This window comes from Homo sapiens, chromosome 7, assembly GCF_000001405.40.
Source record: "Homo sapiens chromosome 7, GRCh38.p14 Primary Assembly".
Taxonomy (NCBI): Eukaryota; Metazoa; Chordata; class Mammalia; order Primates; family Hominidae; genus Homo; species Homo sapiens.
In genome coordinates, this window is record NC_000007.14 from 41,321,236 (window position 1) to 41,393,324 (window position 72,089).

Consider the following 72,089-nt stretch of genomic DNA (forward strand, 5'->3'; position numbering starts at 1 on the left):
CTGCAACCTCCGCCTCCTGGTTTCAAGTGATTCTCCTGCCTCAGCCTCCCAAGTAGCTGGGATTACAGGCATACGCCACCACGCCTGGCTAACTTTTTGTATCTTTAGTAGAGATGGGGTTTCACCGTGTTGGCCAGGCTGGTCTCAAACTCCTGACCTCGTGGTCCACTTGCCGTGGCCTCCCAAATTGCTGGGATTACAGGTGTGAGCCACTGCACCCGGCCCTACAAATATATTATTAAAACTCATAAGAAACTTCAGTAAGCTTTTGGTGTATATTATTAGAATACAAAAATCAATAGCTTTCACAGATGCCAATAACAACCAACTAGAAATGGTTATTTATAAAAGTTGCTATTTGAAAATAGCCACAAAATGTATAAGGTATGCAGAAATACCTAACTAAATACTAACAAGACTAACTAAAGAATACTAACAAAAGATACGCAAGACAAATATGGAATAGATACATAGTAGATACTTTGTTATGAAACTAACAAAAGAGTATAAATTGAGTAATACACCATGTTCATGAATAAGAAGACTCAATGTCATAAATTTGTCTCTAAATTAATAGACAGTAGACTCCATTATAATAAAAATTCAGATAAGCATTTAAAATAGCTTTGACAAGCTTAATCTCAAATTTATATTGAAGGATAGAGGGCCAAGAATACTTTAGAAGATTTTTAAAAATAATAACAATAATAGAGGACTCACTATGCAGAAAACAAGACCTTTATTAAGATTGTGTGGTAATAAACAGACTAATTGAAAGAATAGAAAGCTAGGAAATAGGCCTCCCAATATATGGAAACTTGGTTTTTGAGAGTAGTGACATTACAAATCATTGTGGGAAGAATGAGAGATTTAGTAAATGATAGTGTGATAATTAGCAATCCAGATGGAAAAAGTAAATTAGGTAACTGCAAAGTAAAACAATAACAATATATCAGTTCTTACCTATCTGATTTGCAAACATCTAAGAGTTTGGTATTACAACGTGTGGATGAGGATGTGGGGCAAAGACACCCCCATGCTCTGCTATGTGGAAGTCTGAGTTGCTGTAACCTTTTCAGATGGTCATTTGGCACTGTCTGGTAAAGTTACAGATGTGCAGATTCTACTGCTCAGCAGTTCCATTTCCCGGGAAGCTCTGGCACATATGCACAAAGGACGCAACCAAGGACAATTTCACACAATGATGTATGTAACAGGAAAAATCAGAAACATTAAATATTCACCCATAAAGGTGTGAGAAAAATAAATTGTATTCTAAAGGCTGATCTATACTATTTAAAATGAAAAACTAAATCTACATATACCTACCCAAGTAAATCTTGAAAATATGTTACATGAACAAAAAGTTGGGATAGGCTACTCACAGTATACTATTTATATAGTTTGTTTTTTTTTTTTTTTTTCAAAAAAATCACATCATGTTATATATTGGTACGAGTGCAGATTGTGGAATACAATTGCAACATCCCAGAGAGAGGGGTACCTGCCAACTTTAGGGTGATAGCATTTTCTAAGGTGAAAAGGAGAATGGGTTGGGCAGGAGTAGGGGTACTTCAAAGAGTTTTATTGTTTTTTAATTAAAAATTTGGAGACAAAAGAAAGAAAATACCTTTGAGATAGTGGCCAGAGAGCACAGCTTAGAGCATATTTACAAGCAAAGAAAGTTGTATCTAGCAGATCTTCCAGCCTAAATGTTCCTTGGGATAAAGTTAAGGTCTGAAGAGCCATCTCACCCTTTAATATCCCAGCATGACCATGGCCTTTTAAAATCAATTTCTTTATTATTATTGCCATTCTGTTTGATTTTTCTTGAGCATTTTTTTGGCCTTAAATTCCCTTCTTAAGATTCTTGGGGAGTGACTTTTGTTGTCTAGTGACTTTGATTGTGGGAGAGAAAACTTCTGCCTTGAAATGTAAGTTTGAGTGATTTTCAATGTGCCAGCCTCTATGTCAAGTACCTAGCAAAGAATTTAAGATTCACAGCAACCCTATAATATAGATATTTTACAGCCCCATTTTACACATAAAAAAACTGAAGCATGGAGAAGTTAAACAATGTTAATCGAGGTCAAGATTAAATGGCTAATCACAGGCGGGGCAAGCCAGGATTTGAACCCAGGTCTTACTGGCCATTACATGCATTCTTTAATCTTGCCTGGTGCCTGTCTCTTACCACTGGATTTATAAACCATGCTGTAGACTAGCCAGGGGGTACTTATTATTTAAAGCATTTGCATGGCACTTCATGTTTGCAATGTGTTTTACAATTGTTTTTATTACTTATTCCTATTTTATAGCTGGTCTCAGTTTATAGCATGCTTTCTGCAATAACAGTTGTAAAGAAAAACAAACAAACAAGGAAACCATTCCTGCATCACTGGATCGAGGCACTCAGAATCTTCACATGAGCATCAGCCATGTTGGAAGACAGTTGTCAGGCACAGTTCTGTTCTTAGGAGAGGTCCCTAACACTCTTAGCAGCTGAAATGGAGAGAAAAACCACAATACTGTCTTCTTTGTAGGCGAAGCTTGTTCACTTTTTACCAAGTGTTAGGACAAAGCAAATGACTTAGATCACTTTCACTCCTTTTAATAAGGGACTTGTTTTCATTATAAAATGTTTTAATGATTACTCTGGTCTTGCCTGGCATAGTGGGGGGCAAAGAAGGAGGGGCCACAATATCATTACTCAGAGGCCTGAGGCTCTTTCTTTTTCGTGGTCTTTCTTTAAAAGCATTCCAGTCCTAAGTCCTTCTTACAGAGGGAATGATGAAGGAGGATGTGGTGGAATCACCCCGAGGATGTCTGCTTTAAATGCAAGTCAGGAAGCACAACAGAAAGATACCTTGTGCTTTAAGAAAACTGAAATGCCCTGGCAGATGCTAGAACCGTGGCCACAGTCACACTTGGGTTCCCTTTGGGAAAAAGCTCAAAAGGTTTTGCTTTTCCTTCAAGACAGAAAGACAAGGGAGGAGAGAGGGGTTCTGTTTCCTCCAATTTGGTGACCAACTTCCTCACCTCTTACATCGTCTTCACCCACATCCTTGTGATCATTCACAATGACTATGGTTTGAGTGATTAATTTGCCAAGTCCTGAGCTAAACCTAAGGTAGCATTCTCATTTCACAGATAAGGTTAGAAAACTGATTTCCCAAGACTATCCTGACACATGCAGGTACACACAATACTTTGGGTCGTGCATTTTAAGAATAATTTTCTTCCTGAGGATGCTAATTTCACAAAATAGTGTCAACAAAAGATTGAAAATATTAGGCCAGGCACGGTGGCCTGTAATCCCAACACTTTGGGAAGCCAAGGTGGGTGGATCACCTGAGGTCAGGAGTTCAAGACCAGCCTGGCCAACATGGTGAAACTCTGTCTCAACTGAAAAAAAAAAAATACAAAAATTAGCTGGATGTGGTGGTGCACACCTGTAGTCCCAGATACTCAGGAGGCTGAGGCAGGAGAATTGCTTGAACTCAGGAGGCAGAGGTTGCAGTGAGTCAAGATTGCCATTGCACTCCAGCCTGGGCAACAGAGTGAGACTCCATCTCAAAAAAAAAAAAAAGATTTAAAATATTAAATTTAAAAAACAACAAGCAGGATATTTAAGTGAATTCCCTGGTTTCCCAGCATCTGCTGTCTGCCCCATTCTGTGCCTCATGGCCCCCAGCCAGCCATCAACACCCCAACATCCGTTTCTGTCATCGCATCTCCTTCCCTGACTGACTCTCCCACCTCCCTCTTTCCATTATAAGGACCCTTGTGATTACACGGAGCCCGCCTGCATAATCCAGAACAATCTCCCCATCTCAGATCATTAACTTAATCACATCTGCAAAGGCTCTTTTTCCAGATAAGGTAACATATTCACAGGTTCCGGGAATTAGGGCCTGGACATCTTTGGGGGGCCGTTATTCTGCCTACCACACCTGGTTTCCACATTGTAATAAAACTCTCTGGAACTCAACAGCACTTTAAAGAAATAAAAAGAGGTAATACATTAATTATTAGACCAACGTCTAGTAAATCATAGCATTTTAGAGCTGGAAGAGACTGTACAGGCCACTCTTGGTATACAGACGAGGATCCTGAGGTCCAGCAGAGGAAATCCACTGTCTGAGATTACACGGGCAGGTGGTAGCTGTGTGGCACTTGAACCCCAGACTTCCAGCTTCTAGCCGGCTTCCTGTCCACTGCACTCATTCTTAGAGTTCAACAAAAGACCCCTCATCTGCATCCCAGAAAAGGCCAAGAGACCTGTTGAGAAACAAAGACTGGGCTTTCCAATGTATTGTTCTGAAATGGAGAAACTAGAAAAATTACCTATAAAGTTTCTGCCAGGAAATCATTTAATCACTTACATTATCAGAAAAGTCATTAAAACATTCACACACAAATCATACATCGTGGTTTTAAATTTGCCGTAAATAGATGAACACGTATCTCTGTTTAAATCTCCCACTTTCCTTGGGATTGTTTATGTTTTTTTTTTTATTTTTATTTTTTTGGGGACAGAGTCTTGCTCTGTAGCCCAGGCTAGAGTGCAGTGGCATGATCTTGGCTCACTGCAACCTCCGCCTCCTGGGTTCCAGCGATTCTCCTGCCTCAGCCTCCTGAGTAGCTGGGATTACAGGTGCCTACCACCGTGCCCAGCTAATTTTTGTATTTTTAGTAGAGAAGGGGTTTCACCATCTTGGCCAGGCTGGTCTCGAACTCCTGACTTTGTGATTCACCCGCCTCGGTCTCCCAAAGTGCTGGGATTACAGGTGTGAGCCACTGCGCCCGGCCTATGCCACTGGTTCTTTGAAGGCCATAACTATCATGTAGTTTGATAACACAGCCAAGTTTGCTCTCCTGGGAGAAAGATATAATGTCCTGTTTGCAAACACTCAGTGAAGCTAATACAAGTTAATGGCTAGTGTACGTATCTCTGGCTTGTGGTATTTCTTTTCTTAGCATTTTTCTTATATTTACTATGATAATTACTTGGGACATAAATGTAAACTTTATAGCCATTTATTGTCACATCTTTTAATGGTCAAGTTTATTGATCATAATCACAACCGGTATGCGATCTTATAACGCAGCATGCACCGGAACATTTCTCAAAGGCTCTATATCTGAACAAAATTTAGGAGCTGAAAAAGATATATACTTACCAGTGTCGCGTAGGTTTCTCTGAAGAGCAAATCCAAGGCCAACAGGAATTAGAGAAGTTGAGGCTCATTTGCTTCCCACTTTGCTCATTTGCTCATGTGGGCATACATAAGTACACTTAGTTTTTCTATGCTAATGGAGAAGAACATGCTAGGGAGTCAATACAACTATGAGGATATTATACTTTGAGATTTTTTTCCCTTAACCTATATTGGACACTTTTCTGGCACCAGAAAATCATCATCACAAAAGATCCAGGGACCAGGCTGATACATCTAAAGATATTTCTCTCTCCTTGCCATCCAACTCCATGAAAAAAGGCCATGTCTGCAATAGGAATGAGTATCTCCCTCTTCTACTTTCTCTTGCCTCTTTGTGCCTCTGTAATAGCAAAGTTGTTCAGACTTGTATTAGTGCTGCCTGGACAGGAAATTTCTGGAGGGTAGGGACTTTGTTTTACTCTTTTTGCAGAGTCAGATGATGTTAATTTTGATGGATTCGTTGGGATTGATAATAGAGTGTATTATTATAGGACAATGACTTTTACTATTTGGGTATTTTTTTTTTAATGTTGTGTTGTTACTTCTGTTATTGGAATTGGTTCAAATAATCCTTGAGACCAGGCTAAGGTCATTTACTCTGTGCTGTTCCCCATGGTCTCTCTCTAGATGCTCTTTTCTCATTATATTCTCTCATATTGATGCTTTTAAAAACAACATTAGTATAATAGAATACAGTATTGGACACAGGATAATAGTACTGAGAGATGAGGCATCTAAGTTTTTATTGTACTGCTAAGGAGCTGTGTTACCTTGGACACTAATTTACCCTCTCTGGGCCTAGGTTTCCTTTTTAGCAAATAGATTAATTACAAGTCAATAAGACTGACAGATGATTCTAAATTTTTTGAGTCATAGACTCCTTTGAGGATCATTTAGGACCCTCTCCCTAAAAATGCATACAGCAGTCTTTGTATGAGATGTTCCTGAAAATCCCTTTCAGTTCTGACAACGTTTGTCACATAAGATGTTAGATACTGTGTTCATTACTTTTCTTGTTTTATCTCATTTACTGTTCACAATAAATCTAGCAACTAAGTACCACTGTGTTTTTCTATTAATTCTATTTTTTGAGAACAGAAAACGAGCTCAGGCAAGTTAAGGAAATCAACAAGGATCAGCCATTTAGTTAGGGGATGGAGTCAGACCCAGAAGCCTGTGTACGCAAGAAGTTTCCATGTGCTCTGTGTGCAAGGTAGTGTGTTAGTATGTTGGTGGTTAGGAAAATGAGCTTAAAACCCAAAAAGTGTACTAAATTGCATCTTAAGTTACAAAAAACAAGAACACAGTGTAAATACTCTTTCATCCATTTTGGTAATTTCAGCAGAAATTAGACTGGTGGATGACATTAGTACTCAGTTTGTTTTTATACATCCTCAATCACTGAGCCAACATCTGATAGCCAGATTACCCCAGGCTTGCTGGATACTTCAAATAGCATTTTCAGGGATGTTTTCCCAAAATGATAATACAGATCGATGGATTCTCATGACATATACAAGGAACAAAAAGGGAATGTAATAAATGCAATAAAATAGTGATTCTTCCCCAAATTTTTTTTTCCGGCAGATTCACTCTGGATTACATTTATGTAGTCACATATTTTAGAGCAATTTAAAATCAAAATAGGAATACATTTCCTGAGTAATCCCATCAAATGAGAGATGAACAGGATAAAAGGAAGGTTGTTACCCCTCTAGTGAACCAAAATCTTTGTTTGACTTTTCACTCAATTTTATGTTTCTCTTTGAAAAGTTACTAAAACTTGTGATAACTAAAACATTTCCAGATGTCTGAATTCTTTTCTATTTGCATGTTTCTCTACCAGGGACGGAAGGATCAGAGACAGTGGCCAAAGGGAGAGGTAATTATGGGAGGCTCCTTCTGGTGGTGGGGGGGTGAGTAGACAGGGATAGTTTCCTCCGATTCTTGCTTGCAATGCTTTTTCCCAAGGAACTGTTTTGTTGTTGTCGTTTGTTTATGCTTTGTTCTTATTGTTGTTCTGTAGGCTTTTTTAAAAATGTTTTTTACTGAATATCTCAGTCTATTTTATCCTAAAGGATGATGATGGCCTAATAATTATGACAGCTGAAATGATTCCTGGGATACCTGAGATTTGAAGCCAGGCCTTATTAAATCAGTGGCAGGGGCTCTGTAACTACGCTCATGCCCTTTCTTTCCCACTTTGCTCATTTGCTTCTTGCCACCTCACTCTAAATTCCCAATGGATTACACACGGAATCCTGGACCATTATCAAATTTGAAGTTAGGACACAGAAAGCTAGAATGTGATGAGAAACAGATAAGCAGATGACTGTGCAATTAGCAACATCAGTTGCAATCTACAAAATGGGTTTTCAACCAATGGCTTCCTGTGGCCCGACTTCTTGGTCTGGGTTTACTGCTGGGGAAATAGTTGTACTTGAATTTAGGCAACTGAGAGACTAACTTGGGAGGGGTGGGGAGACATAGAAGCAGAGAATATAGCAATATGACTTTTCATGTCATTATTTAGAACTGGAAGAACTAGAATCTTAGGCATTTATATTATAATAAGTTGCCTTTGATTTATCCATTTCCAAGAAGCTCAATTGAAAGAAAGAAAGAAAGAAAGAAAGAAAGAAAGAAAGAAAGAAAGAGAAAGAAAAGAAAGAAAAGAAAAGGAAGTAGAAATGAAGAAAGAAAGAGAGAGAAAGCAAGAAGAGGGAAGGAGGGAGGAAAAGGAGTTGGATTATAAGGATGACCTCATAACTGCCTACCTAGCAGATAAATTATTTAGCTGATATGAGCCTTCAGTCAAAGTGGTTATCTTCTTTATTTCCAGATATTTTTAACCATATTATTATAATGTAATTGTGGTATGTGTTTTTATGTACATTCAGTAAACCCTGAAAGACAAGTATACCTGAGCTTGTTGCTGAGGATACAACAGTGAATAGGAGATCATTCCTGCCCTCAAGGGGTTCACAGTGCAGTAGAGTAAGTAGTCCTTAAACAATAGTCACATTCTGTACCATGTGATCATTTTACAGTGGAGTTTTGTAAAGGAAAAAATATGAGCATAGATACCTAACCTCACTCAGTCTAGGGGAAGAGAGACAGAGATGTTAGCATAGCTAACTAGAATATATAACGAAAAATCATTTAAAATGAGATAAATATCTATAAAATATCTAGGAATTAACCTATAAAGATTTACTCAAGTCCTTTATGGAGAAATTTCCATAAATCTCTTAGCAGATTTAAAAGAAAACTTGGATACATATTTATGAATAGGAGGCCTTAACATTGGTAAGATTCAATTGAAAACCACCAAATTAATCTGTAAATTCAATGACATCTCATACATAATTCCAGCAGGATATTGGTGGGATGGAGGAAGGAGGCTTGACAAGCTCATTTAAAATTGTTTGCAGAAGGATAAGGTCTATGCTGTCTTTTACCAGATATTCAGACACACTGTAAATGTCAGAGCAGTAAATAAAAGGCGTGATGTTGCCTATGGTGCCAATACACCACACATCTAGACTACTGGACCTATATTAGGTTACTGAATGGGATAAACTTGGTAGAATCCCATCAGGAAAAAGCTGCATTTCTTTCCCATCTCTGCCTTTAGACTCACTGAACTGTTGTCTTCCATCCTGGCTGCTCGGTGATCTCAAACGGATCCCCACTTTCTGGTTATTTTCCGTCATCATTTAGATATCAAAAGGTTATATACACTACGTTGCATCTCAATTAAAATTCCTATTTCACATCCAATTAGCTGTCTTTCCTTTTCTGTCTATCTCAAGTCTGCCAAACCCAGGCCTGAGAACTCACGTGACTGGGAGTGAAGTTCCCAGAGGCCGCTGGTCCATGAGTGAGGGTGGAAGGGCCCTCCTCACTGCCTAGATGCTCATCCTGAGCAAGAGATGAGAACCTGTGATGGGCGCCCCCAGCAGCAGTGGCGGTGAGACATGAGGAAAGGATCCTGATAAATCCTGCTCTGTGAGGGCAGGAGTGGTGCCTGATTACACAGAAACAAAAAGGGCAAAGGTGTATCTAAGTGGTGAAAAGGTACTGGGGGCGAGGAACTGGGGTGTGCAGTCAGAGGCAAGGTAGAATGCCAGGCACCATAAGGTGATCCCCAGAACCTCATCCACTGGGAATGGAGGGAAAGGCAGACTCAAGTGAGTGGGAGCGGGAAGCTGATGGCACCCTCTGCACTGGTTGACAGCATCTCTGTGGTGTGAGAGATACCACTGAGCACACCGGCCCTGACCAGTTCTTTATGCACATTTGCCTCGGCCATTATCCCAATAGATCGGTGGGTCTCAAACCTACAAATCCAGCAAACATCTGAGATGCTTATCGGAAAGTTCCAAAGCACTGGACCCAACCCCTGTGATTCTCATTTGGTGCCTGCAAGCCCCACATATACTTCAGCGCCTTAGTCATTTATGAGAAATATATGCATATACATTGGTACTTACCATTGAAGAATACAAGGGTATTTACAAATATCTCGTTGTTCTGTCGGTTATTTAACCCTGAAAAGCTATCTTTATATACTTATGAAGACTTAAAACATCATATTAACATTAGAACTGCCATGGACCAGGGAAGCGTTAGAGAAGGCATGTGCTGAATTGTTTTGTGGAAATCTGCAGTATTTGTGGTAAAAATAAACTGTGGTTCAGACTTTTTTGCTCTCTAACCATCCCTCTTTTTTCCAGGATGTTTTGTGAGATGATTGTTCTTTCAACAACACTTTGGGACATGTTGGGTATCACGAGTTTCTGCTACGTATCTCTGCCCTTGGTATTTACATGACAATTGCCCCCATTGGGGAAGTAGTTCATGAGATGACACAAGTATAGAGCAAGATAAAATTAATTTCAAAACAATTTTCGGAGGATTTTAGAAATGCCTACATCGGCAAATTTGCTGAAGATATAAAATGAAACAATTAAAAAGGGATAGGGCAGCTGGGCGCAGTGGCTCACGCCTGTAATCCCAGCCCTTTGAGAGGCCGAGGCAGGTGGATCACCTGAGGTGAGGAGTTCAAGACAAGCCTGGCCAATATGGTGAAACCCCGTCTCTATTAAAAATACAAAAATTAGCTAGGCGTGGTGACATACGTCTGTAGTCCCAGCTACTCGGGAGGCTGATGCACGAGGATTGCTGGAAATCAGGAGGTGGAGGTTGCAGTGAACCAAGATCACACCACTGCACTCCAGCCTGAGTGACAAAGCGAGACTCTGTCTCAAAAAAAAAAAAAAAAAAAAAAAAAAAAAAAGAATAGGGCTCATCTGAAAAGTTTCAGGTTTAATGACAAATGAGATTTGACTGCTCTTGAAGGAGCTGGCTACACTAGCTCTGCAGAGAGCAGCCCAGAATGTTAAGCAGTGCACTTGTCCAGGAGTTAGTGATCTAGGTTATAATTCACTTTATTTCACTGCCACTAACCAGCTGAGAGAACTTAGATAAGTCATTGGCCTTCTGTGAGTCATAAACACTCCCAACATCCCCTCCTCTTCTCTATTTTAATGACTCCTCAGTGCTCTAAGTCCTTAGAGTCTTTGTGACTTCATAGATCAGTTTAAATATTGGAGGAATGAGTTTTGGACCCTGACTACTTTTATCCTGGGTCATGGCTATCTTAATAAAGTGGATTCAAAATTAAACCAAACCAAGAACCATCTAGTTCATTCAGAGTAAGTTGAGAGAAATTTACATCCAAGGAACAAGAACAAGATACAATAGAAAAAGAACCCTCAGGAAATGTGAAGGAGCATTTTAAATTTAAAAACATGATTATTTTGAAATTTTTGAAAAGTAATAGTAAAAGAGAAAGGAAAAGAAAAGCTTTTCTCTACCGAAGAATGACATCTAATAAGAGAAAAGATGATACAAAAACTATTTTACAACACATAATGCAATTATTGATTTAGGGATTCAAGTGGAGATCATCAGTGAATGTAAGAATCATTTGGTGCTGGTTTCTTAAGTAGTAGAAAATTCACACAGAGCCAATGTATCATCCAACAGATCATTTACTACTTGAAAGGAGGAAAAATCTTCTACAATGAAAAGGGATTGCAGGTATTCCTTAATAAAATGACCATACTTCATGTCATGAATAGTGAAAGAATTGGACATCGTGGGTCTCCTGGAAGAATTGAATATGAAGAATACAACCTCACCTATGGACTATTATCATCCAGAGTGGTCAGTTTCAATTTAATCAAGACATTTTCCTTTGCTATATAATATGATAGCTAATTAGGCACATGTGAAAATTGAGAACATGATTTGTGACTAATTCAAATTAGTCACAAATGTGACTGTAAGTGTAAAATACACACCAGATTTCATAGATATAGTACTTTAAGAAGAAAGGTAAAATATATTAATGATTTTTATGTTGGTTACATAATGACATGATATATTTTGCATCTAATGGGTTGAATTAAATATATTATTAAATTTGTTTTAAAACTGGAGGAGGTGATAAAAGAGTGACAATTTATCTTTTGTTCAATAAGGATATAAAAACTGAAATCAGTGACATTAATATTTTATCAAATAATGAACATTTTGTCCACCCAATTAAGTAGGGAAAACATTCTAAAATAGGACAGCTAACATTGTATTCAATATAAAGATAAATAGGTAAATGTAGATAAAGCTCCTTATATATTGATTACAGTTTTGTTTTTTTTTTTTTTTGTAAATTTCTACAGACCAAGGGGAATACAGTCCTTTCTGAGGATGAGTGGGTGATTAGAAGGTGAAGGTGGTGTTAAGGGAGGGAGTCCAATCTCAGCGAAAAGAGTCAAAGGCCAGGAAGGGATAAGCATCATTGTTTACTAACCCCAGTAGGAAATTGAGGTCTCTTTCTCCTTGAGGCATTCATCAAACGACTTGGAAGAATTTTCTAAACATCATGATGAAACAAGGAAACATCGTCCTACTCATTAAGTTTCCCCTACGAGTTTAATACATTTGTTTATAAAATCTTTAGGTAACACTTTATAGTAATTGGCATTCTAAAATACTGGAGTCTATGGTGATTCAGAAAGCAATGATGATTTGTATCAATTTAATTGTCTCTTTTGAGACTTGATATCCATGGCAAACATCTTGTTCTGCTTTGTTCTTGGTGGTTAGTGTTACTGTATACATCCCATATGGGAGTAAAAGAGATTGTGGGTGGATGAATGAAGGGGAAAGCACTCAGACTAATCTCAGGGGACTGAAATAGTGAAGGAGTGAATCACAAGAGATTTGAAAGGTTTCACTGGTTTTGGAGAAAAGCCAAATCTGGAGTGGTGGGGGGATCTTTAAATTCTTTGATTCCCACAAAATTTTAAGGCACTTGGCTTTTCCTTGAGAATTTTGATACATTTGATGAAGATTAGAAAGATGATTTTTTAAAAATGTATACAAAACACAGTCTTGAATTGGGGAATTGAGTGGCTAACTTGAATTTGAACTTGTTTACCACTAGAAAATAATAGTTTCCTGTTTTTGTCAAGGGAGCAACATCAAAAAAGGTTTACAAATGAAAATTAAAAGGTTTCTTGGACAGCAAATACACCAGCAGTATTTTGGAAATTGGTTCTAAGTGAATCTGAAAAAAGGATAACTGTCCCCTGAAAGGCACATGGACTTGGTAACTAATGTGAAAATTGTTTAATAAATGACAATTTGGTCTAAATGTGACCTAATGAAGGATAGGAATGTGCTTTAATAGCCAGCTGTCTTCATTCTGTTTTCAACTTTCAGGATCATACAAAGTATGCGGACAGACTCTTTCCCTGTGACAGAGTCTTGATGAAATTCTGCGGGCTTCTCTAGGGAAGGTCTGATTTAGAAGATAAATGCTAATGTTAGCTTGAATTTCAGGTGTTTGATGCATCTTTGTATTCACTAAATTACAAATTCAGGGTCTGCTATGGGCTAGCTTCTGAGGCCACAGAGATGAACATGACCCAGTCTACCACCTCGTGAAGTTCATGGTCTACCTCTAGGGCCAGGATTTCTCCTGTAAGGACCAGATAGCAAATAGTTGAGACTTTGGGCCACAAGTCTCTGTTGCAATCATTAGGCCCTGCATTGTACCATACATAAGCAACTATGGATGATGCGCAAGCAAAAAGGCATGGCTATGTTTCAATAAAACTTTATTAACAAAACAAGCAGTAAGCAGGATTTGGCCCCTGAGCTGTAATTTGCTAGTGCTGGGCTAGGGGCAGAGACAACCATGGAGTAGGCAATTACAACACAGAGTAAGATGCTCATAGTGAAGGTGCTCTGTGAACCTGAAAGGAGAGAAGCAGTTCTCCCATGCCTGGGAGAGACATGAAAAGTGCATTCAAAACTGGGTGACATTCTGCTGAATATTTAATGATGAGCAGGATTGGGCAAGTGAACAAATGACTGTTTACTTTCCTTCTTAGTAGAAACTGTTCTCAAGCCCTTTCCACAACAAAGCATTTTTTTATTGTAAAATTTCACTGCAGAAGTACTTAAAAATATATTCTCTTAACTGGGCTCTTTACCTTATGAAGTCTCAATGACAACCAATATCCAGGCTAAACTTGAAGGGCCACTTTCTCATATGACTCTACAATTGTAGAGAAAAATCCTGGAATCACAATTTTTTTTTTGATTCATAGAAAAAGATACCAGAAGAAAGAGAATTTAATAACTGTTGAAATAAAAATTCAAATGATCTTATTTGCATGGCATAATAGCCAAGTTCTCTAGTTAAGCATATATATAGTTTTCTGTTTTATTGTAACAAATAACCACAAACTTAGGTGCGTAAAACAACACACATTTATTTTCTCAGAGTTTATACAGGTCAGAGTTATGGGCCTGCCTACGGCTGAGCTGAGTCTGTTGCTCAGTCTCACGAGGCTCAACCAAGATGTTGACCATGCTTTGTTCTCCTTAGGAAGCTCCACTAGGTTAGAATTTACATCCAGACTAATGCAGGTTGTTGGTAGAATTCATTTCCTTGTGGTTAGAGCCCTGACTTTTCGTAGGCTGCCCTCAGATCCTAATAGCCACGGCAGTTCCTGGAGCCTTCCTCGCAGTTTCTTGCCACATGGGTTTTGCCATCTCAGCCATTCAATGCATCAAGCCCACAGGAAAGTCTCTAGCTTGGTCTGTTAAGATAGATTCTGTTATAGCATACCCTAATGATGAGATTGATGTCCAATCACCTTTGCCATGTCCTATTAGTTAGAAGCAAGTTGCAGGTCCTGCCCACCCTCAAGGAGAGGGAATGAAACAGAGAGGAGTATGGGGAGGTGGGTACGATGGGGGCCACCTTAGAGTCTTTCTGCCACAAAATGCCCACTTTTTTGTGTGTGTGCTATGTTTGGCTTTCTTTGTAAGCAGAGGTTTCATTTATGAGCAGATATTGCCAATGACTACAGAGTAGTCAATAATAACAGCCCACACTGTGCACCAGACATTAAAATATGGCATCTTCTTTATACAAAAGATGCGATCTAGCCTCAAACAGGTTATGTTATGGAAGACAACATGATCACTGAGAACTTTGATTTGGCCAAGTCCTGGCTGACTTCAAAACCCCTCCTTTTAGTCACTATAGCAGAATGTGAAATTGTCTGATCCAGTCTTAAATATCACCATCCTCTCATCATACTATTCACAAATCTAGACGGAAATGCTCTCTCTAGTGCCAGTTCACTCCATCAGGGCCAGCACTGAGAATGGGCTGTCCCTCTTGTGGACTAGCTCACATAGTTGTGTGCTAAAGCTCTAGGTTTGCTTCTTCCTTGTGCCCTGGTGTCATGCCCAAAGGGATCCTGGCTTACAAGGGAGCTAACCCACAGAACAGCTGATACATATCCACTGATAAATAATCAAAGAACACAGTGCTGATTCTCAGTTATATTTGTTAGTAAGTCAAGAAATGAAAATGACTATAGGCTCTGGAAATAAATTATGTTCATTTTTTGTACCAATGGCACCTGTAATCTGAATTCAAATTTCAGAGGGAAAATAAAAAAGTGATCAGAAACAATGGAGAGAAAACAAATGCATGGAAACTTACGGTTCTACAAATCTTCTCTGAAAAGAAAGCCAAACATGTCCACAAAGAACAAAAGCAAAACGTTCATGTCCAAATCTGAGACATACTCCAGATATGGGTGGTGTTCATTTTTAAAATGGATATGATGTTGGTATTAATCAGCACAAATACCAGGATGGTTTGTGAGGCTCTGGCTTTTGAAATAAAGCTTTTAAATTGCACTGGTTAATAACTACAGAGTGAGTCTGAGAGCAATAACATGTCCTCTTAATAAAACTTTATGTATGAGTATTTTAATGAATTGTTTCAGTATACTTTCAAAGAGAGCCAAGTTAGTGGTTGAAAACAGAATAGGATTAAGTCCTTACTAAGAAACTCAATCCTAACAACTGGTACAAGAATTAAAATGAAGAAAGGAGCCTGTCTTACACACTAGCATTTTTGGAAGCTATTCTTTTTAGACACTATGTTTTAGAATTTCCAGGCATCTGTCTGTTGCTAGAATACCTACACACTTTGCGGAAGCTTTATTTGAAAATGCTGTGTACCTTGTCTAAAGGGCCAGCTGGGATACCAGAAATAGTATCGGCTCTATTTATGTCTTTGGAGTAATTACAGTGGAATTTAAAGACTTAGTTTATAGATCCAAGAAGAAGATCTTCTGTGTACACTAAAAGGATGAATCCTTTCCAGACGACTTCTCATTTGGCTGAAGAAGAGCTTGAGGAAGCATTTCATAACGTCAGCCAAAGTCGTTTTTAGTAAGACCTGGGTGGGATTCTTGCTGTTGATATCCAAATTAAAAAAAGCCTTGATTTTAATCTATCCAAGGTTACTTTGTTGTAGTTATGAAACCATGAATCAATTTTAAAGCTTTCAGGGATGAAAGGAGATATTGAGACAAGTGCCTGCTATCTTTTGTTGAATGGGGGAAAAATATGTTAACCAATTTCCTGATGGCTTCGCCTGGTGGACTTGACTTTTGTTTAGCTAATGTCTTTGTGGAATGCATCTCTGTTTTTCCCTATTCTTGCCCTGCCTCTTACCAAAGGCCAGTGTGTGCATGTGTTCAAGGAGAAAGATGCAGTGTGTGTGGTCAGCGTGCTGGTCTTCCATTTATTGGATGTGAGCTGGACTCTGCTCAGAGATGGGATGCTGAATGACAATGAAAATGATTATGTACCTTGAGGGAGATTACATGACTGTACACTCTTTTGGACAAAGAATGAAAGAATACTTACTTACAGAATCTGTATTATGCTGGCTCCCAGTCTTTTTTACTATGAAAATTAAACCCAACTCATTCTAAATGTGTCCTAGCAGACAACAAACCTTTGAGAGAATTCATTTTCATCACCCTCCAAAAAGATCAGGAAAAAAATCTCATTGGCTATTCATTCCCACAGTACATCCATTCTTTTAAACTTTCATGTGTGTTTAAGAGCCTCTATTGCTTTTATAAGCAATAATTATAGTGATTTAAACATATTGCTTGCTTACTCTGGTGTCACAGAGACTGCAACAATGAATAAGCTAAACGTAGCATTTGTCCCCGTGGACAACACTATGTATTTTCCCAACATTGTGTCTGATCCTTAAGACAACACTATCATAATGGTATTAGGAGCCCCACTTTATGGATGGAGAAACTACAAATGAGAGAGATGGACTGCCTTTTCCAAGGCCATAAAGCAAGGAAGTAATCAAGATTCAAATCCAAGTCCAAGTCCCTCTTACTTCTTAGCCACCTCTTCCCTCTTTTCTTCCCCATATGACTTCATCTATAACACAGAAATCAAAATGGTTTTGGAACTGCACGAGCTAAACTGATCATGACCTGGTTTGTAAAAAGTGAAGTATGCGTCCTCTGTGTGCTAGTTTGTTCTGTGGTTGACCTAGCCAATCTGGACAATACGCTTCTCAAAAATCCCCTTACCTCTGTTATTCCAGAGCTGGCCAGAAGAGAAGCTGGTGTGAAATTTGGGAGGCAAAGATAAAGCAGGACCCATTAGACTCTGAAGACCTTCCTGTGCTCAGATACGGTACAGGGAGATGCAGAGGTGCCCATGGCACCAGCTGGACAGGACTTTCTGACTTCAGAGCTGACCAACAGAGGTCATCACCCATCCCAAGATGCTGGCCTATGGACACACAGAGGCAGTGGTTACACAGAGATAGTAGCTTCCTAGACTTTTCCACAGGTAGTCCCTTTGAGAAGAGATGTGCTTGGCTTCCCACATTTCCCTGCAAAATCCAAATTGTCTCCAGTGCTTTCAGTGGGCTTGGAGGGACTTGCAACTCTCTGATCTTGCAACTACCCCTTCTGACCTTCTTTGCCCAGATTCTCCCACAATTCTTTAAGGCCCGCTTCCTTTTTCACAGGTTCTTCTACCCTGATGGAATTCTTTTTTATTGTTGTTTTTTTGAGACAGTCTTGTTCTGTTGACCAGGCTGGAGTGCAGTGGCATGATGTTGGCCCACTGCAGTCTCCGCCTCCCAGGTTCAAGCGATTCTCCTGCCTCAGCCTCCCAAGTAGCTGGGATTACAGGCACATGCCACTGTGCCTGGCTAATCTTTTGTATTTTTAGTAGAGTGGGGTTTCACCATGTTGGCCAGGCTGGTCTTGAACTCCTGACCTTAGGTGATCTGCCCGCATTGCCCTCCCAAAGTGCTGGGGTTACAGGCATGAGCCAACATGCCAGGCCTGGAATCCTGTTAATATATATGCTCAATTATTCATTTGCTGGGGCAAAATGAATGTTGGCCAAAGGCAAGCCATGGCCCAGCCTACAGATAATCTCTCTGAGCTTCCATGGAAGATGCTTGATCTTGGTTCAGGTAAGTTCTAGTACCACTTTGATCTTCACAAAAGGATGTCACTTCTGTTGTCAGCTTGAGTCATCAAGTATCTGCCCTTAATTAGAGACAGAAGCCTAAAATCTTTACCAGAGAATACCACAATCAGCGGCTCACTTTGCCACTTTATTAAACGCACTATTAATAGGGAATTCAATTCACAAGGCTTCAACCTTCTCCTAAGAGAGTTTTCAATTGAGGCTTTCAGTTCATATAGAATTGCTTCAAGCAGGCTTTAAAAATATTTGAATTTGTTGCTGATGTTTAAAATTTGGGAGATTTCATTTAAAAGACGGAGTCTTACTCTGTCACCCAGGCTGGAGTGCAATGGTGCCATCTCGGCTCACTGCACCCTCTGCCTCCTGGGTTCAAACGATTCTCCTGCCTCAACCTCCCAAGTAGCTAGGACTACAGGTACATGCCACCATAGCTGGCTAATTTTTGTATTTTTAGTAGAGACGGGTTTTTCACCATGTTGGCCAGGCTGGTCTTGAACTCCTGACCTCAGGGGATCCGCCTGCCTCGGCTTCCCAAAATGCTGGGATTACAAGTGTGAGCCACCGAGTCCAGCCTAAAAGTGTATTTTGAATTTCATTTTTTAAACATAGTTCCCCTGTTGCTGGGCCCATATTCCTAAACTGCAATGATGTACTTCATTTGTTTCTTGTTTGGCTCCTCCAACATTTGAACTGGTGACCCCTGGTAATAGTCCAGGTGTTATCACTGGAAAAAGGTTACTAACGTACATACAGACAGTGCTGTAAGGAAGAGGTAGGGAAAATCCCCACTGATTTGTTTCGAAGATGTTGAGGATGTTGTCGCCTTATCACTCATTTCCAGGGAGTCAACTGAGGAACAGAATAGTGCATTATTTGAGTTTAATGTCAAAGACATGTCCAGTCTTCTAGTTTTGATAACATGTGACAACACAGCTAAGGGCTGGTATTCTCACTTGCTCTCTGAAGGCCTTCCACTACAGGTCACTAACCTCACTGGCTGCCTGCACACCGAGGCCTGAGTTCTGCAGGCACCTCAGGATGTAGGATTACACAGCATCCTTCCCTGTTCACTCACATTCATGTTAGCATGGTCTGTCTTGCAGGTTTAAGCTCCAGGCTTGGCTGCTGAACTGGAGCGTTTCCTCCCATAAATGTATGATTTGCAACACTGTTGACTTTTGTTTAGCTTTCCTGTTTGTCATATCTTGCAATGCTTCCTTTCGGTTAAGAATATTTGGCAACTTTGTTGAAACAGGCTGGCTGCCTTAAACCAAAAATTTAAAAGTTTAATTTAGGTTGATTATTCTCTAAAGAAAAAAAAGGGGGATGCTTTTCGGCATAAATCTTCATTTCTTCATTGTAAAATATCTTTTTATCAGCTGATTTAATTAATAGACTTATTTATAAAGAACATGAGGCCTTCAAATATATATGGAAGTGGTGACATGAAAAGGACACATATAACCAGTACCTGGTACAAGGTTAGAAACAATCAATATTAGCTATTATTAGTATATGTGCAATATAAATTATGTGATTATGTTTCTTGTTTTACTTTGGCCTCCAGGAAGCTCCAAAGCAAATTTATGACTGAATTATAACTATCTTGTAAGAATTACATCTTCTGAACCCCCATGTGATTTTTCTGTCACTATTCCCTGATTCTATTTTTCCCCATTTAACTTTTTTTTTGTATTTTATAATCCATTGTGGAATGAGAATGATAGAGTTACATGGAGTAATTAAAATTCCCATCACCTAAAACCAGGATTAAAGCTACAATCTCCTAATTGGTTTATTCATCTTTAATTTCTGGAAAACACCAATTCAATTTACAATCTGAAATTAGAGCATTTTCTCCCTAAAATACATATTTATGTATAATTCTAACATAGTTTTTAAAAATTACCTCCTAATACATAAAACCTAAACATCTTAGCCTGGCATTGAAACATTCCACAAAGTGACTTTGACCTGTTTCTTCAGTTGTATGATTTCTGTTTGATATTGCAACTACAGCCAAGTCAGCTTTTCCATATCAGGCAAAATGTAAGGCACACAATAGATACAAGGACGAAAAGGACTTATGTGGGCAAAATCCTTGGGAAATGCACCATGACTGACAGTTCTCTTGAGTTTTCATACCACTGATATATGGAAGGCTTTGATTCTTCTTGTTTTAGACACCATTTGGGGCCAAACATGTACAATGGGGACACTTTTTTCCAAATAGGAAAGATAAAGTTAGAAAACTGAAAAAAAAAAAAAAAAAAAAAAAAAAGATGGGATTCATTTTGACTTCCTTGTTTCCTTCCTTCCTTCCTTCCTTCCTTTCTTTTTCTTTCTTTTCTCTCCCTCCCTCTTTTCTTTCTTTCCTTCCTTCCTTCTTTTTCCTTTCTCTCTTTCTATCTTTCAGACAGGATCTTACTCTGTCACCCACCTGGAGGGCAATGGTGCGATCATGGCTCACTGCAGCCTTGAACTCCTGGCTCAAGCGATCCTCCCACTTTAGGCTTCCAAGTAGCTAGAACTATAGGCAAATGCCACCACCATGCTAGCTCATTTTTTTGTAGAGACAGGGTCTCACTATGTGATCACCAGTCTGATCTTGAACTCCTGGCCTCAAGTGATTCTCCTGCCTCCAGCCTTCAAAAGTACTGGGATCACAGGTGTGAACCATCACACCCCACCAAGTCTACATTTCTTGTAAACAACACAAAGCCTACTTAAGCTCTTTACTGGCCTAGGAGTACATCTGTGTGGAAGTGTTTTGTTTTTCTTTTTTACAGTAAGGCCAGTTTCCAAGCTCTCAAGACTTTTATGACCTTCTCTCACTAGGCTTCATTTTTGCCTCTGAATAATTATAGTCCCCCACTAATTTATCTGTCCTCCCTTCACTCATTCATTCACTCAATAAATATTGATTGAGCCCTTTCTATGTGCCAGGCATAGTGACTGGTATTGAAGACAGTGAAGAACAAAATAGGTAAGTGCTTGCCTTCTTGAGTTAGGGGAGAGTAAAAACCAAAACTAATCACATAAGAAATGTAAGATCATAAGTTCAGATATGAGCTATACAGCAATTGATTTATGAGAACTATATAGCAATTGATATTACAGGGTAAGTACATAATACCGAATGTGTTCATCTAAGGGCAGGGTTAGGGTAAGGATAGGGGATGAATGTGCAGGAACTGTGTTAGGATGGTCTTAGAAGGTTTATCTGAGGGAATTACATTTTGAAAGAGGAAAGGGAAGAAATCAACGGCAGGAACTAGCTCTCCAAATTAGACTGTTACCGACAAAGCTGGTCCCTCCAAAAATGGGGTCTTTCCCTGTTTGATTACTGGAAGCCAATATACAAAACCAAAAGTGAGTGTCAAACAGTGCAGGTTTTATTCCATGGCCATGAAATTGAGAAGAGGGAGCATGGTTCACAAATCAACTTCTCAACTAGTGAAGGGTAAGGGGTTTAAGATATAGGGTTTCTCTGATGAAGGGGTTGGACACTCAAAGTGAAAGGAGGGCTTGAGACCAGCCTGGCCAATGTGGTGAAACCCTGTCTCTACTAAAAATACAAAAATTAGCCTGGTGTGATGTTGCATGCCTGTAGTCCCAGCTACTGGGGAGGCTGAGGGAGGAGAATTGCTTAAACCCGGGAGGCAGAGGGTGCAGTGAGCTGAGATGGCACCATTGTACTCCAGACTGGGTGACAGAGGAAGACTCCATCTCAAAAAAAAAAAAAAAAAGAAAAGAAAAAAGAAAAAGAAAAAGAAAAGAAAAGTGAGAGACGGAGTATTCATGTCTTTTCTGAAAATGGGTGGTGAACTTCTTGGAACCAGAGTGCTACCTTCCTTTTTGTCCTTTTGTGGCTTTTTCCAGCCATTGCCACAGTGATTGCCAACTGTCATGGTGCTGATGGCAGTGTCATTTAGCATGGAAATGAGATTATAAGAAAACCTGAGGTATTTTTGAAGTTTCAGCCCTCTTGGTCCTAACCAGTCTCAGCTGGTATGGTTACAAAGGGAACTTTTAATCATAGGCATCCTGTTTCTTAAAGATAAGCAGAGTTAGGGCAGGGTAGACATTGAGCTATGTCAGGTAGGCATTACACTGGACAATAAGACCATTTTATAGAGATTAAATTAAAGTTCTTATAGAAGAGTGTAGCAAGTAACAACTTTAAGGATATGTATAGTATAGGCAGATAATACAGTCAAAAAGACAAATTTTAAGTCATTTATTCCTTTCATATTTTAATATTCTGTGATCTTGAAAATTATATGTGATACTAATCCCTGTCAATTAAGGAAATAACCTGATATTTCTTCAAATAAACATTGAGTGGCTACCAGGTCCCAATCTCAGTATATGTGTCCTTCAGGGCACACAGGGTGGTGAGAATCAGGGCCACAGACTAGATAATTCCCTAGTGACATAGGATTGCTGAGGGACAAGCCAACCAGTAGAGTTGAGAAGCAACAAAAAGGGCCACCAGCAACCTGGTGTTTCAGGAAAAGCTTCCTGCAAGTGAAGATGACTGATCCCAATCTGAAGGATGATTCAGAGTTAAATGGGAGAAGGGAGGATAGCATGAGCAGAGGCAGAAAAGTGACCAATAGTGTGAAGATGTGAATAAGGATTGAGACAGGTCTGCAAAGATGGAATTGATGTTGTCAACAAACAGATGATGGTTAAATCCAAATGGGTGATAGCATAATGAGCATATATCTAAAAAGCATAGCAGACAGACAACTGTGTGGCAAAACAGGAGAGTTCCAGGAAGGGCACAGAGAGGGAATGGTCACTGAGGACCAGAGAGAGGACAGTCAAGGCAGGAAAGTGATTCCAAGTAGAAAGAATGTTCCGTAACATCAAAGGAAGCCAGGACACCCAGCAAGATAAGCACTGGTGCAGTATCACTAGATTCTGAAAGAAGATGGTCTCAGATGGCCTTTCCAAAAGTGGTGAGGGCTGGAGGCTGATGCAGGCTGATCGGGTCGTGGAGTGAGAGGATGAGACTTGAGGGAGTGGAGAGGTGGCACGACTTCCGCAAGAACTTTCATCCCTAAGGGAAGAATGTCGGAGGGCCGACTCACAGAGGACACAAGAGCCCAGAGAGTTTTTCTGCTGCTGTTGTTTTGTTTTTTAAGTGTGCAAAGATTCAAACATTTATTTAGGCCAAGGGAAAGAAGCCAAGACAGAAGGGATGGTTGAAGATAAAACAGTAAATATTGTATTTGATTGATCACGGTCTTGAAGGAAAGCAGATGGGACCAAGGGCAACGCTGAAGATGTTGGCATTGGACACGAGACAGGGCGTCTCATTCTTTGACCATGGAGACAAGAGGTAGGGAGGGACAGAGAAGGGGAATTTCAGTGTGGTGAGGAGGGGCCAGAGGTCCAGGTAATCCACACCTGTGACATGAAAGGAGGAGCCTTGGAGTGAGGCTGTGGCATCAGATAAAAGCCTCAGGAGAGGTAATGTATAGAAGGGACCCTGGAGAGGGGGAGAGTAGGAGCCAGCTCAGGCCAAATTCAAAGACTGGTGGATAAAGCTGAAGGTGGCCTGGCTGAGACTGAAGACTATGAATGAAGCGAGGCAGCAATCCACCCTACTGTGTGATTCTCTCTTCAGCAGAATGCAATAATTTCAGAATATAAAAGAGAAAATGAAACATGGTGGATCTGAGACTTTTTCTGGATGGTATATCAGGAAGTGGGAGGGACTGAAAGGAACAACTGCAGGGAGGTGGGAAAGGGGGGCTCAGGGGTTGACACTGAACATGGTGGTGGTAAAATAGTAATCTTGGACATCACCCTTTCATCTCGGCTGAATCAGGAAAAAGACTGAAAGGTTGGACAGTCAATGAGAACAGAGAAATACACTGACTGAGGTTCTCTGTGAGATGCAGAGTCAGATAGTGGGAGAAAAAGAACATCAAATATTAATGACGTGCCTATGAATGGAAACAGAAACTCTAGTCCCGATATTTCATATGTTTCCATAAATATTGCTAAAACTAAATCAACTGAGTTGGAAACCCACTGAGAGCCTATGATGTTTCCTGGATTAGTAAAAGGTTGTGCTGATCATTCCATGTTTCCATTGTCTAATGCTGGTGGGCGAGTGCTGCATTTTCAGGTGATACACTATGCTAGCCAAAGGCTTAGTCTAAGGTAGATTTATTGGACAAGGATTCCATTGTCCTCCTGATCATAAAAATACAAGACCAGTTATATATGCAGGCTACTCTGAGTGTGCACAAGTCTCTTTCTGATAACCACCCTGAAGATGGTTTTATTAAACTTAACCTTGGGAGGGGGATTCCTTTTTGAAATGTAATCAAAGTCTAGGGATTAAATTTTGACTAATCGATACAGACCACCCAGTTGAGAGATTGCTCATCCTAAGGGACATTGCTTCCCACACCCTCAAAGACTCCAGCTTTTTACTGTGGCTCAAGTCCTTTGAGTGGCAGTAGAAAATCCAGCAGTGATGATAGGAAAGCCCTCATGGCTTCCTTTCACAGCTTTCCAGACTTCGGGATTTTAACTCTTTATGAAGATAAAAAGTAAACATCAATGTGTATGTACCATGCATGAATTACTCAAAATTTAGATGGCAAATTGAATTTCATTGCTGTTTCGTGCACTATGGAAAACAAATAAGAAATTATCTGGAGCAGAAAATAAAATGATTTACATATTTTAATAATGTCTTATTATTTTACCTTCAAGCTGCAAAGCTCTTGCAAAGCAAAAAGGCCCATGGAAGATGGGACATGCTTATGTGAACAAGACCTCATGTCAACTCCATTCCTCCCCCAGGTGGGTTATATCACATTTACTTCTGTCTCTAGTAGTAGTTCGTGGTTGCATGTTGCATTTCTAAATCACTAAGAGTCTGAAAATGCAAGTTATGTTCTCTCAGTACCTGTCCCTCAGGCCTGCTCCCCAGATCCTATATCAAAGCATGTATTTGGAAGGGGCTTCCAGTGTCATGCCTTGTGCATGTGGTCAGTTGACCAGGGCCCCTGCATTTAGGGGATCTTGCTCCTCCTAACACTCATCTTCCCATCAGCATGGGTAACCCCAAGTGCAACTGGAGTGTCTCAAACTCTTCAAGCTATTTTCTTAAAAAAAATTTTTTACGCCTCTAAATCTAAAACGTTCTCTGCCATTTAGTTTTCTCCTTAATTTTTTGAACCCAAGGGTATTTTAAAAGAAAATGTTATCCATATGTTTTTGATTCATTTACACTTAAATCATTAAAAGCCTGTTTTGTAGAGCTTTTTGATGTCCAAAAAGTTTTTTCTGGGTCCTTTTTATAAGTAATTTAAAGCTGGTCTCCCTTCCTTTTTCCTCCTACCCTGCCCCTCACTTAGAAAGGAAAAAAAAAACCCAGAAAGTTGAATTTTGCTGGGAGCAGATGATTTTTAACCCCAAAGAACAGGGTCTGTTAAACCCTCAGGCCACACAGGTCAATTTGTTTCTAACTTGGGGTGTGTGCAGTCTCATGCCCCAAATTCAGACATCAGGTAGTTAAATGTGATACCTTTCCATTATCATATAAGTCCACAAAACTATGACAATGTTTTTGTTAGCAGTCTTATTGCCAAAAAAATGATGCCCTGCAGAGTCTATTGACAAACCCTTGGCACACACACTTCGCATGGCACACGCCACACGTCATGTGGTCAGCCCTGCTCTCCTCCCTGCCAGCACCCCAGCGAGTATTGTCATTTGTAGGTTTCTCAGCATTCTTTTTGCATAGTCAACACTTGAATATGGGTTCTCAACTCAGCATCACTGAGCTTCTCTAGACCACTGAAATTGGGCCTGTGAGGGAAGAATATCACGGAGGCTATCAGGGACTCTGAATTACTTCCTTAAATATTGAGAAAACCAAGCTCTGGGGGGAATTAATTTTGTGGGGAATGTTATGTGTGTCAACCCTTGCCTTCATGTGAAGACACCGGGCATTCAGTGTTCACTAACAGCATGTGAGGCTTTCAGCCTAGGCTTTCTTTGGTGTCTTCCCATGTTAATCTTGGGCATCTTATTTTGAGCCTATTTGCTCTTTGCACTACATTATGATACTGAGAAGTTAATGAATAGTTTTCCTCCATATGAATATTTTATGCTAACCAAACTTGCAAGCGAAATATTAATAGTAGTACTAATGGGACAATTAGTTCTCAAATTGTGGGTTATTTATAAATAAAATAATTCCTGACATAATACTACATAGCAGAAGCCAAGGAAATCTGCATACCCCTTAACTTACCAATTTAACTTTCAGAAATTTATGCAAAGGGAGCAATGATAGATTAGTACCAAGAATTACCTGCAAGAGTTTGTTTCTCATGGTGAAATATTTGAAATAATATGGATAACTTACCCAATATAAATAACTAGGGGACTGAATCAATGAAGCAAACTGGTTCATAAAAAGCAAAATTGCATTCATTTGTAATATGATTGTAGGAGAACATGCGGTGATAGAAGTTTCTTGCAATATACTGAGTGTAAAATGGTAAATTTTATAAGGGAGTTACCACATGATTCTATGTGGAGCCCAAATAAGGGATAATAGCTAAAACTAAAACATTAAGGATAATTTTAATTTTCTTATTGCATATATTCTAAACATTTTACTTATTATTGTATTTATTTATTTTTTTGAAACAGAGTCTCATTCTGTTGCCCAGGCTGGAGTGCAGTGGCACAATCACAGCTCACTGCAGCCTTGAGTTTCTGGGCTCCAGCAATCCTTCCACGTCTGCCTCCCAAGTAGCTGGGACCACAGGTGCATGCCACCATGCCCTGCTAATTTTTGTATTTTGGTAGAGAGGAAGTTTCACCATGTTTCCCAAGGCTGGAACTATTTTCTGCAAAGTTTTTGTAATATACTTTTGTAACATTTATATTTAAAACACACTGGCCGGGTGCGGTGGCTCACTTCTGTAATCCCAGCACTTTGGGAAGCCAAGGCAGGCAGATCACTTGAGGTCGAAGTTCAAGACCAGCCTAGCCAACATGAAAAACCTCTTCTCTACTAAAAGTACAAAAATTACCTGGGCATGGTGGTACGCACCTGTAATCTCAGCTACTTGGGAGGCTGAGGCATGAGAATTCCTTGAATCTGGGAGGTGGAAGTTGTAGTGAGCCGAGATCATGCCACTGCACTCTAGCCTGGGCAACAAAGCGAGACCCTTTTTCAAAAAAATTTTTTTTTTACAATGTCTTTCTGAAGTGAAAAAAGTGGATGGAAAAAGATTTCCAGCACTTAATCTAGGGCATGTATGCATTTTTCTAAGAGCGTCAATTACAAACACCTTGTGACCGTATAAACTTGTCCTAATCTCTATACCAAATGCTAACCTTTCACCTTTTCTAACTTCTGCTGAGGATTAACTACATAATAATAATTTCATCTGTGATCCAAGAACACAATAGTAAGCCTTATCATCAGAAGACAGCATCTCTTGAGAAGCCATATATTTCCATTTATTGGGACTATCTTAGAGTTTTTAATAAAAATCCTATTAATAATACAAGATTTCTCTAATAGTATAAGTAAGCACTAGGACCTTCATACCACACAAGAATCCTAGTATGATCAGTGAATTAGTGACCAGGTAAAATTTCAAACAATAAATTAATAGAGTTCTCTATAGAATACTTGTATTTTTGGGTCTAGTGATATTTTCCCAAGATTTTATTATAATTGCAATCAGTGTTCTAACTTAAATAATTCTAACTTAAATAATGTCTGGTTGATAAATCATTCCATTAGTCCCATTCATGACAGCATTTTTCATGCAGAAAGCATCTTAGTGGGCACCACTTGGACTGTCATTCTGTCCTGCCAACAAGTTACCATCTCCTGCCCTTTCATTTTGCCTCACCACTGTGAACCTGAAAAATCCTAAACTCTCACACTAAAAAAAGTTAAACACAATGAACCTTCTCCAATCCCACTTATCTCATTTAGTCCTCACAAAAATTCTACGAGGTGGACACTATGTTATTACTCTTTTCTTTCAGATGAAGAAACTGAGATTCACAAAAGTCAGGGAATTTGACCAGTGGGCCACAGATAGGAATTAGCAGAGGCAGGGTTCAACCTCAGTGCTGTCTAAATTCAGGGTCCATGTTCTTAGCTGATATGCTGGCCTCCTATTCTTTTGAAAAGTGACAATGCAAAGAAAATACTTAGCACAGTCTCTGGTACATACACACACAGTATCCTTTTATCCGCCCAGCCAAATGGAATGCATTATGCCTAAGGAACAAAAAGGAGAGAAGTACGAATCCTCCTCTCAGTTTTTAGGGTATCTGCAGTAACTTCTTAAATATGCAAGCTAGAGCATCAGCTCTGTTTCATTTCCACGTCCTATAAATTTGCTATATAGTTTCTGGCAATACAATTATTAGGATAAAATTCAACTGCTGTTAACACCTTGTGGAGGTCCAATAATCCAGGCATCCTCCACCCCCAGGGCCACAAACCAGTACCGGTCCGTGGCCTGTTAGGAACCGGACTGCACAGGAGGAGGTGAATGGCAGGCGAGCGAGCAAAGCTTCATCTGTATTTACAGCTGCTCCCCACTGCTCGCATTACCACCTGACCTCTGCCTCCTGTCACAGCAGTGGTGGCTTTAGATTCTCACAGGAGCGCAAACCCTGTTGTGAACTGTGCATGTGAAGGATCTAGGTGGCACCCTCCTTATGAGAATCTAATGCCTGATGATCTGTCACTGTCTCCTGTCACCCCCAGATGGGACCTTCTGGTTGCAAAAAAACAAGCTCAGGGCCCTCACTGATTCTACATTCTGGTGAGTTGTACAATTATTTCGTTATATATTACAATGTAACAATAATAGCAATAAAGTGCACAATAAATATAATGTGCTTTGATCATCCCAAAACCACCCCCCTACCCTGGTCCGTGGAATAATTGTCTTCCACAAAACTGGTCCCTTGTGCCAAAAAGGTTGGGGACCCCTGCAATAATCCATCCTAATAGACATTGGCCAACAGGAAGGAAAAATATCTGAAAAATGAATCCCACTACTGAAAATTACTTTACATAATTTAAAATGTCTCCTTTTGTTTGTATGTTTAGACTATTTCACAATACCTAGGAAAAATAATTGTGATACTTTTTTAGCATATTTTCCCCCATTCATGACATAACAGTTTGTGTTACTATTATATATAAACACTTAAAAGTACTGGTACCCCCCCATTGACTCAGTGTTTTACAATTAATTAATCCTGATTAATCCTATTATCAGGATTAATAAATAATCCAAGAAAAGTTCTTTTAGAACCTAGGATGGATGTGATATACATTTTAGGTTATGGTTATTATTAAAAATAATCACAGAAATACAATTCTTCCATATCACTATGTCACAGTAAATGTTAAATGCATATGAGAACAAACTTCATATCTGAGTAACAATAAGGCTTAAAACTTACATTTTCAAGTTATTATACTGACTTCCAGATTTCAGAGTAGTTCTTTGCAGAGTGGAAATGTTTAAGTGAACAAACATCCAAATATGTTTCATGAATGATTTCATTTCTTCTGTCTCACAACGTCCATTAAACTTAGAGGACACAACTAAGTCCCACAGAAAGCAGGTCAAAGACAAACAGTAGTTGACCAAGAATAGCCACTCAGCAGCAATTAAGTCAAAAAAGTATCTACAAAAATAAAAAAGCTACACTTCCTTTGATTGACAACCAAATATAAACAGCCACACTATGCTATATAAATTTCATAATTATAGTATGCAAATTTAGATTCCTTTTTACAGCCTGTGTTTTGAATCTCTCATGATAATGATTCTGTGGTCACAGACTGGCCACCCCACCCTACAAATTCCATCAAACAAACCTTATCTGAAGATGTGGTGCCCAGAAGCAACGGAACTTAGCCTCCTAAGGGTTAAAGAAGTCAAGTCACTTAAAAATAGGGTAGAAAAAGGCACAAAGGAATCCTGTTAGGGTCTGTTGAAGATTAACAGACCACCACACAAAAGCCCCAAAGCATCCTTCAACCTTCTGAAAAAAAATGTACTAAAAATGTTACTATGGGAACAACCAATTAAATAAACCAATAAAAGAGGACAACTATCTACACCTCAACAAAACTACACAAACAAACAATAAAAAAAAGTACTGTAAATCAATCAAGTTTTAAATGTTACCAGAAAGGTTGAGAGTGGAGGAGGGCATAGGAGAGCAACAAAAATAAAAACCTTTAGCTTATCATAAATAAAACAAAAGTAAAATATCAAAAATAAAATCAACAGTAGGACCCAAGACTGAAAGTAGCACCCTTATAGTTAATACAAATTCCCTGTCTATTTGGTGATGTTAATGGACTATTTACAATTTTATCCTAAAATTGTGGTTTTGCATCAGCAACACTTGGAGGAGTCTAGAAACTGTTTGTAGGTCCTACTAATTGACCATTTCTCTGGGAAATGAATAAAATAGGCTCATGACCACACTGTGAAGCATTCTTTATACTTTCAGTTGCTGTCTCATGGACCGAGAGTTTTCGCTGTGTCTCAGAGACAATTTCAGCCCTCTCTTAGTTCGGAGGACAAGAGCCGAAGGCCTGACTTTCTCTTAATTGGGAAACCAGTCGTCTATAGGCCAAGAAAGTAAATCCATCCACTTGACCCAAAGCTTTTTGGATGCTGAAAGCCTTTTCCATTTTAAGTTATGGTATTGTGACCAAGGACAGAAGTCTTTCACAGAGGACTAGTAGGAGAAATAGGTGAGAAAATTAACTGCAAGTATGGTGAACTGCTTTGAGGAAAATCCTTGTAGAAAGGTTCATTTGTCTCATCTGTACCTCTCAATTGCTATGTCTGTCTGTAAAGGCTATTCATGGAATTGATTAAACGCATGCATTCACATTACTTCCAAACTAACTTTGAGGCTAGGGGCTAACAGGGGACTGTGATTCTCAGGCATCTCTAGAGAACCCTATCTATTGTGACAACTTGGAAAATACCTCTTTGCTACCAGCCCTTCTTACACTTTATTTATTTATTTATTTATTTATTTATTTATTTATTTATTTGTTTATTTATTTTTTTGAGACGGAGTCTTGCTCTGTCGCCAGGTTGGTGGGCAGAGGCGCGATCTCAGCTCACTGCAAGCTCCGCCTCCCGGGTTCACGCCATTCTCCTGCCTCAGCCTCCCGAGTAGCTGGGACTGCAGGTGCCCACCACCACACCAGGCTAATTTTTTTTTTTTTAGTAAAGACGGGATTTCATCATGTTAGCCATGATGGTCTCGATCTCCTGACCTCGTGATCCGCCTGCCTCAGCCTCCCAAAGTGCTGGGATTACAGGCGTGAGCCACCGCACCCGGCCCCTTCTTAAACTTTTAAAAGATAAAACGGAACTAGAAAAACATTAAAAGACATGTAATAAAAGCTGTATACAACACAAGAGAACACAATTCTCCTTTGCTTTCCTGGGAGGAGCCACAATAAGCCTACATGAGAGGAGGTCAGATTATGTTTATTTTAGTTTGTGCAAACACATATTTTTGGATTCCAATAATCGTAATTGAAGATTCTCAGTGACAATGGTTTCCGGACATAAATCATAGGTTGATTATACCACTGTCATAACTTCTGGATTCTTAATGGGAAATATAATTTAGTCATTCCCTACTTCTTTCTCTCTCTTTCTCTCCAGCCTCCACTTGTACTTTTGCACTTAGAGATAATGTAAAATCATGGTATTTAATAACTAAAAATTTCCTTTGTGTTTCAGGTCCATTAGAGTAAAAAAAAGTTCCAGTTGCCTATTGTGCTTGGAATGGAATGTTATATATTTAGTGACACTGTTATTTGCCATTTCTGTGTTCCTTTAATCTCTAGGGCAATGGAGATTTTCTTGGCAATCTAGACTGAGCCTCAGTCGTGGGAGACAGACCTGATGTACTTATTATTGTTTCTGGGGAGATACCAAAGTAATTGAGTCTTAACTATTTATTTGTTAGCAACCTATGGTTCGTCAACAGATGTTCAAAGGTCTTTAAGCTTGAAGCTTTTGTAGTCTGAGGCAAAACCATTTTCTAAAAGGGTGGAGTCTGCCTCTTTCTCTTTGTTTACCCATTGTGGACTTGGAAACATTACTGGGGCACTGTTCAATTAAAAGTAATGGAAAACCTCACTTAGAAGAACAGTAAGCATGCTTTCAGAAAGGATGGGAGAACTTGTTGGGCTAATTTTAGTTGTAGTTCAAATTTAAATTCTTTGGTTTTTTAGCTTTCTTGACAATGATGAAATACAGCTTCCTATGTCTTTAAAGACCAAACTTTAAGATTTTAAAAGTATTTTGAGATCAAATGGCTATTACATGAATATATTTTGATAACTGAAGTGAAAATGAATTAGAAACATACAACAAATAGCGAATTTTTAAATTAAGGTAGATACTGTTCAAAAGAATACACATTTTATTTATCTGGGCAACATGCATAAGTATAATTGATAATATTCAAACAATTCTAAACTTGATGTCAGACGACGTATGGAACATTAAATAATTCATGGAGTGATTCAGAATGTGAACTCTACCAAAGTGTAAAGTACAGAGATCCAGATGCATTTTAAATAGTAAATACCATAAACGTATTGCTTTATGGAAAAGAAGATGAGACAGGTAAACATAACCATCCTCTTTTTTTGCGGGGGGAGGGGGACAGAGTCTCACTCCATCGCCCAGGCTGGAGTGCAGTAGCGCAATCGTGGCTCACTGAAACCTCTGTCTTCTAGTTCAGATGATTCTGCCTCAGCCTCCCGAGTAGCTGGGATTATAGGTGTGCACCACCATGCCCAGCTAATTTATTTATTTATTTTTGTATTTTTAGTAAAGACAGGTTTTCACCATGTTGGCCAGGCTGGTCTTGAACTCCTGACCTCAAGTGATCCACCCACCTCAGCCTCCCAAAGTGCTGAGAATACAGGTGTGAGCCACTGCACCTGGCCACCATCCTTTTTAGTCTGATTTCACATCACCAAGGACCTAAGTCATGGCTGGGTGAATTGCTTCTATTCTACCTTCATTAGCACACCTACAAAGGTCTACTTTGCTGCAATATTATGCACATATATCATCCAACTATACACATGCACACCAAATACCGGGTAGAGGAAAGATAATTAAGAACAAATCCCTGTGGATACTCCAGTAAAAGTATAAAAGGCATTGAAGGACAATTACATCAACTCTGTTTTAATTAAACCATTGTTTTTTCCATTGTTTCAAGAGTCAAACAATGGAAAATGTTTTACCACCTCAGTGCCACTCCCAAATCTGTCCCCCAGGTCCCTACCCTTGACATCATAAAATGCATCTCAGACATTCTCATACTATCCATCCTTTCTTTTTTTTTCCTTCTTTATTCCTGGGACCCACAGTAGGGAATACAGATTGATAGTCAGTAATTTTAGGACAGTGAAGAACAAAGTACATAAGAGTAGAATATTTGTTCTTGTCTATTAACACCCTGAGTGTTAATAGAAGTTTTTTTTTAATTTAAGAAATTTCTAATCTAATTAGAGAGGCTACAACATTTATAATGTAACATATTTCATCTCTTTGATGCAAAATTCTTGTTTCTGTTCACAGTGCCCAGTCCAATGCCTGGCACACAGGAAATGCATGCTGGATGAACATGTCTTGAGCAGCAAAACTGGAGACCTTGCTGAATATATCAGGGGTTGCTGTATAATTTACTGTGTTCTGTCTGTCCAGTGAATTCCACATTATAGTCAGTTCATTCATTCTACAAGTATAGTAGTTTAGTTGCTACTGTTTCTAGACTATGCCAGTGAGCCTCTGTGGTCAGCTTTTACCCTATGTTCATGTAGCTCCATGGCCCTGGGCTGCACCTTTGGGGAGATGTGCTTCCTCTTTAGTGTAAGAAATGCCGTAATCTATTATTTCTCATCTATCCTTATTTTGTAACAACTCCAGTAGTTAGTATAAATGGAGAATATGAGATTCTACTACGAACTACAGAATCAAAGATTGGAAAAACCTACATTTTCAAGAAAGAGGAGAGTCGAATAAAGCTTGGTACATTAGGAGGATACCATGCTTTGTTTCCATATAAAAGTGTGCTTCTGTAAGTATTGACATGTGTATACATAAAATATCTCTGCAGGGGGATTAAACAAGAAATCTGTAAAATTGACCATCTGTAAGTGGTAGGGGGTTGGGCACTGTAAACCGGTAGGAAGGAAGGCTTACTGTCAACCATCTACTTACCTTTTTAACAATTTAATTTTACCAACTGCGTATGTTATTTTTTCAAAATAAACATTTTTGAAATTTCAAAATAATGTATAGTTTTATTTAAACATATTTGACAAAATACTAGAAGCTTTATTTTCTAGGAAAATTAAAATTATAAATTTGACAGAAGATGAAATATTAGGCCTCAATACATCAATCTAGGAAAAAGTAAACTACTATCGAAAGGCATCAGGCCCATATAGTTTTGCATAAGCTACATCAACCTTCAGGGACTCACAATTCCTATAAAATATATATGTTTTTAAATTTCACATTATAAAAGATGATAAGAAGCCACGCTTCTCAATTTTGTATGACTAGCTTGCCTCTAAGAAAAACTGAACAAAAACAACTAAGAAAGTAAATCTATAAGCCAGTCTTATGAATGTAGATGAAAAACTGCTAAAAGACAAATTAGCCAAGCCAATCCATTGGCATATTTTTAAAAATAATAGTAATGTACCATCACCAAATAGAATTTACTAAGGGATGCAGAGAAAGTCAAATAATAGAAAATCTGCTACTATAATTCACAGACTAAAGGCAAAATTGTTACCTTAATAAATGTTCAAAAGCATTTATTTCTTAAGTTCGGTATATGTTTAACATTAAAAAAAGCAAACTTTGAAAAATAGTGTATACCAAAACCACTAGCAATAAGCTACAAAATAATAAACATTTTTACAATTTTGGAATTTCAAAATTGCAGTAAGTAAGAAGGTGTCAGATGATTCTATTACATGGCTTTGAAACCATTTATGAAGAACCCCTTTCTTAGGAAAATAGGATTGACTACATTAATCCTATTCACTAGACTTTAGGATGAACATTGAGAAAGTGTACAGGTGTCTGAGAGGTGCTGCCTATCAATTGCCCAGGGCCCATGTTGCTACTCCAGAAATCAGCAGTGTCTGTGAGTGACAGGAGAAGGGAGAAAACGGAGGGAGACCAAGCCAGGAGGAAGACCCTGGCAGCACTACCCCAGCCACTGGAAGTTTAGGAATCCCCATCCTGCTGTTCCCTTTTCTGTTTTCTTTCTCTCCCTTTCCCCTCCCTTCCCTTCCCTGCCCTTTCCACCTGGGAAGAGCAGCATGCTAAATTATCCTCATTCGGCAGTCATAAAACACAAAGGCTCTGGGAAATATATAATAAATGAATCTTCCTGACTTTTTTTAAGCCCACATTTCTCCAAATGACTTGGTCATGGAACACTTTTTTGTCATTGTTGTTCTTCAGAATTTCTTATTATTTCTGGTAAGAGCCTTGTTCCATGGAATATGAGTTTGGGAAACATTGTCTTAGCACACAGAAAATTTTTGTTGACAAAACATGTTGAAGACTCAGCCACAGACCAAACATCAGAGTTCCGTGATGTTCTGACTGACATGCTCCCACAAGGGGCTACCATAGTCATGGGCTGGACCTTGCCACCTCTGAAACCCTCAGCTGTAATGCCTAAATTTCTGAGCAGAGGCTCTTATTCCTTCACATTTCTCACCTCTTTTCTTCTCCTTCTGCTACTCCCGCTGTTCAGCTTGGATTCTTACAATGTCTACCCCAAGTTTTCTTGAAGTATGGCCCTCAGACCACCTGACTCATGGATTAAAAAGGCAATTTGCTGGAATCCACTCATGAACTAACCTTTCCTGGGAGGGGACTTATTCATCTACATTTTAGTAAGCTTCCCTGGGGAATTCTGTGGTTCCTACCATCTGAGACCCCCTCCTCCAATTTCCGCCCACCCATCATCTCCCTGTTGTGGTTTCCCTTCCTTTCCAGCTAGCCTGACCCCGTGGGGGCATTGGTTTCCTCACTTCTCTGTCCACATTCTCAACCAGAACCCCTTCAGCAGACTGTCCTCCGATGCCACACCAGCAAGCCACCACACTGACTGAAGGCTGATAACCTTCTCAGCTCTACAACGAAGGTGCCAGCCAACACTCCACTCCAGGAGAGTAGCAGACACCGCTACAGCGCTGGTGTGACAAAGTTAGGATCTCCAATCACAGCTTGTTCCTTTGCATCTTTTGCAATTGCTGATCAGCTCCATCCCTTATTCTGGACATTGATTATTCCAAAATTTCAACCACTAATATCAAGGCCTTATGCTCATCCTTCTCACCTCTCTGGTGTCTCTGATACCATCTTCTGCCTCACTGAGGATTTCTGGGCTATTCGACATCTACACCCTAAACATTTTTTTCCTTTACTTAAATGTGCCTTTACAACTCTACTTCTGTCCTGCTTCAAGGATAATCCCCCTAGCATTGAGCCTAATTCCATCCCCTTCCATCTGCTGTGATTTCAGGTTTTATCTTAGATTCATCCCATTCTTTGTCATATTTTTAGAATTTGCTGCTCTATTAGCCCAATCCTCAATCTTCCCTATGTCAAACACACACACACACCCCCTAAAACAAGCAAACAAAAACTACCTCCCCTCGTCCATGTCTCTTCTCCCATTCACAATAAAGTTCTTTAAAACAGAAGAAAATATTTATAAAGACCTATACAACCCTTTATAGAAAACAAAATGGAAAAATTCGAGGAAATTTACATTTAAATAAGAAAAAACAATCACTAAATTCATAACCCAAATGCCTTTTATTTTGCCTGTGTATTTATTTTGAGATCATATTGTTTTTTTTTTTTTTTTGAGACGGAGTCTCGCTCTGTCGCCCAGGCCGGATTGCGGACTGCAGTGGCGCAATCTCGGCTCACTGCAAGCTCCGCTTCCCGGGTTCACGCCATTCTCCTGCCTCAGCCTCCCGAGTAGCTGGGACTACAGGCGCCCGCCACCGCGCCCGGCTAATTTTTTGTATTTTTAGTAGAGACGGGGTTTCACCTTGTTAGCCAGGATGGTCTCGATCTCCTGACCTCATGATCCACCCGCCTCGGCCTCCCAAAGTGCTGGGATTACAGGCGTGAGCCACCGCGCCCGGCCGAGATCATATTGTTTTTAATAATTTTTAATCAAAACATATATTTTTAAAACTACATTATTTTAATGCCTGAAAAAGTCTATGAAATGTGTATAACAATTTCATTTAGTAATTCTTCCTTGACTGGGCGTGGTGGCTCACCAGGGCGGGTGGATCACTTGAAGTCAGGAGTTTGAGACCAGCCTGGCCAACATGGTGAAACCTGGTCTCTACTAAAAATACAAAAATTAGCTGGCCATGGTGGCACACTCCCATAATCCTAGCTACTCAGGACTCTGAGGCAGGAGAATTGCTTGAATTTGGGAGGTGGAGGTTGCAGTGAGCAAGATCGCACCACTGCACTCCAGCCTGGGCAACACAGTGAGACTCTGTCTCAAAAAACAAAACAAAATAACAACAACAAAAGACATTATTTCTTTATTGAACATGTACTTTCTTGCAATTTCTTGCAAGTATAAATAACATTGTAATTTACCCCAAACATAAATCTTTGTTTATATCTATAATTTATTTCTTATGATTGTTTCCTAGGAGTGGAATTCTGGGTCCCAATATGAACTTATTCAAAGTTCTTACAGGCTACCAAAATTTGTTCCAGAATTTGTGTACACCTTGATAATTTAATATCCACTTATTAGAGTATCCATTGTGTTTGAATATTATGATTCTTTACAAATATAACATGGCTAGCTTGGTAATTGTTGTTACTATTACAATTGTGACTGCTATTAAAACTGTGGTCATTATACCCTTCAGTCATTTATGATCTATAGGAAAATTCTAGATTTAAGAATAATAAAAATAAATTCATGGAAATTCCATGGATGACCATATTCAGCCTTTCTTCTTGCTTCTGAGAACCTTATAGTCACACTGACACTCTTAGAAAGTGTATCAAAGCAGACAACATTAATTTATTGCACTGTTAACCCTACCAAATCCAATTTAAACTGTCATTATTTTTTCTTTACTCTTTCTTTGGCTTTTAAATTATTTTGTTTTGCTATACCATGTGTAACTTCAAAAATCATCCGAAGTTTAATTTTGGAATCAGATTAAATTAATATCAAATTTGAGGTATTGCACATTCAGCCCTTTGCTATATTTCTTTATCTTAAACTCTTTTCTTGATTTCAATACTTCTTATCTTCTCGATCCCTGCTCTGCACAAGAAATTGTATTCGAAGAGCTTCGTTAATGATCAAAAATGGTATTTTCAGATTAGTCTATATTTTCTTCTAGGCTTTCGTCATTGTTAAACTAAACCGTTAATCTATTTGGAATATATTTTGCCTTGATATGTAAGAGGATAATCTTATTTCTGCTTCTTCCCAAAATCACTCTTTTGGCTCACATGATTATTAAATTATCCACCTTTCTCTCTTTGATTGGTGATCCTTCCTGTAATTTATACTAAGATCAAGATATGCATATATATCCTTTTCATCAATTATAATACTTCCTAGGGAATCCTCACCACATTATTCCTTAAAAACTAACAACAGAAGTTATTTGTGCTTTATTATTATTCAAGTTTAACTTTAGATTCAATTGGCCACTCATATTTATATGATTTTATGGGTGTATATACTTACAAATACAGTTACCAGTATTTTAGTTCCATTAAAATAATACTCTGTAAATTTTGAGGAATAGCATTAAATTAGTGTTTTTTTAACTTTAGTCATTAAATCACTGTCTTCTTGGCAAATCTATGTCCAAACTGTACAGTTACTTAATGTTTTAATAATACATGTAAATGAATTGTGTGACTTAAAAGAGGAATAAGAGAGAAAATGGAAGAAAAGAATTTCTGTATTAAGTGCACAGCCAGCTCTTCCACACCTGATCTTTCCACTGGTGACAAACTTAGTCTCTTCCCTTTACTTAAAACTTCTTACACTTCTTGGAATGATTTATCACTGTGGACTTGCTGTTGTTGAGCCCAGAGAGAACTCATAATGCGGTCATCTCTGACTCCTGGGTGCCTTTCAGTTTAGATCATCTGAAACCAGAATTCGCCATAATCCTTCCTTTTTTTTTTTTTTTTTTTTTTTTTTTTTTTGAGATGGAGTCTCACTCTGTTGCCAGGCTGGAGTGCAGTGGTGTGATCTTGGCTCACTGCAACCTCCGCCTTCCAGGTTCAAGTGATTCTCATGCCTCAGCCTCCCAAGTAGCTGGGACTACAAGCACGCACCACCATGCTCAGCTAGTATTTGTATTTTTAGTAGAGACAGGGTTTCACCATGTTGGCCAGGATGGTCTCGATTTCTTGACCTCATGATCTGCCTGCCTCGGCCTCCCAAAGTGCTGGGATTACAGGCGTGAGCCACCGCCCATAGGCCATTATTATAACACCTTTTATATAGTGTTAGATGTCTGATCAATGTTTTATTGGATGTTAGGTGTCTGATCAGTGTTTTATTGGATCACGTGTTGTTGAATTTTGAGGCCTATTGCTTTCATATTGTAGCTTCATATTAGCACTGAGAAAGGGAGGTTTTCTTCTGTGTTGCCTTTAAACTCATGCATTTGCAGCTGTCAAAGGAAGCATGGCACACTGTTATCTAGGGCAGGAGCTTACCATCCAGGATCCATCAGCTTCAACCCACAAGAGCAAAATTAACTGGAATTCTGTCCAGGAATTCCTTCCACTTTAAAACGGAGTAGAAGCAAGGTCAATATAGATGACATACGTTTTCTTATTATTATGTAATTATTGTAGGGAATAAATATTTAAGATACCTTTTAAAGATATGTAGAAAAAGAAAAAGATATTCTTAACACCCAATGATTAGTCACTATTATAATTTCCTCAGATCATATATCTCTTTAACTACAATTAATCTGCTATTTTACTTGCCCTCTAAGTTTTTTATTTCAGTCATTAGAATTTTTATTCTGCTTTATTTTCATTTTGCTTTTTATTTTCTGTAGGGTATAGAAATTCTATTTTCTTCCCTCTTTTCTTTTCTCATAGTGTCACATCTTTTCCTCATATTTCTTATATCATTTAAAAACCTACTTATTTAATGGTCTCTTTCATTTATCTCAAATTCTTGAGGTTCTAATGCTCCACTCTGCCATGTCCACTCACTCCTCCTCTGGCAGATTATTTCCCTGCATTGTTTGTAATACTTTTAAATTAGTTCATTTTGTGTGTGTGTGCAGTTACAGAAAACAGAAACATTACAGAAAACATTTGTGTTTTTTACAGCGAGGCATTGCAACAGTAACACTTATCTGGGATGGGTTTTTATATCAATTTCTTCTAAATTACAGTGAAAATGAACATTTGGATTTCACCCCTGCATTGGTTTCCTGGGGCTGCCATAACAACGTACCACAATTTGGGTGGCTTACAGCAACAGAAATGTATTCTGTCTCAGTTCTGGAGGCGAGAGGTCTGAAATCAAGTGATAAGTAGGGTCATGCCCCCACTGCGGGCTCTAGGGAAGAATCCACACTTGCCTCTGCATGGCTTCTGGTGGTTGGTGGCAATCCTTGGCATTCTTTGGCCTGTAGCTGCTTCATTGCAACCTCTGCCTCCATTGTCATGTGGCTTTCTTCCCTTGTGTCTATGTGTGTCCCTCCTCTTCTACAAAGACACTGGTCATTGGATTCGATGTCCATACTAATCCAGCATGACCTCATCTCAACTTGATTACATCTGCACCAACTCTGTTTCCAAATAAGGTCACATTCACACATACCAAGCACTAGAACTTCAACATATCATTTTGGGGAGCACAATTCAACCCACAGTCACACTCACACAGGTGATACTATGCTTGGGAGAGGTGAGGTTTCATGTTGCTTCTCTGGGTCGGTGAACAGGCTTTTTCTGGTGTTCATTGTATTTATTTCATTCCATGGTATGTTTCTGTTTACTTTAGTCTAAATTCCAAGTTACTAGCCCCTTGCTCGGGAAAGGCGAAGAGGTATGCCAACCTAACCAAAATTTATAATAATTATTCTGATTCCATAATGGGAGCATCAGTGAAACCTTGGGGATTTCATCCTTGTAGAAATAAATGTGCTTAAGTAGGGTCTATGTACATCTGGAAGTGCCTCTTACAAGGTGACACTCAGAAAATACTAAATTTTTGTTGGTTTGTCCTAAGCTGTGAAGGCCTTATTTGAATTAAGACCATTAGAAATATCATTGATGTTGCAAAATGTATAGGCTTGCCACAATAAAACCTGCAATTTTTTATAATATGTTAGTCATTAAAGGGACCATTCCTGTTGGCAATATCATTAGAACTTATATAAAAAAATTGAAATCAAAACATTGTATGTTTTTTGTTTTTGTTTTTGTTTTTGAGACAGAATCTTGCTCTGTCACCCAGGCTGAAGTGTGGTGGCATGATCTCAAATCACTGCAACCTCCCAGGTTAAAGCAATTCTCATGCCTCAGCCACCTGAGTAGCTGGGATTACAGGCAAGTGCCACCACACCTGGCTAATTTTTATATTTTTAGTAGAGACAGGGTTTCACCATGTTGGCCAGGCTGGTCTTGAATTCTTGACCAAGTGATCCACCCACCTTGGCCTTCCAAAGTGCTGGGATTACAGGCATGAGCCACCATGCCTGGCCAATAAAATTCTTTTAAGTTAATTTAGATATATATTTTCAGTCTTGGCCATATCTAGAAAATGCATAACATAAGAAGTAGTCCAAAAACAAGAAAATGAAAGATAAGTTTGGTTAATTACTTGTGTCTAAAATATATTATGTATGAGTTAAAGATTTTTAAAAGCTAGTGATAAGAAATAAGTTGACAAATCAAGCTCTGAAACACATGAAAATTTCATTACAAACACCAAGTATTCCAGAAAGGTCTCAAATTATAATGGTTGACACCAATTTTCCTTATAAACAGCCACTGTTGGTAGCAGCTTGTTTTCAAGAGAGGTCAGGAAGTGGCTAGTGTTAACTTTACCCAGAAAATATAAATCACATTCCAGCATTTTCATCTCAGATACTCACAAGCTCAGAAAAATTACTGCAAAATGGTACTGTTTTCATACGAGAAAAAAGAAGCAGAATTATTAGCAAATCTATTATTTCAAGCCTAACACTTAGCTCATGGGAAAGACAGCAACTGAACAGCAGTTGAATGCTAGGAAATTCTAGAAAAGGCATATGGTGTTGTGTCAAATGCTAAAGAACTGAAGATTCCATTCTTACAGATAAATCTGAATGCCAAAAAAGCAGCCTCTTTATATTTAAGTAGATTACATGTCAAGTGTTAGGAAATGACTGAGAACTGGCTAGATGAGATCAAGAGTTTGGAGGCCAGGTGCAGTGGCTCATGCCTGCAATCTTAGCATTTTGGGAGCCCAAGGTAGAAAGATTGCTTCAGCCCAGGAGTTCAAGACCCACCTGGGCATTATAGTGAGATCTTGTCTCTACCAACAATTTAAAAATTAGCTGAGCATGGTGGCATGCACCTGTAGTCCCAGACACTCTGGAGGCTGAGGCAGGAGGATTGCTTGAGCCTAGGAGGCAGAGGTTTTAGTGAGCTGAGGTCACATCACTGCACTCCAGCCTGGGTGCCAAAGTGAGACTCTGTCTCAAAAAATAGAGAAAGAAAGAATTCTGTATGGAAGAGTTTAGTGAGGGATATTTCCAGAGATCCCTTCTAATATCATGAAACTTGAAGAAATAAATCAAAATACTTCTATTTTGAGCAGTTCTATAAAGAAAACTGAAACAAGACAAGACAAAACAAAACAAAACAAACAATCAAAAAGACAGGCAGCTATGAGACCAGAAAGCTGCCCTAAAATATGGAATAACAACAAAAAAACTATCCAGCCACTAAATATTTCTGCAGTCTACCATTTAACCGTTAAGATTGGGATTGTAAAAAGTTCCTAGAGAAAAAGGTAGGAAGGAAACATACCAATTGTTGATAAAATCACTAGTCTAGCTTGAAAACCCTGTGCTGGAACAGCCAGGGGTTGACACAGCGTGGACACTGGCTACCAAAATTAGGGCTTACAAAATTGACAAATGGGATCTAGTTAAACTAAAGAGCTTCCGCACAGCAAAAGAAACTATCATCAGAGTGAACAGGCAACCTACAGAATGGGAGAACATTTTTGCAATCTACCCATCTGACAAAGTTCTAATATCCAGAATCTGCAAGGAGCTTAAACAAATTTACAAGGAAAAAACAATCCCATCAAAAAGTGGGCAAAAGATATGAACAGACAGTTCTCAAAAGAAGACATTTATGTGGCCCACAAACATAAGAAAAAAAGCTCATCATCACTGATCATTAGAGAAATGCAAATCAAAACCACAATGAGATACCGTCTCACACCAGTCAGAATGGCAATTATTAAAAAGTCAGGAATCCATACAGAACATAGGCTTGGGCAAAGACTTCATGACTAAAACACCAAAAGCAATGGCAACAAAAGCCAAAACTGACAAATGGGATCTAATTAAACTAAAGAGTTTCTGCACAGCAAAAGAAATTATCATCAGAGTGAACAGGCAACCTACAGAATGGGAGAACATTTTTGCAATCTATCCATCTGACAAAGGGCTAATATCCAGAATCTACAAGGAACTTAAACGAATTTATGAGAAAAAAACAAACAACCCTATCAAAAAGTGGGCAAAGGACATGAACAGACACTTCTCAAAAGAAGACATTTATGTGGCCAAGAAACCTATGAAAAAAAGCATCACTGGGCATTAGAGAAATGCAAATAAAAACCACAATGAGATACCATCTCATGCCAGTTAGAATGGCGATCATTAAAAAGTCAGGAAACAACAGATGCTGGAGAGGATATGGAGAAATAGGAACGCTTTTACACTGTTGGTGGGAGTATAAATTAGTTCAACCATTATGGAAGACAGTGTGATGATTCCTCAAGGATTTAGAACTAGAAATACCATTTGACCCAGCAATCCTATTACTGAGTATATACCCAAAGGATTATAAATCATTCTACTATAAAGACACATGCACACTTATGTTTATTGTAGCAAGGTGCCTGCACAGGTGCAGTGGCTCACTCCTGTAATCTCAGAATTTTGGGAGCAGACGTGGGCAGATCAAGAGGTCAGGAGTTCGAGACCAGCCTGACCAACATGGTGAAACCCTGTCTCTACTAAAAAAACAAAAATTGGCTGGGTGTGGTGGTGGGTACCTGTAATCCCAGCTACTCAGGAGGCTGAGGCAGAAGAATCACTTGAACCCAGGAGTCGGAGACTGTAGTGAGCTGAGATCAAGCCACTGCACTCCAGCATGGTGACAGAGTGAGACTCTGTCTCAAAAATAAATAAATAAATAAATAAAAGAAAATGTGGCACATATACACCATGGAATACTATGGAGCCACAAAAAAGGATGAGTTCATGTCTTTTGCAGGGACATGGATAGAGCTGGAAACCATCATTCTCAGCAAACACACACAGGAACAGAAAACCAAACACCGCATGTTCTCACTCATAAGTGGGAATTGAACAATGAGAACACATGGACACAGAGAGGGGAACATCACACACTGGGGCCTGTTGCGGGGTAGGGGGCTAGGGGAGGGATAGCATTAGGAGGAATACCTAATGTAGATGATGGGTTGATTGGTACAGCAAACCGCCATGGCATGTGTATACCTATGCAACAAACCTGCACATTCTGCACATGTATCCCAGAACTTAAAGTATAATTAAAAAAAAAACCATTAAAAAGTCAGGAAACAATAGATGCTGGCGAGGCTATGGAGAAATAGGAATGCTTTTACACTGTTGGTGGGAGTGTAAATTAATTCAACCATTGTGGAAGACAATGTGGCAATTTCTCAAGGATCTAGAACCAGAAATACCATTTGACCCTGTGATCCCATTACTGGGTATATACCCGAAGGATTATAAAGCATTCTACTATAAACATATGCACATATATGTTTATTGCAGCACTATTTGTAATAGCAAACACTTGGAACCAACTCAAATGCCCATAAATGATAGACTGAATAAAGAAAATGTAGCACATATACACTATGGAATACTATGCAGCCACAAAAAAGAATGAGATCATGTCCTTTGCAGGGACATGGATGAAGCTGGAAGCCATCATTCTCAGCAAACTAACACAGGAACAGAAAACCAAACACTGCATGTTCTCATAAGTGGGGGCTGAACAATGAGAACACATGGACATAGGGAAGGGAACATCACACACCAGGGTCTGTTGGGGGGTTGGGGGGAAGGGGAGGGAGAGCATTAGGAGAAATACCTAATGCATGTGGGGCTTAAAACCTAGATGACGGGTTGATAGGTGCAGCAAACCACCACGACACATGTATACCTGTGTAACAAACCTGCACGTTTGGCACATGTATCCCAGAACTTATAGTAAAATTAAAAATTAAAAATAAATAAAAAAATAATAAATGGAAAACAAAGCAAAACAAAATCAAGAGCTCGAGTTAACAACTCAGGCTATGGACGCAGACTGAATTTCAAGCTCCAGCTCCTCCCTATGAGGCTTCTGGTGATGGATGTGATAAATCAACAACTAGTCAATAGCCAACATTTATTTATCACTTGCCATGTGCCAGGCTCTGTTCTAGGTTTATTGCATTAAATTAACAAAACAAACAACTAGCAAGTGAGTGAATCCAGGGTTCCTTTGCAAAAAGTCTGGCTCTGGGCCCCACAGCTATACCTCTTTGCAAGATGGTCCTTGTCTAACCACTAAAAGAGAAGCCAGGTGACCTGTGTGACCTTGAACAAATTTCCACGCCTCTCTGTATCTTATTTTAAAATGGGGATGGAAATTAATAGTACTTATCTCATCAAGTTGCTATGAGGTTCAAGTAAAATCATGCTCACATGCTCTTAGCATCAGATCTGACACATAGTAATAATCCACAAAAAGATAATTATTGCACTCTTCTCACTCACCATACTGCACAGCTCTACCAGATCCATGTGTGGTCCAGATTCCTTTAGGCCTCTGCAGTTTATAATTATGACAAAGTCATATGAACTCTAATAACAAAATCTCACAGAATTATAACTCCATCTCCTTTGCCCTCCGTCCCCTGACATGTCATTTCTTCTCTCCCACTCTTAGTTGCTTCCAGGAATCTGAGGGGCATCTCCCATGTCCTCACCAGGAGACTTCTGATGTTTTCTCCCTGGTCCTGAAGGCAATGTGTAGGGCCCACGAAGCCACCTGAGGGCAGCCCCCCAACCCTGTCCCTGCTGCCCGCACACCCTTTGATGAGAACGTGGCCCATGGTGTTGGCTCCCAGGGCTCACAAAGCTACAGACTGGTAAAAACTAAGTGGTTCCCTCTAAAAAGCTTTGCTTTTCTTTCTCCAGGCCTCGATGTGCCACTTTGATTCTTAATTGATCACATCCAGCCCTTGGTATAAAAATATGTCCTTCAGCCTCTGTCTGTAGCATCTCTCCACAGGGCTTAGGCCAAGTTCATGTCGCCGGCCTGGGGAACAGACTCCATCTGCTAGACTGGGACCTTGGCTAAGGAAGTGTTGGGTTTGCCAAAGACTGTCTCAAACCAGTTAGTTTAAAATAGGATCGCATCACACAGTTTGCCAGGGGTTTTCCTGCCCTGAGAAACACCTAGAAGACTTTGGGTGCCGTTACTGAACCTGTCCACCAGCTTGAGGATGGCTGACGGAAGAGCGTCCTGCATGCTCAATGCAAGAGCACAGGTTTCATTAACATGCTTCCCGGGACATGTGCCCTGGTTTATTCCCTACCAAAATGTTTGTTGTGGTGTAGACATGTGCTTTGTCTCAAGTTGCTGTGTTATAGAAGTAAGACTATTCCGTCTGGTTCAGACGAGTTAAGATTATTTGAAATATCCTTTCTCAAATTCCCACCCTTCCCAATTCTGTCTCTATCTATTTTCTGAGAATTTCCAATTCTCCACTTCCTTTAGCATTGTCCAGAGAGTCTGCCTTCTGTGTGTGTGGCCTGACAGTGTCCCACAGTGCTGTTAAATGGGGGCTGTGGTTTATTCACTCTGTATCATTTCAACAGTGTTTCTTTTTTGGCAAGGAAGCATTCTTACATCCCACACTTCCGATTACAAGAGTCTCAGGCTGCATACATGTAAGCTTTTCTTTCCCTTCTTTCTCTCTTTCTTTCTTTTCTTTCTTTCTTTCTTTCTCTCTCTTTCTTTTCTTTCTTTCTTTCTTTCTTTCTTTCTTTCTTTCTTTCTTTCTTCCTTCCTTCCTTCCTTCCTTCCTTCCTTTCTTTTTCTTTCTTTCTTTCTTTCTTTCTTTCTTTCTTTCTTTCTTTTTCTTTCTTCCTTCCTTCCTTCCTTCCTTCCTTTCTTTTTCTTTCTTTCTTTCTTTCTTTCTTTCTTTCTTTCTTTCTTTCTTTCTTTCTTTCTTTTCCTTCCTTCCTTTCTTTCTTTTTTCTTTTTTCTTTCTTTTTCTTTCTTTCTTTTTCTTTCTCTATCTCTTTCTCTTTTTTCCTTCTTCTTTCTCTTTCTTTTTCTTCTTTTCTTCTTTCTCTTTCTTTTTCTTCTTTTCTTCTTTCTCTTTCTTTCTTTTTTCTTTCTCTCTCTCTCCCTTGTCTTTCCTCCCTCCCTCCCTCCCTTCTTTCCTTTATACAAAATCAATAATGCCATAAAACTAAGTCAAAATATACCTTGATTAGCCCCATGTTTAGCAGCTTAAAAAGCTCTTCAGATCTCATAGTAAGTTTAAAAGACAGATTTCATAGTTTGGATTCTTTCCAATCAGGTTGTTGGCTTACATCACAGGATGTCCACTGTAGTAGGAGATGCAACTCTGCACCCCATCCAGCAAGGGTGGCAACTCCTGAGCACCCTGCCCTCACCTCACTCCTCCTGTGACCCTTATTAACAGGAGGTCCGGCGTCTACAGGATCCCCCACGCCACCCACTCCTCACTCATCTCCACTCTGTCCCTGCCGCATCTGGGGAGTGGCAGTGCTTCCTCTCAGTGTTGGGAGCTCTCCAGGCTGGACTGCCCTCCAGAAGGGATCCAGCCCACTCGGCCAGGGCCTGCTGGGTGTGTACAGAGACATAGGTTGACGGTTGACACATCAACCATGTGTCTCTCTACTCTCCTCAGTCTGAATTCCAAACCATGACACAGCTTTTCGTTCCTCATCCACAATCACCCCCCAGGTTCAGGCCCTGCTCAGAGGGGCCAGAAATGGGGTCAGGTCTGATTCGGGAGGCTAGCCTCTCCAGAATCCCCTTGTGAGAGGGGTTACTCTTTCATCTCAGGATATCCACTGGTCACCCACTGTGGGGATGATTAGAAGCAAGGTCACCACCAGGGATTTCAAAGTACCCCAACTACCCTTGAAAGAAGGCTATCCTTGGTTAGTCCAAGGTGAGGAGGGACCAGGGGGTGGGGGGTTGCTGGTTTCTCAGCATCCTCAACATTTTTTGATAAGAGTAACTGACACCTTCTGCATCTCGTTGAGGTGCTCTGCAAATGCGGTCGGTAGCCACGCTAGTCACTCCCGCTTCCACTCAAATTACAGCCCTAAATTCCACTTGGATTCAGATTCTGAGGTTGTCACTCTTCCCAGGTGAATTCTTGTCCTCACCTTCCCTGTGACATTAGTGGCAATGCCCCTTATTATCAAACTCCAGAATATCAAGTTTTGGCCCCAGGAGGCTACCCCTGGATTCTAACTCATTGTATTTTGTCTCCCAAAGCATTTTCTACATTTAAAACTTTTTTTGTCTGACATGTATTAATTTCTCACTCATCAACAACATTTTGTTCTAATATGTATTATCTTTTTATAATACTTACCTTACAGTAAGATTTCCAGAATTGCCAGAAATGCAAATATTTGTTGCATGTTTACTTGTTCTGCTGAATTCTGACCCCCATTAGGATGGCAAGCAAGTGCATTTTGTCCATTGCTGGATCTTTAATTCCTTGAATATTGTTTACAGCATAGCTTTTGTTCAATAAATATTTGTCCGATAAATTAGAAAATAAATAAATGACATTCTAATTTCACCACAGAAGAAATGGCTTTTTAATGGAAACCACATCACACAATTTAAGGGCAGTCTACTGATGGAGGCAGGAGAACATGTTTCTGTTCTGGAGAGCTGCAGATGTTGCAGCAAACACATGAAGCAGCCCTTATGTGGTTACTGGATCCAGTAAATGGTCAAGGCAGGCGGGAACTTGCCTGGCCCAAGTTTTGTTGCAGTGTATATAAAACAGAGACCAATCATAACTTTGGATCCATAATTAGGCTTTTGATTTAATCTCTCTATATTTCATTTCCTTTCTAAGGAAAATAAAAAGTAATAATGTCAATTCTCCAAGTAAATTTATTTTTGATGTTGTTGGAAAGGAAAAAAGGAAATGAAGAACAAATTTGTAGAGGAAATGTCAATGGATTTCCAGATGGGGAGGTTTGGAAATCACTTTGCTTGCATTCTACCAGCCTCCATGCTGTTCCCCTAGCATGCCAAGCACAGTCCCTCACCTCAGAGCCTTTGCACATGCTGGTTTTTTGGCCTGGAAAGCTCTTGCCCAGGATTTCTGTCTGACTTTCTTATTTTTCTTTCTTCATTTTGTGGTCCTTGCCTGACTCCTCTGTGAAAAACAGATGATTCCTCCTTGACCTTGACTTTCCCCAACCAGAATATCTATCCCTGTTCCCATTCTTTATATTTCTTTATGACTTTTTTGCCAGCTATTTATTTCTTTGTTTTAGTTTTTTTGTTGTTGTCATTGTTGTTGTTGTGCTTTTGTTTTATCTCCTGCCATTAGAATATAATTTCCATGAGAGTAAGAACTTTATCTGTTTTACTGATAAAGTTTTACTTTCTAAAACAGTGCTTGATGCATAGAAGGTGCTCAATAAACATGAAAGTAGTGAAAAATTGGATGAGACTGAAGTGAGTAGAGCTTTCCTGCATAGACTAGTTGAGCTCAAATGCTGGCAAAGGTCATCCAGTGGAGTCTGGAACTGGCTCATAGCAGTTCAGGAGAACTGATTGTGCCCATTTCTTTCCAACTCTGCATTCACTGATATTATATTGGCAATTTAAAATTGGCCACAGTGGGAATATTTACACCGGAGAAATGGGCCAATGCATCACATCAGGCCTTTTCTTTCTTTCTTTTATTTTTCCTGGAGAGTCAGCTGTTAAACATTTTTCTGGCATACCATTGGCCTTAACCAGATATCTGCCTAGAAAATTATTAGGTCTGTATACATAAACAATGTTTACATCAAATAATTGGAAGTTTCGTACTGAAATGTGCTTATTAGACATGTTAGTAATTCAATCCGCCCAAGGGGAAGAGGAGTTTTAAAGGACTCAGGATGGAAGTCAAGCTTGATGAAATCAGTGACAAGCAGGAAATTCGGATCTAAGGAAAGCCAAATTTAAATAATTTTGAAGAATAGTAAAATGGATTCCAAGTGTAGAAAATCATTGATTACAGTTATGAGAAACTGCATGTTGTGTAAGACTGTTATTCTAAGTAAAGAATTTAAATGATTTCCAAGTATACAAGGAAGACACCAGAGTGTCTTGGGCTCGGAAGTCCAGCTTATCCCTGCAGTCTCCACCCAGGGCCTAGATACAGCGTATTTTATGAATGAGAAAACAGATTGGGAGGTGTAAGTACAAATCACATTTGTTCTTTTCACTTGCAAGCTAAAAACCCTCAGCACTTCTTTCAGTGTGACAGGAAAACATCCAGCTCTTTAAAAGCTGGAATCACAGGAAGCCTCTCACATTCTCTCCCTAACCAAATTTTTACCATCTCCTTTGCTCACTGACCTCACACACTTTTATATTCTAATCAGGCAAAGACACCACTGCTCTCTGAACATGGCTCGTTCTAAGGGGCGTGGCTTTGGGGTGGACTCAATGCAGATTCTGGGGCTGCTTCTTAGTTCTGGGGCTCCATGGGGTCTGGGAACCATCTCATTCTTGTCAGTACCAGGGGGCTTGTATCGTGGCATCTGTTAATATGGCTACGAATATGCTTTGCAGTTCCTCTGCCTGGAATACAATTTTGGTTTTCAACTAACAAACGCTTTCTCATTTTTCAAGATTCATACCAGATATGGCCTCTACTTAGAATTCTCTGATTTTCAGTAATTTGAAAATCAAAGAGCAGTAGAAATTCCCATTCTCAAAACATTTACAATATATTTGTAAATGCCAAAAAAGAAAAGAAGAAAATTTCAGGATGCAAAAAAAAATGCACTTACAGTATATGGGGTCCACAAAGCACATCACAACTACTGCCCTTCTACAGAGACATAGATGTTCGTAGTGTAGAAATCTCCTTTGCTTTGTACCTGTTTTGCTGCCTGCTGATAGTCTCACTAATCTTTAAATGCATGATAGGAGCAGATGCTTCTATTTTTTTCAGTGAAATCAGTCCATGAACATGAATTGGAATTGATTATAAAAATTCAAATGTAATAGAAATGTATTGCATAAAGGTTGAAAGTTTTCCTCCACTTCTCCCAATTCCACTTCACTTCCCATAGGTAGCCTCTCAAAACAGGCTTGGTACATCCCTCTAATTAGTATGCACGTGTGGGTTTCTGTGTGTGATTTCATAAACACATCAGTTTTTGTGTGTTTGCTATATAATGGAATCATATTATATAACTGTATTGTTTTGTGAGCTATTTGTTTTACTTCATAGGGTACATTGGCAACCTTTTTTGTCAGTACATAGTGCTAAATAATATGTCATGCTTTGTTTTATTTTATTAATATTATTACTATTATTGAGACAGAGTCTCGCTCTGTCTCCCAAGCTAGAGTGTAGTGGCAAGATCTCGGATTACTGCAACTTCCACCTCCCGGGTTCAAACAATTCTCCTGTCTCAGCCTCCCGAGTAGCTGGGACTACAGGCACCTGCCACCACGTATGGCTAATTTTTGTATTTTTAGTAGGGACAGGGTTTCATCATATTGGTAAAGCTGGTCTCAAACGCCTGACCTCAGGTGATCCACCTGCCTTGGCCTCCCAGAGTTTTGGGATTACTGGCGTAAGCCACTGTGCCCAGCCTTCATGCTTTATTTTAGAAGCCCCTAGTTAATGGATATTTAGTTGTTACTTATTTTTGGCCACTCCATACAAAGTACCAAAAGATGCACTTAAACACACATTTTCAGGTACATGTATAAGAATTCTACAAGGTAGATTTCTGAAAGTGGAATAAGTGGGTCAAAACACAGACACATTTCAGGTTTTGCAAAGTATTGTTAAATGGCTGCCTAGATAGGGTGCCGGAATTATGTTCCCACCGTCCGTGTATGAAAGAACTCAATTCCTCAGTAGAATGGATTTAAGAACAGGCAACTGAGCTGCTCTATTTGAGGCTAAATATAAAATCCCTTAGATTTTTAGCATTTGTGTGTACGTGTGTTTTTTTTTTAAAGTCTATCTGTGTGTGTGTTTGTAGTGATCTCTGATCCATAATTTCTGTGCAACTGCAGTTGTTTTCCATTCAGCATCTGGTGGTATCTCTAGCTCTTTAGATAGAATGGAGTTGGCCAAGGTTATCACTGGGGACTCTGTTGAGTCTATGCCCTCTTGACGCAGGCCATGCCTCTGAGAGATTCCCTTGCAAGGAACAGGTGTCCAGGGTGCTTGGAAGGCTTCTGGGCATCACGAGGTCACTGCAGAGAGCAGAGCCTCTTCATGAGTCAACAAAGGGTGTAGTGGAGGCAGTCTGGCTCTCCCCACCATACCAAGCATATTTAGTCTGGGAGGATGTGGACGGTGGGCACAGACACAGGAGGGTCCTTTGCATTCCTCTAAGCAAACTCATTTATCAGGCCGGGGGCTGATGAAGCATAAATGGCAAGGGTGTCAGGGGGCCAGGTGGCACGGTGCATGCTGCCCTGCACCTCCAAGGAATGAGGGTCAAGTGTCAGCCCTGGACACTCTCCAAGTGCCTTCTCAGGTGGATTGAGAGGCCTTCTTGTTTGGGAACAGAGATCTTTTGTTAACATACACAGAGAGGAAGCCACTCATTCCACAGAAAGCCTGCTAAGGCAGGGCCTGTCCTACATAAAAATGTTTCGGATGTATAGATACAGAGCTAAAGATAGAGATAAAGTGGCACATATATAGATATGGGCAACAGCATACATAGTCTGTGCAGTAGTACATGTTCAGATATGCCGAGATTCTCCTTGAGGGCCATATAGTGAGGGAGGCCATGGCACTCTGTAATTGAAGAACAACATAATGGAGTATGCAATTCATGAATGCAGTTTAAAGTCTCTGGGGATTTTTTTTAATTTAAAAAAAAATGTTCAAAAGTGCTTTTCCTCACAGAATAAAAAGGGCCATGCCTGCCTTTATACCTGTCTCTATGAACAGAGTGCAAGAAATGTGTATGTAAAAGATGTGATCATAAAGTAAATAGGCTTTATTTAAAAACATGTGCTTTATGAACTCAAAATATTAGCTGGAGTCTTTTTCTAGGGGAAAAAATATCTATGTGTTGTTGCAGGGATTCTGCCCTTAATTAAGAAAGTCAGCATAAATAAGAAGGTTTTTATTTAAGAACACAGTCTCCCTTCACATCTAAACTTATTTAAACTAAGACCTTTGGCATTTTTTGTAAAAGCAGAATGAGTTTCAAGGCTGAAGGAGAGGGGTGTCAGCAGCATCTCGTTATCAAAATTGAGGTGGGATGAGGTTGCTGCTTCATTGTAGATTTATACAACACTCTTAACGGAACTAAAGATTGGAAAGCAGCTCCTGCAAAATCACATATGTTATAAATTCTTTTTATTCATATATTCCTTTTTTCTTTATTGAGGTATAATTTGCATACAGTAAAATGCACATATCTTAAAGTGTACAGTTTTATGTATTTATATGTATATTTTGACATAGGACCTTACTTCATACTTTGCTGCAACGTGCTTTTTCTTTCTTTTTAATAGGCTTTATTTTTAAGAGCAGTTTTAGGTTCACAGCAAAATTGAGCAGAAGGCACAGGGATTTCCCATACACACCCTGCTCCCCCACAGGCATAGCCTTCCCAACTCTCAACATTCCCCAGCAGAGTGGTGCATTTGTTACAACCAATGAAGCTATGTTGACACATCATGATCACCCAGAATCCATAGTGAATTTTGTAAGTGTACTCATATTGCATGTCATTTATTCAGTCTGGGTTGCTGTGCTGAACATAAATTGCACAGAGGTATGCTTGTGTAATTTTTTTCAATAGATTAAGTAGAAGCTAGAAACAGAAATAGAATTGACAACCCCAAGGAGTGGGGCATTGGAAATATTGTTTAAAGCCTCAAATTATAAAGCCTTTATTTGTTTGTTTTATTTTTTATCTGTGCCAAAAGCACAAAGTATTGTTCTGGATTTTTGTGAAGACCCTTTTTTTTTTTTTTTTTTTTTTCACTGAGAACCTAAGTGAGGAAATTTTCTCTCTACATCATACCAAGGAGAGAGCTTAGCACCATTTGGATTGGTTCCAAGGACCCCAGGTAGGAGAAATAATCATTTAGATGTAAGGAAGTTGACAGAATCTCAGGTCTACAGGGTCCCCTGCCACTGTCTCCCTGCTATCACATTTTCCTAATTGCCCTCTTAATCCCACTTTCACCCCATGGCCCTCTTCCCTGTCACTTAGTGTTATCTTCTCAAAAAACAAATTCATCATGTAATTCCTCTGCTTGCCAATGGGAGGAAATCTAATTGACCTTTTAGGTTGAAATCTGAATTACCTGATCACCAGGTCTCTCATCTTCGGTCATTCCCCTACTATCCCTTATATTTCTGTGTTGCTGAATTTCACCATTGCTCAGTGATGCCAGGCCAGGACTTTCCATGAACAGATATGCCTTGGTACATTTTTTTTTTCCCTCCAGCACCAACGTCTCTGGAAAACTCTTCTTCCTGCTCATGGAAGCCTTACTCAATCACCTAGGCAGAGGGAATTTGCCGCCCTCTTTCCAACCTCAGCATCACTTGCCTTTGACTGTAATAGAACACATTTTTACTTATTTTTTGTGCATATTCCAATCTCTTCACTAGGCTACAAGTTTTCAATGGCAGGCATCACTTTTTTCCTCATTTTTTTGTAACTCCATTATCTAGATTTCAGTGCATAACAGAAGTTCAATACCTGTGTTAAATAAATGGCTACTCTGCAGCATGAAAGACACTGGAGTCTGTTAATTAAGTGTTTAAAAGCACTAGATGTAGATTATGGTGATTGTGTTAACAAAAATGAAATAACATTTTTTTATGTGAGATATACCTGGGGCATTAGTTAAACATACATATTCCTAGGGCTCTCCCTGAAGACACTGACTCAGGGAGTCTGTGGCAGGGCCTTGGAATTTTCATGTGTATCACTTGTCCAACGTGATTCTCATAATTCTGTACATAAGGGAAACTCCAAGTCAAAACACCCTGCTGCATTGTTAGGGTGGGTGGTATTGCTGGCTATCCCTGAGCCATCTAGGACACAGTAAGCATACGCTTACTAAGTTCCTATCATGGGCCAGGCACCATCCTAGTGCTTGAAGTTGCCTTAACCGTTGGAAACTACTCCATCCAGAGTAAGTGGATGAATCCCCTCACAAGGATTCTTCTCATGTGAGTGAATTCAGAATCAAGTTGAAAAGATGAAACCATATTCCCTTTTAATAACATAAATAACCACTGTTATTCTTTTATGTTATATAAAATTGCTGCATAAAATAAATTTCATCATTTGTAGTCATAACTTTGAATATCCTTTCTGAAACTTAACTTTCCCAACTCACTCTCCTAAAGAAGCCCGCACCCTCACCACCCCGCCCACCGCCATCAGAATCTGATATCCCACCACAGTTGAGTATCTCTGGTCTGATACCGGATTCCAGTTGCACCTCACCTCACCTGTTCTGTCCTGCAGCAGGTGATTATCCATGCCCTGGAATAGTTGAGATGTGGCAGATATTAATTTACACAGGCTTACCAATCATTTCAAACCCTATCCTGGAAACAAAGTTTGAGGCAAAGGAGGAGTCAAGGCAATGGAGGAGCTGGCAAGTAAAGTCATTAGGATTTTGGGGTTAGCAGATTGGCTATTGAGTGTTACCCAAGGGTGGGAAGGGATGCAGAAAAAGGCAAGTTGCATCAACCTCCTTATGTGGCCTGGACAGCTAATGATGGGAATTGTTTAGAGATTTAAGACAAGCATTCTTAGTCTCAGGATATGAACAAACTACTTTTGAGCTCCAAAAGAAATCACTCTGAAATCCCACATCTATCCCTTCTACTGTAGAAAGGAAATCATACATGTCAGAGAAACTACTGACATTGCTTTTTCTTATTTTGTAAAGAGCAAAATACAGCATCTTGTCCAATCAGGGGTTGCAACACCACGCCAGTGTTCAGAGAGTGGAGCTCGACGGGTGGATCTGGAGTCACCCCTCCTTTCAAAAATTGTCAACTAACACATCTACCAAGTGTCCAGAGTTTCAGTTACACGGTTTCTTGTTGACTGTTAATTATATGTGTAGCCTTTATTTTATAGAGGCTTTATCCACATGAAATTATTGGGTCAGGGTTCTAGTCCCATCTCATGTGCACTCTTCTAGTTAGTCATCGTGCATTTAAATGGAATTCTTTCAGGAATTTAAAAAATTAAAAGCATCCTGTTCATTTTCCAGGGGAAAAGAAAAGCAAAAGTTCTTTTTTTTTCTTCTTCAGAACTTCTTATAGAAGCCAGTTCTTGGAAGAGCCAGGAGCACTGTTCTGATAAGGTCAAGTTGCCCTGGGTTTGCAGAGATCACATCAACCAAATGGAAATGCATAATGGACCAGAAATGGGGTCAACTGCATCATGGAGTTTGAAGTGGAGCTGATGAAGTGGCCTTGCTCTTGCTTAAAGTGGGCAAGCCATTTGGTGTGATTCAAGGTCCAAGGAGGAATTTGAATATTCCATTATTACATGAGAATTATGGTATAATGCAAAGACTGCTACAAGAGGTAATCCAGTATTAGATTTGCAAGCTGTCATTTAATTGATAAAGAAAATCCCAAAGCAATCAATCATTGGCATATGTAAATTCTGAAAGAGGAGTAGGTGGAAAACTTGCTTGGGTGATGGTTTGGGTGGAAGGGGTGGAGGATGAGGTTGTTCTGGGCATCCAGAATGTGGCCCTTGTGATCTGGATACTGGAAAATAGGCATGAAAATTGTGAAATCAACCTCAACAGCAGAAGTTAGACTTGGCCAATTCAAAAATTACATTTTTAGTATGGTCTGGTTGTTCCATGTAGATAATTTTAGGAAGGAATAATGAAAATTTTCAATCAATCAGTAGTTCAAAAGCAAAATGAGCTACTCTACGAAATAAATTTTTCATAATTGGAAGTGTTTAAATAGGGACTGGACAATCTGCTTTGAAATGTTTAAGAAGGGAAGACTGACATTGAATAAAACGGCTTTCAAAGTTTTACCACAGCTAGTTTTCTATGAAACCCAGAGGGTTTTTTTTTTTTTTTTGGTCCAAAGACATATGTAATGTCTTAAACTTTATATTATTCAACTTTTCACTATAATTTATCAAGACCATTTTTTAAAATCTAATTTTGTTGTTAAATATATTTTCTGACCCTTCCCATTTGACTTTTTTCTAGAAATTTCATAAGCCTGTTTCCTTTCACCAAGTAATTGATAATGTTGCTGGCTAAACAAAGATATTATATGTAACCAATAAATCGATAGCATTTTTATCAATATGATATATTGTTGATAATATAATATATATGTATAATATATAAAACTGAGAAATTGATAACACTATTGAAAAGAAAATGTTGAGTACAGAGCCATTTATCACTCCACCAGACACCTTGAAGTTGTTTTCATTCATCCATTTACTGAGTCGCCTTACAGAGCTCACACTAATTTAATATATTCTTTTCTTAAAATTGATTACATTTCACTCGTCTCTAGTCTTCTCAGACTTTCCACATCACCATGATCCTTTAAAGATTATCTATGATAAATCAGCAATCTATTCTGCAAATTTTCTTCTTGTCCCATCTGTTGTATGTCCCCGTGTGCCTCATATGGATGATAATCCATTATTTGAACGTCACTTTTTTATTTTCAGTGACTCTTTTTGGAAGCTGAAGTTTATCTTCCACTCGGAGCTTCCTAAAGTAACTATCAGAAATTACAGAAAACTGTTATCTTTGATCCTGCACCCAATGTTAGAATAAAACTTCCTAATATCTGAATTCACAGATGTTCTAATTCACCTTCAGCACCACCATTGATTTCTTGGGTATGGTAATATACAACAGACACTCAGAAGAATTTTATTACTTGCAAGCATCTTTTACACATTAGTTCTTCTCCGCATATTTAGGGAAGCAGAGAATCTGAAAAATCATGGTGCTCTTCATAGGGCACCATGAAATATTTGCTTCTGTTATACAGAGCAAAAATAATTTGTCAATAGAACGTGTTTAATGGTATACATATGAAATATCAGGTCATATGTACAAACACTCATGAAAAATATATTTTATCAAGCATGGCCAACTATTTACATATTTTTCTGTGAAAATGAAGTTGATATTATTTTTTTAAGGTAGTGCTAATTTGTAGAAAAATTAGAGCAGCTATGTTACACAGTTTTTATTAAAAATATTTAAGATAATTCCATGGAAAGAAAACTAAAATTTTTCTTATAATATCTTTATTTTATGAAGATGTTGTTTGAGTCATACTGCACAACATTATTCAATTTAGATCTTATAATCTGTTAGATAATTAATATCTTTCCAAATATCCAAATCAGAAAACCAATGAACCAGGCTGTTAAATAATTTGTTCCAACATGATACCAGAGCCAAGATTCTTGCCACCCCACGGTACTGCTCACGTTTCTTCTTTATTGAGATCATTTATAATGAGACAGTCACAATTATGTTTTCCAGAGCTTCCTAACAAGGATGGAAATACACCTGAGGGAGGGGCCAGGAGCACAGGCTCTGCAATCAGACTGCTGGGGTTTCACTTCCATCCCTGCCACTTGCCACCTGGATGATCTTGTGCAAGTAGCTTAGTTACTCTGTGTCTCTACCTTAGTATGGACTCATAAAACAATAGTAGCTACATCATAGGCTTGTTGTGACTGTTACTTGAGGCAATCCTTGTAAAGGATTTAGCACAATGCCTGGCATAAAATAAGCCTCGGATGAGTGTCAGTTAAGTTGTAGTCATTTTCTGCCACACACCATGGAATCCTTCTCTGTCTATTTTTCTTTTCTTTTCTTTTCTTTCTTTTTTTTTTTTTTTGAGATGGAGTTTCATTCTTGTTGCCCAGGCTGGAGTGCAATGGCGCAATCTCAGCTCACAGCAACCTCCGCCTCCCGGGTTCAAGCGATTCTCCTGCCTCAGCCTCTCGAGTAGCTGGGATTACAGGCATGCACCATCACGCCCAGCTAATTTTGCATTTTTTATTAGAGATGGGGTTTCTCCACATTGGTTAGGCTGATCTCGAACTCCTGACCTCAGGTGATCTGCCTGCCTTGGCCTCCCAAAGTGCTGGGATTACAGGCATGAGCCTGAGCCCAACCTATTTTACTTTTCAATCCATCTTTTCAATAACTTAAAGTACAAGTGTCAATATATACAATCTTTTCCTCCCTGGTTATCAAGCTTTCTAATATATATGGATGTATCTTCCAGTTTTGATCCCATTTACTTTACAGCGTCACTGCTGTGGAACCCAGAGAGCAGCTCTTTCTAGGAGGGGCAAACAAGAGCTAAGAAAGCCAAGACCTCCCGGGTGTTGTGCTTTCGCAAGACCAATGTTTCCAGGTGTCCTGAGGAGAGGCTCTGTGCCAATTTTGCATCCACATCAGAACTACATTATCCATTGCTGTGTTCTGTAGTTGTCGCTTATAATATTAGTCTCACAAAACTACATATGTGTCTTTATTTGGATCTTGCACATCTTTCCAACATGGAATTCTAATCTTGACTTTCATCCCACCCTGATCCAGACCTATAAAGAATGCTGCAAGAGAACTTTACAGTGAGTGCACATCTGACCAGACTTTTTCGTATCTCATACCTAGATCTCTTACTTTTGAGTTCTGCCTACTATTGAGACACCCTCCCAAATAAGACATTTTCTTTCTCACTTGGATGAAGATTTCCCATTAGGCAAGACCACCCTCGGCATCCTTTTCAAATTACTGTGACATATTTCTTTACCCAATGGAACCAATGGTGCCGGGGGGAATGAGTTCCTTATCCTCAAATGCACAAAATGTACAAGCACAGAATCATCTTTAGTTATGCAGGATGAAAGAAACTTATGAGCTTATTCTATGTATCGCCAAAAGGATCAGCTAATTTCCTCATTCCCTTATGTATTCATTCTTCATCCAAATTCTACTCTCCCAGAACTAAGAGAGATCACAGGTGTTGGGAAATCTAATAGGCAGGAGGATAGAATTCAAAAGCAGTGACTCTTCAGATACAGTGCGTGAGGACAAAATAGTCGCCCTGTGTTGAAGAGACGATGTAACTTCTTTAGTGCCCTCCTTCCTTTTCCATTTTCTCTTGCATCTTTGGGTTTCAATTGTCCCCCCAAAATACAAATCAGAAATGCTGAAAATTTAAATCTTATTTTTCTTTTTGTATTTTGAAGAACACAGCCCAAAAGTAATAATGAAAATAGAAAGTCATATATCCTAGATTCTAAAGATTGAATGGATGTTGAAGGTCATCTAGTCAAAGCACAGAAATGGAATGCTCAGCATGGTGCAATTTCTTTCTAATTTTTTGGGGGAATTGTTTAGAATGGGAAGTTAGTTTTGTGCACATCTGTATGTTTCTCTCATCTTTAAAAATGGATTTGTTCTGTTTTCTCCATGTTTCTTTTTTTCTGTAAAAATATTGAGTTAGAGGAGAGGGGACACTGAGTCTGAGGCCAGTGCTTCCTGTTGAATCATATCAACCTCTCCCTTTTAAAAGGATCAAGGGAGATCCTTCCTTTTAAAACATGTTTTTTCTTTGTGTGTTTGTTTGTTTGTTTTGAGATAGAGTCTCGCTCTGTCACCCAGTCTGGAGTGCAGTGGTGCCATCTCGGCTCACTGCAACCTCTGCCTCCCGGGCTCAAGCAGTTCTCCTGCCTCAGCCTCCTGAGTAGCTGGGACTACAGGCTGCCTGCCACCATGCCCAGCTAATTTTTGTATTTTGAGTAGAGATGGGGTTTCACCATATTGGTCAGGCTGGCCTCAAACTCCTGACCTTAGGTAATCTACCTGTCTTGGCCTCCCAAAGTGCTGGGATTACAGGCGTGAGCCACCATGCCTGGCCTAAAATACATGTTTTTTGATGATGTGTCAGTGCCAGCTATCATTGGAGGTCTACTTTGAGGGTTTATGGTCCATGGAAGCTAACACCAGGTGTGCCTGAGGGCTCAAAGGGAGATGAAAACCCACTGGTGGAGGACAGAAATGCCAAAGAACCAATCATCATCCAACTGACAAATCCCATTCCGGATCTTCAGTTAAATTTAAAACAGTTGTGCCTCATTCTAAAAAATAACCAATTATCTGGTTCTTTACGAGGGTAGGAAGAAGAGCCTTCGGGCCACATTCTGATGTTCTTGTCTGAAGGGGGGACCCTATGGAAGTCATAAATTAACAAATTTCATGGTTAAAAATATCTGATTTCATGCCTACTTACATCCATATAAATGTCATATTGAAACTATGAAGTGCGTGTTGTAGCTGGGACACCCAGAGGCTCCCTTTAAACTTCTCCTTCGTGCTGTTGACTTCTACGTGATTTCTCAGGCTGTTGGAGTCTCAGCCATGGAAAATGCTGTTTCAAAAACTTCCTAGTCATTTTCAACTTTATGTTATTACAGGTTTGACTATTTTTAAACGATTCTGATTCTGTTCCCTTCATGACACTGGGACAGAGGACAGGCTGAGGGGACTTCTCCCTGGTGTTCTCCTCAGCAGACATTCTGCAGCTTGAGCTTTTCCAGGCCCTGGGGTGCAACCGTAATGACCCAGTTACAGTGCCTCCACCTCCTCCAGTGAAATTCCTGTAGCCCAAGGACTCTTGAGATCCCTCTCTGGTGAGTCAATGGCTCTGTGGGATTTCCTGTGCACTTTAATGGATGTGCAGAATATTCTGGTCTATTTCTCCCACCCCTTGGTATCCTCTCTTTTCTTCATGACCCTCCAGGCGCTCTTTGTCTTCTGAGATACACTACTGCTATTCCTTTGAATGCTGGGATGATCTCAAGGCACTCTGGTGAAGGACTAACTCCATTTATTTCTTCTATGTTGTTGGAGTGGCACTATTTTGTTCTGCTACAAATAACACAAATGTGTCCTGGGGCTAATCTTACCAGTTATTACATATTCTATTTCTAACACAAAAAGGTAGAGCTTTTTCCTCCACCTTATCTCTATTTTTTATAGGTTCTTTCTCTGTTTACCTGTCAGGGCTGGAAGGTAATAAAAGGTTTGAGTGTCCTGTGGCATCTAATTACCTCTCTTCTTCAAGAGTCCATCCCTGAAACTCTCTCCTTGCAGGATGAGTCTTTCCTGTTAGGAATGCTGCTGACGAGATAAAGAGATGGCTGTTTGCCCTATGGCCTCTTAGAATAGGTGCTGGAGAGGAGCATGTGAGCCTTTCCCATGAAGCTGACCTACCTATAGATTAATATTGCAGATTAGCTCTAGGCTTTACCTAGTCTTCTAGGAACATCTGGGTTGACCTAAATATAAAGGGCCAGACCGTGGAGAACTCTAACCGGCCCCCTGTTTGTTTGCCCATCCTAACATGTTTTCTTAGACATAGATAATAATTTTTGAGTTTTAAAAATTATATGCGAATGTCTTTCAATTATATTATTATTAAAAAATATTATTAAAAAAATAAATATTTTTTAGACGGAGTCTCATGCTGTCGCCCAGGCTAGAGTGCAGTGGCACGATCTTGGCTCACTGTAACCTCCGCCTCCCAGATTCAAGCGATTCGCCTGTCTCAGCCTTCCAAGTAGCTGGGATTACAGGCGTGCGCCACCACGCCTGAGCAATTTTTGTATTTTTAGTAGAGATGGGGTTTCACCATGTTCGCCAGGCTTGTCTCGAACTCCTGACCTCAAGTGATCCACCCTCCTCGGCCTCCCAAAGTGCTGGGATTACAGGCATGAGCTACCGTGCCCGGCCCTTTTTAATTATATTATAACTAGCTGGGAAATGTGTCACCAATTTGCCACAGGTCTCACTATTCTCTATTGTTCACACCTTTTCTTTACTTGGCACGATGAGCTCATTGACATTCTGCTGGTCCTTGAAGTCATTCCATTTCTACTTCTGGCTTAGATTCCTGCTCAGAGACCCTATACTGATCAGCATAACAAATTTAGGCCAATGAAAGAGTGCAGCCATTGATGCATATAACATATTTAGTGTACATTATTTGATTGATTGAATTCATGAATAAGACCTTTATTCTTTTAGGATATACCTGTGTACTTACATAGATCATCAGAAAATAAGATGTCTTCACTTTTTATTGCTAGCAAGAGCTGGAAGAAAAATATAATCAAATTCTCCTGCAATTTCTGACGTTACATGGAGATCCAACAGAAAGAAGCCAGCAACTATAGTGTAGAAAGGATTCTGAGTTTTAAACACACACACACACACACACACACACACACACACACACACACACAAAGACACACATGCACAAACACACACACAAACACACACACACATATATACCTGCAGAGGTTCCCTAATAGCAGAGAGCCAAGGACCTTTTTATAGATGAAGAAAACAAGAGCTGAGGTGCTAGGTGAACAGTGCTAATGAGTGTGGCTGGGATATCCCCTGCCTTGGTCAGCCAGAGCACTACAGGTGCAGCTCACTTGGTGGTGTCCTCAAACCTGAAAGCCATTGTGTTCTACACTATGTAAGAAGCTACTTCTCTGGATTGGCCCCAGCATCTTCCTCTGAGCCAAGAACTTCAGTGACACTGGTGGTAGGAGAGTGAGTCTGGGCAAGAAAAAGAAGATCACAAGACAGGAATTGCCTTATGAAGAGCCCTGAAATGATAGGAAAATTTCAAGAAAATAGACATGGCACTACAAAATAAGCTTAATTTATTTTGAATTTATTGATTAGATACTTATATAGTGCTTAATATGTTCCAGGCATGTCCTAAGCTCTTAAATACGTTAACTTGAATAATCACAACAACCTGGTGAGGTAGGTGTTATTGTTCCCATTTTACAGAGAAAAAGATGGAAGAACAGAGAAGTAAGGTAACTTGCCCAAGGTCACATAGCTCAAACTGGGGGAGCCAGGAAGGGAATCAATGCAGTCTCTGTGCTGAACCAAGTTGCTACGGCATTTCCCTAGTGAAGTGAAGGGGCTGGTAGACAGGAAGTGAGGATAGTTAGGCTCAGGAGGTGGATTTCTTTCAGGACAGGACTTGCTGACTTTCCCCAGGCTACACCATTGTTGTGGCTCCCTAGAGTAAGGAGAAAAGAATGTGAGAGAGAAGAGGAGCTGCTCTCACCTCCTCCCCACCCCACTTCACTTGGCTCCTGACCCCACCTTCTCATTGGCTCTGGTTCCTCACTTGGCTGGGAGGTGCATCCATTCAGGTAAATGATGCACTTACAATATAAGATGTAAACACTTATATTGGAAATATTTCAGGAATACTTCAGGAAGAAAACCGGACTAAGAATTATGAGAATTGGATTCTAGGATTTTCTCTGCCTCTAACCAGCTGTGTGACCTTTGGAAAATCATAACTTCTCTGGACTTGTGATTCTTCATCTGTTAAAAAAAATGAAACAAGACTGGACTAGAATATTGCAAAGCTTCCTTAGAGTTTAGATACTCCATGATTCTATGATATAAACAAACCAAATATTTTAGCAAATGTTCCTATAATGTTGATAAAACAACTTAAAATGTCTGAGCTAATTTCAACTCCATGCATTTCAAAAACAAGATCTCTCCTCATTTTTGTTTTCACTCTTGTTTTTTGTTTATATACATGTTCTTACTTGTTACCCCAGAAGGTGAGGAAAGCTTCATACTGTCTGACCAGGTTTTCCTTTATTTTATTGTTTTATATTATTTTATCACAGTTTAAATGTCATAATACAAATCAGAATAGTCCAAAATAGTGCAAAGCCTGTCAAGATTTTTTTGAGGAAATTCACAGGAACTTCCTGTATTTTCACAACCATTTAGCATATGCCAGATGGGAAAAATAATGCATTGCTTCCCGAGGAAGTGGGACATTTAGTAAGACAGTTTTTCACACATAAAAATACTGTCTTTTATCTCTGAACTACCCATGGATCTATGAAGGGAAAAAATGCCTTGGATCTGTAAGGTTTTTGTGGTAAGAAGTCCCTGTGTGAATCAGAGAAGAACTTACTGAAACTCTGTTCTGTGTAAGCACTCTTATAGGTGTTGTGGGGATTTAAAGAAGAAACAGAGGCCTCCTACCCAGCTTAAAGAGATTAGGCTTCTAGGAAAACAAAACATGTTAAACTATGCAGTTACAGGAAGCTGAGAGTGTGAGATGGTGTCCAGGGCAGATCAGTAGCTTTGAGGGTTACTTCAAAGCCTGTGTCCGAAGCCACCAACACCTTATAAAAACTCAGGGACCACACTTCTTGGCTCAGAGAATTCCTATGAGGTTTGGCCACCACCTTCTGCTTTTGCTTGTGAACTTTTTGTTATCATCTTGCCACGTTGTAACAGGATGTCACCTCCCTGCCCAGCCCTCATGTGGAGACAACCTGGAGGTTGCCAGGCCTCCATGGGCTGGCCCTGAGGCTCCCCAGTGTGCAGGGCCTCTGCTCAGCCCAAGTCGGGTGGAGTCTTCCAGTCATCCTTCCCTCCTGGTTCTCTCGCAGCTCACCTCCAATCCAATCCCTCAGAAAATCTTCTGCCTTTAAGACACATGGAGTCTGACCACTTCCCTCCACTCTCCACCACTTCTCCTATGACCAAAGCCAAACTCATTCCCAGCCTGGAGTCCCATAGCAGCCTCTGAACTGGTTTTCCTGGTCTGCCCATGCCCTCTTCTTCCAGCCTCCCGTAAACTTAGTGTTTTTGAACAACAGTCATTTGATCATTTCTCCTGATTCTGTGGGGTTAAGCAGGGCTCTGCTGGATGGATTTCCACTGGGGCCTCTCCTGTGGCTGCATCAGATGAAGGCCAGGATGGAGTGTCCAAGGTGGCTTCTCCCACATTCGGTCCTTAACAGGCTCGTCTAGAACATCTAGGCCTCCAGTTCTTTTCCTGTCATCTCAGGGTGTCTTCCTCTCCATATGATCTCTTCACAGGAGCGTTCCAACAGGGTAGCTGGACTTCCAACATGGAGTCTTGGGGCCCCTAAAGTGGACAAAGCCAAAGCCACCAGGCCTTCTCAAGCAATCCTCTGGTTAAAGGCAATCCCAGAGCCAGCCCAGATTCAGGGTGGGAGAGGACTATCACTACTAAAGGGTGTGAATGCTGGCCGAGGGGGACAGGGAATGGCTTGTTAGAGGCCACCTTTGGAATCCAGAGACCATATCCTTTACAATCTGTTTTGTGCACAATGAGAAATATCTTATTAAACCTGTGTCAGACCACACCCCTCTGCTCAAAACTCTCCACTGGTTTCTCCTGTCACTCAGAGTAAAAGCTGAAATCTTGCCAAAGGTGCCCAAGGCTCGCACCATCTAGGCTTAGCCCTCTGACCTCATGCCTTCCCTCTTTTCTACTCTTTCCCTTTGCTCCAGCCACACCTGGCTCCCGGCCTTCTCTGGCACTCGGAAAACTCTATCTCAGGGAGTACTCTTCCTCCAGAAACCTCTATGACTTCCTCTTTCACCTTCTTTAGGGCATCACGCAAACATCCCCCTCTCCATACTCTCTTCCCTGGCTCCTCTGTCTAAAATTATAAAGCCAACTGCCCTATGCTCCATTCCTCTTCTGAGGTTTATTTTTTTTGTACCATACTGACCATAACCATTGAAAAAAATACATATTACTATTTTACTTTTTAATCCCATTCTTCTGCATTTCTTCCTATAATAGAATAATAGATTTTTTTAAAAAGTAACTCCGTAACAGAAGGATTTTTGCCTTTTTATTCACTACATTTTTCTCAGCACCCACAATAGTGCTGGCAAATCATAGGGGTTTGACAAATATACGTTAACTAACTAACTAACTAACTAACTAACATTAACTGGATGGAAGGATGGACGGATGGATGGATGGATGGATGGATGGATGGATGGGTGGATGGGTGGATGGGTAGGTGGATGGAAAAATGGGTGTGTGGGTAGGCAGATGGGTGGGTAGGCAGATGGGTGGATGGATGGGTGGATGGATGAATGGGTGGGTAGGTAGATAGGTGGATGGAATGATGGATTGATGGATGGGTGGATGCATGGGTGGATGAGTGGACGGATGGGTGGGTAGGTGGGTGGATGGGTGGATGGATGGATGGATGGATGGATGGATGGATGGATGGATGGTTGGATGGATAGATGGATGGATGGATGGATGGAGGATGTGGGCTCCTACTTCCACCTCAGACTGCTGCTTGTTGTACCCCTCTGAGCTCCTGGGACCTTGTTTGTCTAGGAGCATGTAGATAAGTGCTCAGAAAAAAGCACTTGAAGTGGGCCTTGAAAGACTGCGGGGGTTTTCAATAATTGAGAGGTTAGCGAGAGGACATCCTGGAGGAGGGGAGTGTTTGGTGTTGTATTTTACGGCATACTAACAAAAGTGGAAAGAACCATCTTGGGAAAGTGAGCCTTGGTTGATGAGAACCCAGGATTCAACTTGGGAAGATGTAGAAAATCACACCGCCTAGCCAGGACAGTGAATCGGGCATGGTGAGATACTTTCTACAGATTGTCAGTATCTTCACCACAATGCTCCAGGAAGGCATTACTCCTCCCACTTTCCAGATGGGGAAACTGAAGCTCAGAAAATTTAAATCACATAACTAGGTCAAGATTCAGAGTCCAGTGGAATTAAATTCATGTCTGCCAGTGTTCTTTATTCTGCACAATCTTCAACTCACTACTTAATTGCCTCCTTAAAGTCTTCAAAAAAAGAGACTTGATCTTAACAGTTTTAGACTGAGGGATGGGGAAGCATAACAAATGGTTTTTGGATGGAATATTAAAAGAATCCATTTCCCCTTAATTCACATAATGAAAAAGCTTCAGAAAATTATTATTTGAAGGTAAATCAGTGGTCTTAAGTTATCAGGAAAGTAGAATTTACTTTCCACATAAAGTTTCACTACTTGTTGCTTTGCTGACTACTGAATTTTTTTTAGAGCTTTTTAAACCCCAACTTCTAGTTTGAAAATGCTTCATTTGGCAAGTCGGAGAATCAGTTCTTTCATTCAACAGTGAGACATCAATATTTTATTCTTTGGTCTTCCTGCATTCTTGATCTTTACAAGGGGAGGCCCATGGATTCCCAGAGAGGTGGCGAGCTCCATGGAACCAGAAATATTCCCCAGCAAAGCGGGGGATGCTCAGGGTATCTGTATTCCATGGAAGACCATGCTAATAGATTTCACTGGTCACTTCCAACTTCAAGATTCCATGTTTCTTTCCAAAATATTGCTCACATGTGTAAGGTTTGGAAAGAAAATTGTAAATTATGTAGTTTATTTAGAGCTTAAAACACATGAAGTGGAGTAGTAAAAAATAAAAGGTTAAAAAAGTAAGAGGAAGGCAGAGTAAAATGGTATATGTATATTATATATTTAAAGAAGAAAAATGTGTTGAAGACTTTGGATAGAAAGCAATTTTAGGCAACAAAAGCCACTGAAGAACAGGGGAGATATGATAGTATTTGGATTGAGAAAGATGACTAGAAAGACACTATAAGTGCCTTATACAAAGGGAGGGTGAGTCGAAACCTGGTAATTGGGATTTGGTATTATCAGATTCCTGCTTCTATTTCCAGTGTGAGATTGCATGAGAAGACTTTTAAGTCTTTAAAGTGACATGCTAATTGTATCCCTGAGAAGATATAATGCTCACTAGCGCAGTGGCTCACTCCTGTCATCCCAGCACTTTGGGCGGCTGAGGCAGGGGGATCACTTTAGGCCAGGAGTTTGAGAACAGCCTGGCCAACATGGTGAAACACCGTCTCTACTAAAAATACAAAAATTAGTTGGGCATGGTGGTGCATGCCTGTAATTCCCGCTACTTGGGAGGCTGAGACATGAGAACTGCTTGAGCCCAGGAGATGGAGGTTGCAGTGAGCCGAGATTGTGCCACTGCACTCCAGCCTGGGTGACAAAGCAAGGCTCTGTCAAAACAAAACAACAACAAAAAAGATATAAGGTTCTAGACAAACTTTCAAAGTATCTGTTCGGGTGCTGTAAAATAAGACCTTGAATGTGAATGGTTAGCAAATGTGCCCTGTTACACACCAGCATTGGAGTATTACTATATGTTTCATCAATTCTTTTTTTAAAAGAAACAGTTATATTGAGGTACAATTTATACACTGTAAAATTCACCCAGTTTAGATCTACAGTTCAATGAGTTTTAGTAAATTTTCATAGCTATGCCACCCTTGTCATAATCCGTGTATAAAATATTTCCATCACCCCAAAAGTTCTGTTTTGCCTGTTTGCAGTCAATCTCAGCTCCCGCCATGACCCCTGGCAACCGCTAATCAATTCTTAATATTAAGGGCATGGTGGCATTTCACAAGCCATGTGAGATTATGTGCATGTGAGAGAGAGAGTAAGACTAAGACACACACACACACACACACAAACACACATACAATATAAAGAGCTGAAATAAGTCACCAAAATAATTCTGTATATTTAACTGTTTTCATGATGTGTTTCTGCTTACAGTCTCAAAAAAGCTCCCACTTTTTCAAATGTTATGGGAAAAGATTGTTTCAAATTTTATTTTATTTCTTAATGCTCACATTGATTTCAGTATTTAAGGAGTAATTTTAAAGTTGGTTTTTTTTTTATTTCTTGCAGTTAGGATTGGGACCTCACTTTTTAAACAGAATCTTAAGTTGGACCTCAATATATAAAACAGATAACGCTGAGCAGCCATCAAGAAGAGAGGAAGGAGACCTGAAATACCAGTCTCTTGGACTTCCCTTCCAGGTCCTCTGCTGCTCCTTCAGCTCCCCTCCTGCGGACCAGGTGGCCCCCCTCAGAATGTCATTCACTCAGGCCTCCTAAAATGTCAACATTCCCCAGGGACAGAGGCCTTTCCTCTGGCTGGGTCACATGATCAGGTGATTCAAAAGGCGGGATGGGGTTTCCTGAAAATACCTGTCCTCTCTAGAAAATGTAAAAGCATCACTTTGCTTTTAAGGGATGTCATTACAAACTTTATTCACATGTTGTGAATAATCCCTTGCTTTACTTTCTAAGTGTTAACCATTCCCATTTTTAGTAGATTTGATTTAAGCTTACTGTAATATGCAAATTCCTGATAAGCACCTACTTTCAAGTACTATTAACATGATATTTAATCTCTCGTGTGTGTGTGTATGTGTATGTGTGTATGTGTGTATATGTATATATATATGCATAGAGAGAGATGGTTATTTTTAAACTTCATGATTATGAGGTTTTTCTCTTTTGACTTAATGATTGAACAATGTTCATGCATTCTTGTTTTCTGGCATAAACTCCATTTGGTCATAGGGAGGAATTCATTTAATTTATTATTAAATTGTATTTCTGGTTATTTTCTTCACTACGAATGTAGCTATATCCATGTTCATATTGTTGTTATTTTTATTGGAAGTGTATGTGCCCAGCTTTCAGTATAAATTATGTTCACCAAGAATTGGAAAGCTTTCTCATACTTTTTTCATGGAACAGTTAAAAACCATGGGAATCACCTCTTCCTTGAAATTCTGAAAGAGGATACCTGTGAAACCGCTGGGACCTGACATTGTTTTTGGAAATAATTTCTTGGCAAGTTCTTCTGTTTTTTTTCTTTTACATTGTTATTGGCCCATCAGCCTAACAGGTTGTCTATTTCTTCATGTTTGTATGTGTGTGTGTGTGACCTTCCATAATTTTATTCTTTCAAAAAAATTTTCAAATATATTGTGATAAACTTCACATTGTATTTTTAAAAACTATTACCCATATCTATATTATATATTCTTTTCTATTTATTATTAAGGATGCTTCCTTGTCATTTGTTTTCCTCTTTTACTCCATTGGTTAAATTAATTTGTCTACTCACATTAATTTGTCTAAGATGTGTCTTTTTTGTTTTTCTTTTTCTTTTTTCTTTCTTTCTTTCTTTTTTTTTTTTTTTTTTTTTTTTGAGGCAGAGTCTCTCTCTGTCACCCAGGCTGGTGTGCAGTGCCACGATCTCAGCTCACTGCAACCTCCACCTCCCAGGTTCAAGCGACTCTCCTGTGTCAGCCTCCCGATAGCTGGGACTACAGGTGCATGCCACCACGCCCAGCTAATTTTTGTATTTTTAGTAGAGACGGGATTGCACCATGTTGGCCAGGCTTGTCTCAAACTCCTGACCTCGTGATCCACCTGCCTCGGCCTCCCAA

The 72,089-nt window shown here is 39.6% G+C and overlaps 1 long non-coding RNA gene across 2 annotated transcripts; it reads left to right on the forward strand.

Moving 5' to 3' along the window:
- The first annotated feature begins 10,870 nt into the window (after positions 1-10,870).
- On the forward strand, positions 10,871-34,469 carry LOC105375246 (uncharacterized). 2 transcript variants are annotated; one of them, XR_927197.2, is made up of 6 exons: positions 10,871-10,942; positions 11,277-11,456; positions 24,897-24,986; positions 28,942-28,999; positions 30,714-30,960; positions 33,836-34,469. It is a non-coding gene; the product is annotated as an uncharacterized LOC105375246 (long non-coding RNA). The 2 variants fall into 2 exon arrangements; XR_927198.2 differs by lacking the exon at positions 30,714-30,960.
- Positions 34,470-72,089: the final 37,620 nt, after the last annotated feature.